Here is a 72,089-nt window from a genome sequence, read left to right on the forward strand (position 1 = left end):
CTCATGGGCCTTCAACTGTCTCGAGGCATAGGCAACCACTTTCCCCTTCTGCATCAACACACTGCCTAGACCAACACCGGAAGCATCACAGTATATAGTAAATCCCACACCTTCCTTGGGTAGCGTCAAAATAGGAGCCGAAGTTAATAAAGTCTTTAGCTTTTGGAAGCTTGCTTCACACTCGTCGGACCAATGAAAATCCACAGCCTTCTGAGTCAATCTAGTAAGTGGAGCTGCAATAGTGGAGAAGCCCTGCACAAACCGCCTATAATAACCGGCTAACCCCACAAAACTACGAATCTCAGTAGGAGAAGTAGGGCTTGTCCAACCTCTAACTGCCTCAATCTTAGCTGGATCCACTCTAATCCCCTCTTTGGACACCACGTGTCCTAAAAATGTAACAGAATCAAGCCAAAATTCACACTTAGACAACTTTGCATACAACTTTTCTTCCCTCAACTTCTGAAGTACCAACCTCAAATGGCGGACATGATCTGCCTCAGTCTTGGAGTACACCAGGATGTCATCAATAAATACTATCACAAAAGAATCTAAGTACGGGCGAAACACTCCATTCATCAACTCCATGAATGTTGCGGGGGCATTCGTCAATCCAAATGACATCACCAAAAACTCGTAGTGACCATAACGAGTCCGAAAAGCTGTCTTAGGAATATCTGATGCCCTAATCTTCAACTGATGATAACCGGACCTCAAGTCTATTTTGGAAAACAATGTCGCTCCCTGTAGCTGATCAAATAAATCATCAATACGGGAAAGAGAATATTTATTTTTAATAGTTACCTTGTTCAACTGCCTGTAATCGATACACATCCTCATAGTTCCATCTTTCCTCTTTACAAACAGAACCGGTGCACCCCAAGGAGACACACTAGGGCGAATAAACCCCTTACTTAACAAGTCTTGCAACTGATCCTTCAACTCCTTCAATTCAACTGGAGCCATGCGATATGGAGGAATAGAAATGGGTTTAGTGCCAGGCTCTAAGTCAATAGCAAAATCAATATCCCTATCCGGAGGAATACCAGGAAGATCAGTAGGAAATACATCAGGAAACTCCTTAACCACTGGAACAGTATCTATAGGAGGTGACTCAATACTGGTATCCCGAATAAAGGCCAAATAAGACATACACCCTCTATCAATCAACCTCTGAGCACGAATATATGAGATAACCTTACCGGGATAGGAGCCACTAGTACCCTTCCACTCAATCTGCTGGGCACCAGGTATCGCTAAGGTAACAGTTTTAACATAACAATCGAGAATAGCACGATGGGGAGAAAGCCAATCCATACCCAATATCACATCAAAATCTACCATCCCCAGAATAATCATATCTACCCAAGTATCATACTCGGCCAAGGAAACAAGACATGATCGATATACTTGATCCACCACTAAGGGTTCACCCACGAGTGTAAAAACATAAACGGGCACGGACATACGATCACATGTCAAATCAAAGTCAGATGCAAAATAGGCAGACACATAGGAAAATGTAGACCCTGGATCAAATAATACAGATGCAGGTCGATGACAAACTGGGACAATACCTGTGATAACAGCGTCGGAAGCCTCAGCCTCGGGTCTCCCTGGAAAAGCATAACACTGAGCTCCCCTACCACCTCCGACTTGACCAACACCTCTACCTCCTCCCTGAGGGACTATAGCACCACTAGCACCCCTACCAGGAGTGCGACCACCCCTACTAGTCTGGGCTCTACCTCGACCTCTGACTGGCGGCGCTGGCCCTCTCACTGAAACTGAAGAACTAGGTTGGGTTCCTCCTCGACCCTGAGAGGGACACTGCCATGAAAGATGATCCGGATCACCACAAGTATAACATGCTCTCCCGTGTGATAACCTCTGTGATGAACCTGAAGAACTTATATAACTACCTCGGCTAACCGACCTCTACTGTGACCCCTGGTAACTCTGACCTATACTATAGGACCCACGAGGTGTCTGACCATCCTCAGAAGCAGGCATAGATGCATGAACTGGTCCTCTACGCTGGAAGGAACCACCTCCTCTATAGGACCCTCTACCTCCAGATGAGGTACCTGAAAACTGACCAGAAGCATGGGCCCTCTTAGGGTCCCCAAACTCATCTCTCTCCATCAACTCTGCCTCTTTGGCAGCACCCACAATGGACTGGAATGAAGCGCCCTCACGGGCGGGTCGAAAAACTGCTGTACGAATAGTATAGTTCAGTCCTCGAACAAACCTGCGAATCCGCTATGTCTCATTAGGAAGGACAGCCATGGCATGTCTGAACAACTGGTAGAAACGAGTCTTATATTCAGCAACTGTAAGTCCCTCCTACCTCAAATTCTCGAACCGTAATCGGCTCTCTTCCTTCACACTCCAGGGGATGAAACGGTCGTAAAAAGCACTAGCAAACTCATCCCAAGTCATCTGGGGTGACCCAACTGGCCTGGAACTCGTATATACTCTCCACCACTCTCTGGCTGGTCCACGTAACTGTAGTGTAGTATAACGAACTCCGTGAGTCTCAGCTAACCCTACTGCCTCTAACAACTTTCGGCACATGGTCAAGAACTCGTGTGCATCCTCAGTCTTCCCACCTTGAAATTATGGAGGGTCCATTTTTCGGAACCTCTCATATCGGCGTTGCTCGTCGTCAGTCAACATGAGCACAGGTGCAACCTGGGCTCCCCCTACCTGTACTCCATCCTCACCCGTTCTAGGTCCTGTAGGTGGCTGGTCCACCGAACCCTGAACAATTGGAATCTGATGCTACCATGGGGTCTGAGCTCCTACTTTCGTCTGAGAACCCTCAAGGGTACCATTCTCCCTCACACTCTGATTAAATCCTTCGAGCGCATCCAATACTCGTATCAAAGTAGCCTGAAGCAATGGTGCAGTAGCAGACTCTTGAGGGACTTGTTCCTCTCTACCATCAATTTGTGGCTCAAGAGAAGCCTCTCTAGCACGACCTCTAGCTGGCGCCGCTCCTCGGGCACGACCCCTGCCTGCCGCCACACCCCGACCACGGCCTCTAGCTCGGCCTCTATCTCTAGCCGTAGTTCTGGTCCTGGCCATCTGTCATAAAGGATACGTGAAAGTTCAGTACCACCACAAGTAACCACGTACGATACAAAGTGAAAGAACAAAGGGAAAATTTCCTAAAAGTCCTCATAGTCTCTCAAAGATAAGTACAGACGTCTCTGTATCGATCCTCAAGACTCTACTTAGACTCGGCTTGTATACACGTGAGACCTTTGAACCTGGGGCTCTGATACCATCTTTTTCACGACCCAAATCCGGGTGTGATGGCACTCATCTCAACCCACCGAGATAAGTCAGCCTAATAACCAACGGAAAGTAAATGTAGAAGTAATTGAGATAAAGCAAGGTTTAACTTAGTCAAAAATAAATAAATAATCGCAAAATCCCCCAAGACTGGTTGTCACGTATACAAGCCACTAATGAATTATCGAAGTACGAAAAGAAATATAGTCACAATGTCTTCGTCTCTAGAATAGGACTAAAACATAATAAAAGAGTAAGAGGTGTCCGCTAGATGGATGTAACAGCTACCTCAACACTCGGAATGATAATATTCTCAGAAGTGGTAATAAACCATAGGAGATCAAGCAGGCCTGTGCTCACAACCTACACAAGTGTGGAAGCAAGGGGTGAGTACCAAACAATACGGTACTCAGCAAGTGGATAACTAAAACTAAGCCAAACTTAATAGATACAAGTACTCTTTTCCTTCCAACCGAACCTCCTTAACTACAACCTGCATAAAACTAGCTCAACTCTACACTTGTACAATAACAGCAACAATATAGCCCACGAATACTCATCAATAATCTCATCAATGAATCATATCAAGTCAAGTCAACATATACATAGCAATGTAGGGATAAACACAAATTCACAAATATCAGAAAGGTGCAATGCAATGCAAGGAAATGATGCATGTCTGTCCTATCGGTACACATCCGCTGAATCACAGTCCGGAACCCATGGGGGACATTTCTATCCATGTAACCTGCCACGGAGCGTGTGGCCCGTCCCCTCAATATACGTATCCTGCCACGGAGCGTGTGTCCCGACCCCTTTGTTTTATAATACCTGCCACGGAGCGTGTGGCCCGATCCCTTTTGTTTCGTATTATTTTCAGCCTCACATAATATGTCAGAACCAATGCAATCAATTCATGTTCATATAATTCACGATAATAATGTGACAACAATAATAATTTTTCCTATCTCACATCAACATAAGCATTTCATATGTCCAAAATAAACCCATAATCACAACATATCACTCCCACCAATACATGTCCTTCGATCACCATTTTATACTCCTTATCTCCTTTTTAAGGCCATTCATATAGTCAATAACTTAGTCCAATTCTTATTACTCCCCAATACACATAACACGGAAATACAAGCATCTACAAGCTTAAACTAAGGTTTAGAAATTCACTTGCCTCAAATAATCAAGCAATTACTCCGGTACTTGAGTCTTCCCTTTTCGTTGGGCCTCCAAATAAGTATAATCTATTCATATAAATAATCACAATAAGCTTTTGAAACTGACAACACCCATATTATTATATGTTTAGCATAGATCCAAAAATTCACCCAAATATATAATTAATTTTACACATCTCAAACCTACGATTAAGTCTTAATTCTTCCAAATAACTTAACTTTAATGGTGTCCATAAATTATAATACACACAATATTTAATTAGATAACTAAGTATATCAAAACTTGAATCAAAATATGATAGTATGTAAAAACTAAAATCCTAAATGTCGAGATCATCATCACAGGCAGTGGTGCTACTCTGCCAGTAAACAAGTATGTATACTTTCCTTGCCCTATTTGATTTTAATTCATTCTACCCATTCCTTTCATATTATTAGCCCACTATCATGATGCAATAATTGCAAAGTTAGGTCTCATTAGGAACCCACGTGAATCAGTAACAACAATTGAACAAAAAAATCCTTTTTTTTCAACCCATTATATAATTCTTATAATCTAAGTAACCAAAATAATAAAATAATACTAAAAATCAATGCCCACTAATTATCAACATGCATAACTCCAAAAAAAATAAAAATATGGGACTTTATTAAGTTACCTGTTGCCCTTTTTCGTGAGTCCTGTGCAGCCGGCTTTGAGAATGAAGAATAAGAGTCCAAGCGGTTTGTGGTATAACCAAATAATGTTAATCCCTCTTTTATTTAATAACTAAAGTGGTATAGATATTAAATAAATTAACACTTTAGCCCACTAATTAAATTAATTCTCTAAAATTATCCCTCAACTAATTAATCGAACTCACCGAAAAGTCCAAATTTATAATTTAATTTAATTTTTTTTTTTTTGGAGAGAGTATTTTATGAAGAGAGATGACTCATTCTCAAAATGACTAAACGGGTCATTACAGTAAGGCTATCTAAAACATAGGTTAAGTCCACCCATGTGCTCTACTCTTGCTTGAGGTTAGATGTTCATAAAAATGGAGTTCCTAGGTACGGTTTATGGTTGAATGAGTTTTCCTCTATTTATGTGATTCTATATGTGTCAATGTTGTTAAGCTAAGAGGTTCCAAAAATGAGCCCTTAGGTGAGTATGAGTTGATGAAGAAATGAGTTGTGAAATATGTTTTATTTATCTTCTTAACTACGTAGATTATAATAAAGATGTCATTTTCTTGAAAATGTTGCTCAATATGAAATGTCAATTTAAAGTCTTGAAATGGTGATAAGCCTCAAAAGATTTCTCAAATGAATGAAAGAAATGATTGATTATATCTTGGTGATGCTACATATGTGCATTTAAATTTCTTTGAATGATATGCTTGAGATTGATCGGATAGTACGATTGAGAAAGATGTGATTGTGATAGAGTTGATGAGATGACAAGGTTGTAACGAGACTTGTCGATATGAGTTGATTGAGTTGATTGGATGGAGTTTTATGAGCATTGAGTCTTGGGAGGAGTATCGAGCACCGAATTGGGCAAGAGTATATTCCATACTCGAACCCAATACCTATGTTGCCAAACGTAGGGGGGATTGAACCGTTAAAGTCGGATGCTTCCCCGAGAGATTTGTCCTGACATTATAGGACTTGGTTGGATTGGATCCATGAGTGTTTGATTCGTTCATACCCTGGCAAAGTATGAACGGGCGCGGCAACAACGTCGTTTTTTTATACCTTCACTGGCTCATAAGTGATGGTTGTCGGATAAGAGAAACTCCCGAATAGGTTTTGATAGTACTCTGAGTCAGATTGAGTTGAATGGTATGTGATTGGTCTCGTCTAAACCATATTCTTGTTTAGACTTAGGACATTTGATTGAGTTGTTATCCCTCTTGAGTTGAGCTCCCGAGTTGATAAATTCTTCCTTGATGTTCGTTGTATTCGGCCATTTTACATACTCGTACATTCCATGTACTAACACCATTTGGCCTGCATCGTTTTATGATGCAGAGACAGGTACTAGAGATCATCAACCGGCGCTACGTTGAAGATCCACATACACTTCCAGCCAGTTGGTGAGTCCTCCTAGTTCCCGGAGGATATTGAGCCTTCTTGTACAGTTTTGTTGTCCTCTCTTATATTTTGATTGTTGGTAGCCATGGACTTGTCATTGGCACCTTTTAGACTTGAATAGAGGCTTCATAGACTAGAGTGTGGGGAGGTCAAACTGTTATTTTGAGGAGTTTTATTTTATTGTCTTGATTGAATTGTAATTGTTTGGCCTTCGGCCCTACATATATGAATAGTATTTCTTTAATTGAGTTATCCGCTAAGAGAATGTGATTGATTGAATATGTGACTGGACCAGGTGGTTCGCTCGGAGGTCAGAAATGGCCTTCCAGTGCCGGCCACGCCTAGGGTACCCTCCCAGGACATGACAAACATGGTATTAGAGCCCAGAGTTCAAGTGTCCTAAGGAGTCTATGAAGCCGTGTCTAGTAGAGTCTTGCTTATGGGTGTGTTGTGCACCACACTTATAAGCAGGAGGCTATAGGACATTAGGAATGATTTCACTTCTTTCATACTCTGACTTCGTGCGATAGAGTTAAAAACTCTATAAGACTCCTTTCTAATTCGTGCATTTCTACGTTACAGATAATGCCTCCAAAATGTACTGCTAGCCAGAGGAATGTGGATAGCACCGGGATGCCCCAGTCCGAGGCACGCCCGGCAAGGGCTAGAGGCCGACCTGCGAGATACTCAAAGGCACCCCAAGTGCCAGCTACCCCACCTACACCCACATCAGAGGCAGAATTTCGAGGGGCAATTGCAATGCTCACGCAACTAATAGCTGCCCGAAGTGGTAATCAGAGTTCGCCGACTCTTAGCTCTAGCTCCCAAGAGCCATCTGCTGCCACTAGAATTAGAGAGTTTCTGAGGATGAATCCACCGGCATTCACGGGTTCTAAGGTGGATGAAGATCCCCAAAACTTTATTGATGAGATGTGGAAAATTCTAAAAGCTATGCATGCTACGGAAATTGAGGGGGTTGAGTTGGTGTCTTATTAACTCAAAGATGTGGCAAACATTTGGTATAACCAATGGGAACAAGGTAGGGGAGAGGATGTCGAACCTGCTAGGTGGGATGAATTTGAGGGAGCTTTTCTTGACCACTTCTTTCCCCGAGAATTGAGGGAAGCAAAAGTTGAGGAATTTGTGAATCTGAAGCAGGGGGGTATGACTGTTAAGGAGTATGGACTGAAGTTCATCCAGCTGTCCAGGTATGCTCCCGAAATGACCCCAGATATGAGGTCAAAGATGAGGAAGTTTGTCTCCGGCTTGGGGAGACATGTGAAGAAGGAATGCAAAGCGGCATTGTTAATCTCCGATATGGATATTTCAAGGTTAATGGTGTACGCCCAACAGGTGGAAGAGAAGAATATAAAGGACAGAGAAGAGCACCTGAGCAAGAAGGCGAAATCAGCAGAACATAAGAATGAGCAGAGGCGAAACAAGGGCAACAGGTCCTTCTTCCAAAAGAGGCCTCCCAATTTTGCCTCATCTACTGCAAGTGCACCTATGCTGCGGAACAGGTATGATCGGCAGGGACAAGGTCGCCAGAATCTCAGACCCTAGGGTTCTCAATTCCAGGCCAGTGTAACTCAAGGTACGAGGGGGAAGCCACCATGCAGCAAGTGTGGTAGGCTCCACTTGGGAGAATGCAGAGCGGGAAGGGTTGGTTGTTATAAATGCGGCCAAATGGACCATTTTCTGAAGGAGTGTCCAACATGGGGGAACAGGGCCCATTCCTCTACCACCGCACCACCAACTAGGGGTAATCAGAAGGGCACTACTTCAGGTACGAGTGGAGGTACAAACCGCCTATATGTTATGGGTAATCGCCAAGATCAGGAGAACTCTCCAAACGTCGTGACGGGTATAATTCAAGTCTCTTCTTTTGATTGTTATGTATTGATGGATCCGGGTGCCACCCTATCTTTTGTGACTCCTTATGTGGCTAGTAAATTCAATAAAATTCCTGAACGTCTTCTTGAGCCTTTTAGTGTGGCCACTCCTGTCGGTGATTCTGTCTTAGCTGAGAGAGTCTATAGAGATTGCACTGTGTCCATTTATCATAGGGATACCTTGGTCGACCTAGTTGAGTTGGACATGGTTGATTTTGACGTGATCCTTGGCATGGACTGGCTCTATGTCTGTTATGCCTCTATTGATTGTAGAACTCAGATTGTCACATTCAAATTCCCGAATGAGGCTGTCATAGAGTGGAAGGGTAGTCCCATTGCGCCTAAGGGTAAGTTTATTTCATACCTTAGGGCCAGGAAGCTAATCTCAAAGGGGTGTGTTTATCACGTTGTCCGAGTGAAAGATGACAATATTGAGTCTTCATCCCTTGAGTTGGTTCCGATTGTCAATGAGTTTCCGGATGCCTTTCTTGAAGATCTGCCTGGAGTCCCTCCTGATAGGGAGATCGACTTCGGGATTGATGTTCTTCCTGATACCCAGCCTATCTCAATTCCTCCTTATAGAATGGCCCCAGCCGAGTTGAAAGAGTTGAAGGAGCAGTTGAAGGACTTGTTAGATAAGGGATTTATTAGGCCGAGTGTCTCGCCATGGGGAGCTCCGGTCCTATTTGTTCGAAAGAAAGATGGGTCCCTTAGGATGTGTATTGACTACAGGCAGCTCAATAAGGTCACCGTAAAGAACAAATACCCTCTCCCCAGAATAGATAATTTATTTGATCAGCTTCAGGGTGCCACGTGCTTCTCAAAGATAGACTTGAGATCCGGTTACCACCAATTAAAGCTGAGAGAATGTGATATTCCAAAGACTGCTTTCCAGACTCGTTATGGCCACTTCGAATTTTTGGTCATGTCCTTTGGGTTGACTAATGCCCCCGCCACTTTTATGGATCTCATGAACCGAGTATTCAAGCCATATCTTAATATGTTTGTGATTGTGTGCATAGATGATATTCTGGTTTACTCCAAGAATGAGGAGGAGCATGCCCATCATCTTAGAGTCGTCTTGCAAACTTTGAGAGACCAGGTATTATATGCAAAGTTCTCCAAATGTGAATTTTGGCTTGCATCAGTGGCCTTCCTAGGCCACATTATATCTGGAGATGGTATTCAGGTTGATGCTCAGAAAATTAAGGCAGTGAAGAGTTGGCCCAGACCCATATCCCCAACAGAGATAAGGAGCTTTTTGGATTTGGCTGGCTATTATCGAAGGTTCGTAGAGGGATTCTCCTCTATATCATCACCATTGACTAAGCTGACTCAAAAGAAGGCTAAGTTCTAATAGTCTGAGGCTTGTGAGTAGAGTTTCCAGAAATTGAAGACTAAGCTAACCACTACCCCTATTCTAACCTTGCCCGATGGTACAGAGGGCTTTATGATCTATTGTGATGCATCCAGAATTGGTTTGGGTTGTGTGTTGATGCAAAGAGGGAAGGTGATAGCCTATGCTTCAAGACAACTTAAGGTTTATGAGAGGAATTACCCAACTCATGACCTTGAGCTGGCAGCTGTGGTGTTTGCGCTTAAAATCTGGCGCCACTACCTGTATGGAGTGCATGTTGATGTATTCACCGATCACAAGAGCTTGCAATACGTCTTTATCCAGAAGGAACTCAACCTGAGGCAAAAGAGATGGCTTGAGCTACTCAAGGACTATGATATGAGCATCCTCTACCATCCAGGTAAAGCTAATGTTGTTGCTGATGCTCTTAGCAGGTTGTCTATGGGTAGCACTGCCCACGTGGAGGAAGGAAGGAGAGAATTGGCGAAGGAGGTACACAGATTAGCCCGATTAGGAGTTTATCTGGAAGAAAACAATGAAGGCGGGGTTACTGTTCAGGATGGGTCTACGTCCTCACTTGTAGCAGAGGTAAAAGAGAAGCAAGACCAAGATCCCATCCTTCTCCAATTGAAGGGAGTTGTTCACAAACAAGAGGTAATGGTTTTTACCCAAGGGGGAGATGGTGTGTTGAGGTACCAAAGTAGATTGTGTGTACCTGATGTCGATGATGTTCGAGAGAGGATTATGGCTGAAGCGCATAGTTCCAGGTACTCCGTTCATCCAGGCTCCACGAAAATGTATCATGACTTGAAGGAGATCTATTGGTGGAGTGGGATGAAGAAGGATATTGCGGAATTTATTTCCAAGTGCCCGAATTGCCAACAGGTGAAGGTTGAGTATCAAAGGCCATGTGGTTTAGCCCAAAACATAGAAATTCCAGAATGGAAGTGGGAGATGATCAACATGGACTTTATTACAGGCTTGCCGAAGTCCCGAAAGCAACATGATTACGTTTGGGTGATTGTGGATAGAATGACGAAATCAGCTCACTTCTTGGCGGTTAAGACTACTGATACCGCAGAAGATTATGCGAAGTTGTACATCCAGGAGATCGTCAGATTGCATGGGGTTCCCTTGTCTATTATCTCAGACAGAGGAGCTCAATTCACTTCCCAATTTTGGAAATCCTTTCAGAAGGGATTAGGTTCGAGGGTAAACTTGACTACAGCCTTCCATCCCCAGACAGATGGCCAAGCAGAGCGCACCATCCAGACATTGGAAGATATGTTGAGGGCATGTGTGCTTGACTTCAAGGGAAATTGGGATGATCACTTACCTCTCATAGAGTTTACATACAACAATAGCTATCATGCAAGCATTCAAATGGCTCCTTATAAAGCTTTGTATGGGAGGAGGTGTAGGTCTCCCATTGGGTGGTTTGAAGTTGGTGAAGTCGAGTTGATTGGGCCTGACCTTGTTTATCAAGCCATGGAGAAGGTGTGAGTTATTCGAGAGAGGCTAAAGATGGCCCAAAGCCGCCAAAAATCTTACACCGATGTGAGGAGGAGAGACTTAGAGTTTGAGGTGGGTGATTGGGTGTATTTGAAAGTGTCACCCATGAAGGGTGTCATGAGGTTTGGAAAGAAGGAGAAGCTTAGTCCTCGATATATTGGTCCTTACCAGATCTTGAGACGGATTGGGAGTGTTGCTTATGAGTTGGAGTTGTCGTCGGAACTAGCCTCTATTCATCCGGTATTCCACGTTTCGATGTTGAAAAAGTGCTTGGGCGATCCCTCGTTGGTAGTCCCCATTGATAGCATTGGAATTAAGGATAGCTTGTCTTATGAAGAGGTTCCGGTCCAAATTCTTGATAGCCAAGTTCGAAAACTGAGGAACAAAGAAGTCGCCTCAGTCAAAGTCCTGTGGAGAAACCAATTTGTTGAGGAAGCCACATGGGAAGCGGAGGAAGCCATGAAATCTAAATATCCCCACCTATTCGTGCCTACCGAGGAGAATGTTGAAGGTAATGACCATTTCCTTGACTTGAATTCATTTGTGCCTTCTTGAGTCTTGATTGATATTTTTTTGAAAATTTGATTAATTGAATGACTGGATGTTGATTGTGATTTGTACCCTGAGTCCATTCCTGGCCACTCGTCATTCAAGGACGAATGATCCCAAGGGGGAGATAATATAACACCCCTCAAAATTTTCCCCTAGAATTCAAACCTTTCTTGTATACGGGTAGGGTCAAACTCAAGTATTGAGGAGTGTATGCATGAGTCGAAATGAGTCTTTGAGAATTTGAGCAGCGTTAGAGGTGAGGCAGGGTCATGAAAAACCCCTAGGATCAAATTAACTCCAAAAGATTCGTCGTGGCTAAGTTTGGGTAGGAGTTCGCATAAGGGGTCGACTTCTAACGACCCTATCTTTTGAAAGATGACAATCTGGGTGGCTCACGACATATCAAATTAAAGGTCATCGAGTCTTCTTTCCAACGCCACCAAGAACGTAAATTTTGGAGTTTGGAGTCAAAAGATATGACGATCCTAAGACGAGCTAGCACGGCAGGAATTTCATTTTGGCCTGGGTTGCACCTGCTGGGGAAATGGCCTTGGCGCTGTAAGGGCGCGACGCGCCACTATCGCGCCAGGAACATGCCTCAGTAGTTTGGTCCCTGGCGCGACGCGCCACTAAAAGTTGTGCAGGGTTTTTCAGGCCAAATTTCCAGAACCCAGAAAATATGGCCTTGGCGCTGTAAGGGCGCGACGTGCCACTATCGCGCCAGAAACATGCCTCAGTAGTTTGGTCTCTGGCGCGGTGCACCACTACGAGGTGTGCAGGTTTTAGGCGTATTCAGCCTGGCGCTGCAATGGCGCGACGCGCCACTATCGCGCCAGGTGCGTTTTTATCCTATTTTCAGAACTTTTGAGGAGGGGTAATTTGGGAACTTACCCAAATTATATATATGTTACCCTTGGTCCTTTGGGAACACACTTTGCAGCCTCACTCTCTCTCTAAAAAGGCCTAGCTTCTCTCTCTTTTCTTCTTCTTCTCCAGTTCTAACAAAAAGGAGTCCAAGATCTTCAAGATTTGAGTCCTCCATTGAAGACCCAACCACAAGGTTTTCTCCAAATCTTCACTAAGGTATGTAAGGCTATCTAAAACATGGGTTAAGTCCACCCATGTGCTCTACTCTTGCTTAAGGTTAGATGTTCATAAAAATGGAGTTCCTTGGTACGGTTTATGGTTGAATGAGTTTTGTCCTCTATTTATGTGATTCTATATGTGTCAATGTTGTTAAGCTAAGAGGTTCCAAAAATGAGCCCTTAGGTGAGTATGAGTTGATGAAGAAATGAGTTGTGAAATATGTTTTATTTATCTTCTTAACTATGTAGATTATAATAAAGATGTCATTTTCTTGAAAATGTTGCTCAATATGAAATGTCAATTTAAAGTCTTGAAATGGTGATAAGCCTCAAAAGATTTCTCAAATGAATGAAAGAAATGATTGATTATATCTAGGTGATGCTACATATGTGCATTTAAATTTCTTTGAATGATATGCTTGAGATTGATCGGATAGTACGATTGAGAAAGATGTGATTGTGATAGAGTTGATGAGATGACAAGGTTGTAACGAGACTTGTCGATATGAGTTGATTGAGTTGATTGGATGGAGTTTTATGAGCATTGAGTCTTGGGAGGAGTATCGAGCACCGAATTGGGCAAGAGTATAGTCCATACTCGAACCCAATACCTATGTTGCCAAACGTAGGGGGGATTGAACCGTTAAAGTCGGATGCTTCCCCGAGAGATTTGTCCTGACATTATAGGACTTGGTTTGATTGAATCCATGAGTGTTTGATTCGTTCATACCCTGGTAAAAGTATGAACGGGCGCGGCAACAACGTCGTTTTTTTATACCTTCACTGGCTCATAAGTGATGGTTGTCGGATAAGAGAAACTCCCGAATAGGTTTTGATAGTACTCTGAGTCAGATTGAGTTGAATGGTATGTGATTGGTCCCGTCTAAACCATATTCTTGTTTAGACTTGGGACATTTGATTGAGTTGTTATCCCTCTTGAGTTGAGCTCCCGAGTTGATAAATTCTTCCTTGATGTTCGTTGTATTCGGCCATTTTACATACTCGTACATTTCATGTACTGACACCATTTGGCCTGCATTGTTTCATGATGCAGAGACAGGTACTAGAGATCATCAACCGGCGCTACGTTGAAGATCCACATACACTTCCAGCCAGTTGGTGAGTCCTCCTAGTTCCCGGAGGATATTGAGCCTTCTTGTACAGTTTTGTTGTCCTCTCTTATATTTTGATTGTTGGTAGCCATGGACTTGTCATTGGCACCTTTTAGACTTGAATAGAGGCTTCATAGACTGGAGTATGGGGAGGTCGAACTGTTATTTTGAGGAGTTTTATTTTATTGTCTTGATTGGATTGTAATTGTTTGGCCTTCGGCCCTACATATATGAATAGTATTTCTTTAATTGAGTTATCCGCTAAGAGAATGTGATTGATTGAATGTGTGACTGGACCAGGTGGTTCGCTCGGAGGTCAAAAAAGGCCTTCCAGTGCCGGCCACGCCTAGGGTACCCTCCCGGGGCGTGACAGTTCTCTCGGAAGCCAGAGATGGTTTCTGAGTGCCGATCATGCCTAGGGTACCCTCTCGGGGCGTGACACTTATGGTCAACACCGGAGGTAATAAATTCATCAGTCCAACTAAATTTTCATTTCATTCATTAAAACTTTGGCAAAAACTTCAAAGTTAAGACGCCTAAGGGCACAAACTCAAAATGAAAGCCTCGAAATCCAAACTAACCATCCTACTAGAATAAAAAAGACCTTACGGAGTTAACTATCATGCCCCGGGAGGGTACCCTAGACGTAACCGGCACTCAGAAACCATTTCTGGCTCCCAAGCGAACCACGTAGCCTGATCACACATCCATTCATTCAATCATTCAGCGGAAAGTTTAAAAATAAAGAATAATTTAGCGGGCAACTCAAATCACCCATCCAACTCGAAGAATAAAGGCCATGGGCCAACAGATCAACTAAAATATTTGTCATTAAAATAATTTGACAAAAATAACTCAAGGATAGGAATACTCAATCGACTCATCACTATCTAGTCTATGAAGCATCTATCACTACTATCTAATTGGTGCCAATGACATGTTCATGGCTACCTCAAATCAAAATGAAAAGGGCTAATTCGAGGCAAGAATACACAGATAGTGTCCTCCGAATGTAGGGGAGGACTCACCAATACGCTGAGTGTGAAATAGATCCCCAATGATGCTCCTAATTGACGATCTCTTAAATCTGTCTCTGCATCATGAAATGATGCAGGTCCAAATGGACGTCAGTACGTGGAATGTATGAGTATGTAATATGGCAGAATGAAACATACCTCAAGGAAGAGTAGCAACGGTCTAAATATCTCAAATCAGAAAGATAAGAGAGACTCAACAAGGCGTCATAAGTCTAAAGTAATAATACATTTTTAGACAAAGACCAATCATATACCATACAGTCCAATCCAATCATACACAATACAGTTCAATCAAATCATTTACAATTCGATCCCTTTCAATCATGTACAATCCGATTATATACACTCAACTCAACAATCAACTCAATAATCAAATCCAATCTAGTCACATACCATTCTATTCAATCCAATCACAATTCATCTACTCCAATCCGACCATATACAATCTACTCAACAATCAGCTCAAAGGACTCAACTCAGTAAATATGCAAATCAAATTATGCAACGTTTTACAATTCAACTCGAAGGACTCAACTCAATAAATATGTAACAACTCACTCGAGTGTCCTAAGTCTAACAAGAAATAGTTTAGACAGGACTAACTCATAAGCATATAGCAACTTACTCAACTCAACTGACTCAGAGCACTATCAAGACCTAAATGGGAGTATCTCTTAACCGATAACCATCACTTATGAGCCAGTGAAAGTACAACAAACCGACGTTGTTGCCGCGTCCGTTCATACCTTGCCAGGGTATGAACGAATCAACCAATCATGGATCCAATCCAACCAAGTCCTATAATGTCAAGACAAAACTCTCGGGGAAGCATCCGACTTTAACGGTTCAATCTCCCCTATGTTTGGCAACACAGGTATTGGATTCGAGTATGGACTATACTCTTGCCTAATTCGGTGCTCGATACTCCTCCCATGACTCCATGCTCATAAAACTCCTCCAATCATCTCAAACAAGCCCTCACGGCTAGTTTCATGTGGAACATTTCCACCTCATCAACTCTGTTCTCATTTTAACTCAATTAACTCATAATGACAAGTCTCATTGGACCTTCTTTCAAAGCGACTCATCTCAAATCATCAAACTCTTCTCTTTAAAATTTTATACAATCTCAACTCAATGAATGCAGAAAATATTATGTACATTAAAATATAATTTCAACTCCTCAACTCAAACTCAAAATAGATACTTTAATGTAAAAATACTCAACTCATTTAAAGTCTCATCATACTCAACTCATACTTAAACTCTTTTCTAAATCAAAGATAAAACTAATAATTCTTTAGACTCAAAATAGTGTATAAATAGTTTATGCAAAAAGGTTCACAAATAATTTATTTAAAGCTCATCCTCAAAAGATCATTTATTTTCGAAATATTCCTAAGACTCCAATCAACTCAAATTATGCACATCATATACCACAAAATCACATTAGACTCCAATCCACTTCATCACACAACATCCTCATCAACATAACCTCTTCATTTACGTCATCGTCAAATATCATCATTCACATCGTCATCAAACATCATCATCATATATCATCATTCACATCATCATCAAACATCCACTCCAAAATCTTTATTTTAGTCTTATGTTCATTTTATAGAAAAAAAAGGACATTCTTAACTATCCAATTCATTCTTTTCATTCCAATCAATAAATACATACACACAACTATCCATCTCAACCTAAAGATATTTATGACAAGAAATCTCATCTTGGGTTCATGTGAATGAAATGTGAACCCATACCCTCAACAAAACTCAACTCAAGAATATCGTCAATGCCTATAAATCTATATACAAAGATACATTCGTAGTTAATAATATGAAAAATAACTATTTAGTAACTCAAGCCATTAAAATCATCAATCAACCATTTGTATCTAAAAACATTCCATAGTTTAGGGAAAACTTCCAAGAAAACCTTTCTAGAATGTGCAACTCTTTCACAACTCCTAACCAACACATCTATGGGCATATGGAAGAACTCAATCCATATTTTAGGTTAGCCTTACATACCTTGTTTTAAGACTTTGAAGAGACCTTGATGTTAGACCTTCAATGGGAGGCTTGAATCCTTGAAACTCTTGAAGGCACCCTTTGTTGGAGATGGATTTGGAGAAGAAGAAGAAGAAGAAGAGAGGGAAAATATTAGGGCTTTTTAGAGAGAGAGGGAGGACTGAAAAATGGTCCAAAAATGTCCAAGGATGGTGTATATATAATTAGGAAAAAGTCCAAGTTGCCCCTCTTCAAAAATCTGAAAATTTGGGCAAAAACCTTGCTGGCGCTATAGTGGCGCATCGTGCCACTGCAGCGCCAAGCCAAAATAGGCTTAAAACCCTGCACATCTAATAGTGGTGCGTCGCGCCAAGCCCCAAACTACTGAGGCTATTTTCTGGCGCTATAGTGGCGTGGGGCGCCACTGGAGCGCCAAGCCCAAATTTCGCCCAGGCTTGAAATTTCTACAGTACTAGTCTGTAGTAAAATGGCCATAACTTTTGACTCCAAACTCCAAAAATTGCAATCTTGGTGAAGTTGGAAAAAGACTCAAAGACCTTTAATTTGGTAGGTTGTGGGACACCCAGTTCTTTATATACTAGGAGATATGATCCTTTGAAGTTGACCCTTATACTAACTCGTCCGAAAACTTAATTGATTGGAGTTCTTTGGACTCAACTTGGTGTTAGAGATCCCTTATGACCCCTAAACACACCTAACACACTTCAATTACTTAGGAATTAATCCTAACTCATGTGTAGAATTACAAGCCCTCCGGTCCGAGTCTACCCACACGTGAAAAAATGTTCAAGTCTTTGCGAAAAAAATTCCGGGGTGTCACATTATCTCCCCCTTAACGGAATTCTCATCCGAGTACGTTTACCAAGAATGTTGATCAAAATAAATTTTTGGCTAAAATATCAAAGTTAAAATGTCTAACGGCACAAACTCAAAATGAAAGCCTCGAAATCAAAACTAACCATCCTCCTAGAATAAAAAGGACCTTTTGGAGTTAACTACATTGACAGAATTCTCATCCGAGCATATTTACCAAGAATGTTGATAGAAGTTAAATTTTGGTCAAAACATTAAAGTTAAAATGCCTAAATGAAAGCCTCAAAATCCAAACCAACCATCCTACTAGAATAAAAAAGACCTTACGAAGTTAACCATATTAGCGGAATTGTCATACGAGCACGTTTATCAAGAATATTGGCCGAAGTCAAACTTTGGCCAACATTTTTGGTAAACGTGCTCAAATGAGAATTCTGGCAATGAGCTTAGCTTCAAAAGGTTCTTTTTATCCTACTAGCATGGTTGGTTTGGATTTCGAGGCTTTCATTTTGAGTTTATACCGTTAGGCGTTTTAACTTTAAAGTTTTGGTCAAACTTTGACTTCAGCCAACATTCTTGGTAAAATTGCTCGAATGAGAATTTCGTTAATATGGTTAACTCTGGAAGGTCCTTTTTGGTCTAGTAGGATGGTTAGTTTGAATTTCGAGGCTTTCATTTTGAGTTTGTGCTGTTAGTTTTAACTTTGAAGTTTTGGACAAAATTTGACTTCGGCCAACATTCTTGGTAAATATGCTCAGATTAGAATTTCATAAATGCAGTTAAGTCTGGAAGGTACTTTTTATTATAGTAGGATAGTTGGTTTGGATTTCGAGGCTTTCATTTTGAGTTTGTGCTATTAGGCGTTTTAACTTTAAAATTTTGGTCAAACTTTGACTTCGGCCAACATTCTTGGTAAAAGTGCTCAGATGAGAATTCTGTCAATGCGGTTAACTCCGAAAGATCCTTTTTGATCTAGTAGGATGGTTGATTCGAATTTTGAGGTTTTCGTTTTGAGTTTGTGTCGTTAGCCATTTTAACTTTGAAATTTTTACCAAAATTTGACTCCTAATTAAATATCACTCCTTATTGAATATAAGTCTTTTCTAAAGATTCAATCAGATTCATTATATATTTTTATAAATAAAAAATTTCTTCATCTTCTCACAGGCAAATCTTGAAGAACGTTCAATCCAAATTCTTTCTTTGAGGTTAGAAACTTTTGTAACCTTAAACTTTGCTTATCTCTCCTTCTTCTTTTGTTTTCTCTTGTTAATCTGGTGAGATACAAATGAAATTCTAGCTCTTCTCAATATGTTTTAGTTAAGTTGAAGTTTTAAGTTCACCCAGATTTAATGTGAAATTTTTCTTTGAATAGGTAACAAAATTTTGTATGGATTTTGATTTGTTTGTAAAAATAAAATATTTTCAATAAAAAGGAAATTCTTTTAATTTAGTTCCTTTAGCTTCAAATACTGCAAGAAATAAGCATGTATTTGAAGAATCAAGATTAAATTAATTGATTAAAACTAGGAGTAGCAATATCATTATTAAGCTTATTGTTGTAGTGATAAAAATATTTTTTGGAGTTTCAAACTGGCTGGATATCCTCTTATGATATCCCCTGCATCACATGTTAAATTTTTTGTGAGAAATACATGTGAAAATAAGTTAGTATAGTTTTGTAGTGAATCATAAGTTGGTATAAATTATGATTTTATTTATATTTTTACAGATTAAAGTTGGCAGTCCCACAACAAGAAGGTCGAACATGTCTCAAAAAAGGGCAACAAGGGTGTGGACTCCAGAAGAGGAACTCACTCTTGTTGATGCATTTAAAAAGTTGTGTGCTAACTGTTGGAAAGAAGATAATGAAACCTTTACACATGGATATTTAATGAAACTGGAATAACACATGAATGCTTGTCATCCTAATTGCGGATTGCAATCTCTACCACACATTTGTTCTAAAATAAGAGAGTGGAATATGCGTTATATGACCATATGATTGGTAAAGAGTCAAAGTGGTTTAGGATTTCAATATAGAGATGGATATATCTTAGTTAACAATCCAAAAGCTTGGAAAAACTTGATAAAGGTAATTTATAATTTTTAAATTATTAGCAAACTAAAGCTAGTTACTTATATTTTCTCTTGGTGAATATGACCTCTGTCTTTGGAATATTGTCAGTTACTTCATGTACTTGTTTATTTTTTCTTAGGTTGATCTAAATGTCAAGTCAATGAACTTTAAAAAATAGTCATTATTTGCTGATTGGGAAGAGACATTTGACAATGATAGAGCTATCGGACAATTTGTCGAAGGGGCAAAAGATGTTGTTAAGGAAATAAAAGAACTGAAGCTCAAGAAGTTACTTATGACATGTCTTTAGAATTTCCTATTATCGTTGTTGATGAAGATGATGCTCCAACTGAAGGAGAAGATCAAACTGCTCAAGGGGAACCTAGTATATCAACTGAAGCAACACAAAGTTCATGGAGTGCATTTTAAGCATCAATGAACTTGATCGTTACACTATGATATGAATGATTATTAATGATAATTTTAAACCTTTGAATGGTTTTTGGTCTAGCTACTTTGTAAGGTTTAACCATGGCCTAGTTCACTTTTATTTTGTCTATGTTCTATGTGTCAGTTTATGTAATTTAACAATGAATTGTGTAAGTTTCACTCACGTTAAAAGAAGATGGGTGTAGTATGATTCCTTGAGGTCACGGTATTAGAATTTTCAGTTTGTCTCAATGGTGTGTTAGATTTGTTGTATTCTTCATCTTATGAAATCTATTTTGTCACTACTTTGTTACTTGAACACTAGACTCTCAATTTTGTCTCAATGGTGTCTTTACAAGGATAGGACTTTCACAGTAGAAATAAGTTTTCCTTTTTTGTATGGGGGGAGGAGGTTTCTGATATTTATTCTGCCTTAGTGTAAAGTTGTTCCCTTTTTAATATATATCTTACCTTTTCAAAATATATATATATATATATATAAAAGCATTCAACATGATCAGTGATGTTCAGTCCCCTAGGGATAAGCTTTAGTGGTTCCAAAATTTAATGTCGTTCCTTGTTGTTGTTGTTTCGAAGGGGTAGAGTAATTTAGAGTTGCTCCTTTTTCTTGTTGTTGTTTCGCAGGAGTAGAGTAATTTAAAGTTGTTCCTTGTTGTTGTTGCTGTTTTGGAGGAGTTGAGGTAGACCTAAGAAATATTGGGGTAAGGTGATTAGGCATGATATGATGCAACTTCAGCTCATCGAGGACATGATCAAACATCTAGATCTTGTAAAATTTTGTGATCCAAACTTTTGATTCAAAAGGATATAATGTCAACAAATAGTTTATTTTTAAAAAGTATATAATATTTATTAATTTTTAAAATAACAAACCAACATCCAAAGAAATTATGAAACCTTGCATAACTAAACCCTATAATACTAACACATATGTAACTAAACTCTGTATTACTAATACGTACATAACTAATACATATATTATTAATACATGCATAACTCTAACCAACAACCAAAATTTCTTTAAAAAGTAAAATGATCCCTAACACTATAAATATATTTATAATTATAACAATAATTATTTATATTCTAGCTAGTATAGGGCTGGAAGTTGCGCAGGGTTATTTGGTCCTTCCAAGCGCAGCATTCATTCTTGTATTCTTCATCAGATTTGTTTGGTTCGTCTCTTTTTATCTCTTCCCAGGTATGTATGTATGTATGACATATCTCCTTCATCTTTTGGTTTACTGTCTCTGTGCTCTGCTCTTCGGTTGATCTCCACTTGTGTTTCTTCGTTTGATCTTGCCTCTTGCTCGAATTTATTTCTTTTCTCTGCGATTTGCCGTCTTCGGATACATATATATGTGTCTTTGTTTGAGCTGAATTTGGGGCTTTTTCTTTCTTTCGGGAATTTTGTAATTTCTGAAGCCCTTATTTTTGGGGGCCTTAGGGTTGAGCCGCTACTTTGTAAATTCAATGTCTATTAATCTCTTAGAGATGAATTTTCTTGGGGATCCTATATCATATAAGGCCAATAACTGAATTCAATTTCTAATTTTTAACCATCTTAATTCAAGCACCGGAACATCAATTATTAGTTAAAAATAAAAGGAAAATAATTTTTTTTTAAAGCTTATCTGTGTAGTAATTACGAGGAGATAAGTGTTACTTGTAACTTGGAAGCATACTTAAATTTTCAACTTTTTAGAAGCTTAAGATGGATTGAAGGTATTACATGTGGACTTTACTTTGTGAGTTTGTGATTTTTTTAGGTTTGCACAGTTCTAAAGTTTGTTTTTTTAATCTGTATGTTGGCATTCATGGTGTAGGAAATTGCTGTGATAAAGGAAGCTGAGAACATGACTGAAGAAAGAAGAGTTCACCCAGATTGTCGGAATGCTTCAAACCCTTATCATGAATGCAGCGAATATTGCTTTAAGATAATAGCGGAAGTAAAGAAGCAAATGATCAAAGCTGAAACAGGTATAAACTGGATATTAAGTTACAACCCTGGAGCACTTGAGACATTTTGGCACTTACACAGCCAAAAACAAAACACAACAACAACATAATAATAATAATACTGAAAAACTAAAAAGAAAGTGTTGTCTTCATCTTGTTTTATGTCTTTATTTTGTTGCTTAGTCGTATTGCTTGCAAAAGTTTAGTGACCCTTCGCTGAAGATACTGATGGTTATTGTTTCACTTGCCATTCTGTGTTCGTGGGTTTAATGGGACTAGATATTAGCTTCACAAAAGGGCTCGTAGGTACTACTAGGGTTTTCCTTTTAGACAGCTGTGGTATCATGATTTGACACCCAAGTGTGTCTTCAGAAAGTCACAACAATAAAGGAGTCGTAGTAGAGCAATCAAATAAAACGTTATACCGGAGAGAGAGTGACCAAGCAATCTTTGCTAGTAAAACTGGGAAAGTGAGAGCAAGGTGTTAGTTGATTCAGAGACATATATAGCTGTCTTGCCAGTTGCCTCCTCATTGCTGAGGTCAAAAGAGTTGGTAATTGGTTAATTCAGTAAGGTGCAGGAAAATATGGGCTTTCATGTCAATAGTATAATTATCAGTTTGGAGGAGACGTGGTGGTATAGTATGTATTGGAGATGAAAACCATCTCCTTAGGAAAATTTGAATATATTCCCGCCTAACAGGAAAGTAAGAATGGTAGTTGGCGGTCTGTCGAAGAATTCTACCCTACTTGCCTTATACTACTCATACATATTAAACAAGCCTATCTTTTTCTACTCATACTAGGGGCAACCCTTTCATCTATTTTTTTTCAATATATCCTCCCAATTTTTAATACTAGGATTCATGCAAATATTTTTAATTACTAATATTACCAAGATTACAGTTAAGTTAATGGAAATCAAATGATATGTTGTTCAAGATTAGGCAAGTTCTTTTAATAAGACTTTATGCTGCCCTTATCTTTGGTGGGTGTAAAATTACAATTTTCCTGTTTCACACATATCATTCTCTTCCTATGTGGGCAGGATCAATGTGAGTAATCTACAATTAACATTAGATGGAAGGGCAAAGCCTGGGATCCTGTTTTCCAACCCTTGGAGATACATGAATTTGAGATTTGTGGAGGCAAAAGCTTTACATGCTTGCAATGCCTGAGATACAGATTTGCCGATCTGACATATGACATGTTTGCATTACTGGGGAAAAGTAATAGTGGTGTCAATAGTAGTTCGTGGGACGAGGGAAGATTACATTGTTGTAAATGTTGCTAGGATCACCTTGTAAAGTGTAATCGTTTCTGTCATATTAAAGCCGTTGAGTTGAGACGTGAGGATCTATATATTCTGAAGCGAACTTTAGCGTTTCGGCAACAGACAATATACTACACTGGCTAAGCCAAAGACGTCATTTTAGGTTCCACTTGTATCTGGTCAATGCTTGGCTAACATATGAATTCTAATGATGTGAGATTGTTGAGAACCGCCTGACTTAACTAATGCCAAGATTTCTTGGCTTTCTTTTAGCCTTTAGTGATTGACAAGGATGTAGTTCACAATAAGAGCTTTGAGTTTTTGCTTTTAGAAATCCAGCAAAGAGTTATGGAAGTATTCCCTAATATGATAAGCTTTATCCTCGTAAACCTTTTGTCCGCCCTCAAGGAGCCCAACAATGGCTCTTCCACACCAGGTGGCTTGAACCCTAATCTCATGGTTGGAGGTAAAGGTTCTTTCTACTATGCTATACCTCTGGCTTTTTAATAACCATGGTGTGCGGGTTAGTTTGCACGCATCTCGACTGCAGATAACTATACTTAAACCAAAGATAAAGTATTCAATCATGAATGTTAGAGATGCTATCGTATTAGGTTTAACTAGTAAAGCTCACGTAAGTCCATTTGCTAGCAGATTTTTTCTAGGGGAAAGCTAATGCCTAATGTTTGCTCCTGTAGAGCGCCAAATTTGTTGCATCTTTCTTTACCTGGCCTACTTAATGTGCTATCAGGTGTATTGCAAGCTAATACTGTTAATGTTCATCACCACTCGGTTGTGAGTTCTGATGGGGTTGAAGATGCACCTGATGAAAGGGATGGTCTTGAAGGGCACACTGATGCAGATGATCAAGCCGATGGAGAGGATAATATGGGAGAAGACTCTGGGAATCTCACAGGGAGGAAGAAAAAGTTATTTGAATTGAGGTTAAAAATGGTAATTGCAAATATGATGTTCTCTGTTTCTTTTGAAAAAGCAATGCCATTATTCTGTCAGCTTCTCTATATATTATTTCATTTTCTTGTTGTTTTTGTCCTTTATAGTATCTTTGACCAAATTATTTATATCCTAGCTTGTGGAATTTTATGCAGAATAAGGCAAGAAAAGCTAACCAAACTGCAATGGTAGCAGAGAAGAAAAAAACAGAAGCTCCACCAGAGTCTAGGGGAATGTCCAAGCAAAAATGGATTGAGGAAAGGAAGAAGAAAATTGGGAAGTTGTTAGATGCCAATGGATTAGATATGAGCAATGCATATATGCTAGATACACAAGAGTCTGCAGAGGCAAAGTATAAGAAGTGGGAGAAGGAGCCTGCTCCAGCTGGTTGGGATGGTACGCCTGATTTTTCATGACTGTTCTATTTTCAGACCCCCAAAAAATAAATTTAAGATACAAGAAATAGAAAACTGTACATGATTACTAAAGCTCACAGATATGTAGCAGCATAAAATGTGTCCCTGAGATAAGCTGACTTTGTTTCCCCCAAAAGAATCATTGTCTCCTTAGCTATTAAGTTTTGAAGGGTTCAATACTTTAGCCTTAGCTGCTCAGTGAGATTTACGCGTGATTCCTCGTTTCCTTTAAAATGATCGAGGAGGAAGTAAATTCTTGACCATCATGTTTTATTGGCATCAACTCTTAAAAGAAAATGTCAGTGTGTAGGGCTTTTAGCATGCCCATTTAATCTGTATGCCTGTTCTATGATGGATTTCATAGGAATGGGAGACCTGTTGGAGTAGAATTTCACAAGAGCCGAGTGTTTTAGAATATATCTCTCCACATAAGAGACAAATTATCTACAGTTTGGTGGAATCATTGTTGTCATGCTTCACCATTATCTTCGGAGGGAATTTGTCCTGATTTACACTTGTACTTTAGGAGGATAATGAAAATTAACAGTGTTTATTTCTAGAAATTTCAGCTTGATAAACGAGCTTGCATTTAGATTTTACAACAATAACAATGATTATGCCTCCATCCCAAGCTAGTTGATTTCACCTGTATACAACAACAACAACAACAACAACCCAGTGAAATTCCACAACGTGGGGTCTGGGGAGGGTAAAGTGTACGCAGACCTTACTCCTACCAAGATAGGACGGCTGTTTCCGAAAGACCCTCGGCTCAATAAAAGCATAGAAGCATAGATCCTCTTGTCCCTAGTATTTCAATACTCCATACTTGAGCATTATCTCACATGGGGTTTTCTAATATATTATAGTGGTTATATGTTTGTATCACCTGTACGGATTTTCAACTTCCATTGTTTTCTATCTTTTGCTGGATTTTCCAAAATTTTGAGATATATTAGATCTTTTGTGATAATTTCTTTTCATGTGATTTTAGGTCTACCTCTTCCTCTTTTAGCATCTTCAATCATCATTTTGTATCATCTAAGAACTGGTGTATTTGGAGGCGTACGTAACACGTTGCGAAACCATCTCAAGAGACATTCTCTTATTTTATCCTCTATATGTCTCTCATATAACATTGTTGGTCTTAAGTCGTTCTATTGAAGCCTTTCACTTTGGTAGATATCTATCACATTACACTCCTGTGACACTCCATTTCAACCATCCTACTTTAATCCTATGCGTAACATCTCATCTATCATTCCATTCTATGAGAATATTGAGCTTAGATGTCTAAACGGTCTAGGTACCTCAATTTCATAATCTTACATCAAACTCTTTTCTTGCGGGCTGAGATTTGATGTGTCAATTTTTACGGTGGTTGGCCTTGTGGTGTTGCAATTGGGAAAGAACTGGGAATTAGTTGGATTCCTTCAATGGAATTAAATTATAATACTTATCATTTTCAATTTTTCTTTATGGAGATTTTTTGGGAGAAGTTATAATCATGTGTGACTTTGACCGTCTATTCTGGCAAAAGTTCTCTTGTATTTGCCCGCCTTTTATTATCTACCTTGAATTTAAGGTAGAAAGATGGGCTCCCGTCTTCTGGGTATTGATTGTGCAATTGGCGTTGTCCTTACCCCTGTTGTTTGTCGTTTTTCAGTTTTTAATCAGAAAACACTATACGATGCATACAAGAAGCGGACAAAGAATGTTGCTGTTGATGTAGATGAGTACAATAGAATGAAGGAAGCTGACCCAGAATTTTATCGAGAAGCTTCTAGTCTCCAGTATGGGAAGGTATGCTTCAGCCATGATCCTTATGCGCCGTTTGTTTTTATCTATTTCAGACTTCAGAAAATGGGCTACCTACACTAACATCTTTCAATTGAACAGGCACCAAAATTATCAGACGACAAGATAGAGAGGATGGTGAAGGAGCTCAAGGACAGGGACGAGAAACGCCAATCATTTAGTCGGAGGAGAAAGTTCCACGAAGAGAAAGACATTGACTCTATTAATGATCGTAACGAGCACTTCAATAAAAAGATTGAGCGTGCCTTTGGAAAATACACCTTGGAGATCAAGAATAACCTTGAGAGAGGAACTGCTTTGCCTGATTGAAGTATTAACATGTGATGTCAATGCGTACTTTTCTGTATCCTAGAGCAGTCTTATGATGGGGATGATCCTTGATCTGTTGCTTTCCTGTATCATGATTTCAGCTAATGTTAATTTCTATCTCTCAACCTGATGCAAATGCTTGGTGGTTGTTGATAATGGTTCATATTGTAAGTCCCATTATTTGTAAGAAACTTTTTTAATATGGACCAGAAAAATGTAAATATCTAAAATCCTTTCCCCTCCCTAAATGAAAAGGTTTGAATAGGGAAATGATCCATAGTACGAGCTTTGTGACTGGGATAGAATTATTACTGATCATTTGACAAATAAGCAGGAAGTATTCCATCTTCACATAGACAGATACTGGCAATGAAGAATTTCCATTTCTTGACAATTTATGCATCCAAATGAGAAAGTAGAGGAAATTATTATTGTACATGTGGAGCATTGGTCATGTCGATTATTTTTTGAATTATCAGATGCTAAATTTGTTTGCAGAGAGGGTCAAGTGATGTAGTAGAGTGATTTTGTAATGGTTTGGCCACAATCTGCACGAAGTTCTCTCGTGAATGGTGAGCTGTGTACGTCGAAAGGAATCCCTGATATCACCTTGTATAGATTACGATTAAATCATCTGGTGGGCTTTGGTTATGTAATTTTGGTTTTTGTTTTTACTGAAACTATTGCCTTATAGGGTGCTAGTGTCACCTGGTTTTCTATCCTTTGCTGATAGTAGTTAATAAGGCTCTCCCATACTAAGATGTCTGAACTCTTGTAGGCAGAGACTTGATTCAAGGGCAGTTTTAGACCAAAGAGTGTTGAATTATCCATAAAGCATTACTTTAACAGCTACAAATTGAGTTAAACCAAACATGATCACTGTGTTACACCATTGGCATAGAACAGTTATTATTTGCACTTTCTTTCAAAAACACTCGACTATCTTTGTTGGTCGAATATGAAAATGACGAGAGAATCATGACATTTCTTCATATCCAAATTCGAATGAACGGTTGTTTAGGTTTTTTCTCAGTATGACTCAGAGTCTTAAATTATTATAAGTGAACGAAGTTGGCCCAAAAAGGGGGGGGAAAGGGAAATTTACATAAAAAAATATTTATCATTTATAGCAATAATAATTTTTTTCAATGGACATTTATAATACAATTTTAATATATATTACTGAGAATAATTTATAAAAATTATATAATACAATTTTTATTCATGGATAATATATCTATTACACATTTTAATACATTTATAATACATTGTGTCAATTTTCTTATCAAACAAGCATAATATATTTTAAAACATTTATAATACATTTATAGTGTATGCATAATTCACTTTTGATACATGATAAATATATCATAATATTGTTATATATTATCATAGATAATAATAAATAAAAAATATTATTAAATTTAGTAATTATTTATTAAAAAGCGTAATTTTTTATAAAAAAAATAAAAAAGATGAGAAAGGAGCACTAAACTAAGCAAGCAAATGGCTTTATGCTAGGTGTTAGAAAAGATAATGGGGACCTTACAATTCTTTAGGTTTGCATGTGAATCCACAGTAAAGGCACTTCTCTCTAACACCCTTCCCACCTCACATGACAAGTGTGTAGCTTTTTGTGGTCTCTGTTCTCTCGAAATTCTCCCATCTCTCTTTTTTTTCTATTTTTTAACTACAAATAATTATTTTTAAAAGATATGTAAAATTTAAAGTAGATAAATAAAAGTGAAGGGAGGAGTATTGAGTATTTCTTTTACCTTTTCATTACCGTTGGTTGCTTTTCCGTCACTTAGTCGTATTGTTTGTCTTCAAGTCAAAAAGAGTAGAGTAGAGGCCTGCAAGTACTTTCCATACTCTATCAGTAAAGAGACCCCTCAGCATAGAAGAGCATCTTTGTTTCTTTTAGGAGACACGTAGCACCATTCACCATGGATGTGGAAAATGGTCTCAAACATCAATAAAAGTTTTTGAGTATCTTTAATTGATGATAAAAGTGATTCCATCAAGTGGTGTGTATATCTATTGGATTCCCACAAAAATTTTGCCGGAAATGTTCCATAGAAATATAAAATAAATGTCATTTTAATAAAAATAAAGTCAATTAAGAGATTAATAGATATAATATGTAGTTTACTGAAAGAATATCTCTTTAATAAATGATTCTTAATATTAAATACTATTAAAAATATATAATATAAGGGTATAGTCGATAAAATAAGGTAATTTTTGTATTAGACGCTTATTTTGATAGTAATATAATAAATCTTATACTAAAATTGTATGCTCTTATAAGATTTGCTCTATGATTATGCTTCTTTCACTCTTTAATCATCAATTAATACAACAGTGGACAAGTTTTTGGTTGTGATTTATCAACCAAGCCTCCATTTCATTTATTTATCAAATTCTTCTAATTATCCTTCTTTCTTTCTATTCACCGAAATTATGACCTTCGGTGATTTTGATTAGACTCTCCTAATGTAGAAGAAAAGAATTACTCACACAAAACATTCATAATGAATAATAAATATCCGATGATACTTATGTTGATGAAAAATGACAAGTACCCGATACTTAGGTTGATGAAAAATAACAAATACCCAGCGATGTGGTTGTTCAAGAGAGAAGGAAGAATTTGAAAGAGAAAAAGACCACCAACTCTACTCGTACCAAATAAATACACATCTCCAAGGATAACATTAAAGATGAAACTGTACCAAACGAACAAAAGGAAAGAAGAAAAAAAAAAGGTTCATACATTAATTGTTTAGCTAATCCTCATACACAAATCAAACAATTAAACAAGAAAAATTTGAACTTGTGAATGAAATTATCTTCTTCTCTTCTCTGGTTATGAGGGGTGGTTGGTTGGTAATGAAACTTGCTTAGTTGGTTTGGTTGCTGCGGAAAGATCCCAAAGCTTTAACAGCTCCAGCTCTCAATACAAACTGATGGTATATCGCTGCTATCATCGCTCCCACCATTGGTCCAACCCAGAATATCCACTGCAACAAGTAATAATGTTTACCTATACTGTCGGCTTATTATAACATTGTAAATTAGTAAAAACTTACTTGGTCATCCCAGATTTTGTCCTTGTTGTAAATGACAGCAGCTCCAAAACTCCTAGCTGGGTTGATACCAGTTCCAGTAATGGGAATAGTGGCCAAATGAACCATGAAAACAGCAAATCCAATTGGCAGAGGAGCCAAAACCTGCAAGGTTTTGTACAAATTAAATACTAAATGGCAGTATTGAAAACTCAAAACACACAGCTCTTTTCCCAATCTACTTAGAAACAAAAAAACAGAGCAAACAGAAGGAGGAAAACAACTGCACTACTATTCTGAGAGGATAACTTACAGGGACGTGGGAATCGCGAGCGCTTCTCTTTGGATCAGTAGCAGAGAAGACAGTGTAAACAAGAACAAAAGTTCCAATAATCTCAGCACCCAAAGCAGTGCCTTTGTTGTAACCAGGTTGCACAAAGTTAGCACCACCACCTTCTATGTTGTAGTAATGCTTCATAAACGCCTTCACGAAACCAACACCACAAATAGCACCAAGTGACTGTGCAATAATATAACCAACTGCTCTTATCAATGACACTTTCCTTGCCAAGAACAACCCAAAAGTCACCGCCGGGTTAATATGACCACCTTCAACAACAAAAGAAAAAAAAAACACTTCCATTAGTTCTTAATTTCTCTTTACTTGAACAAATGGGACTGCTCATACTGCTGTTGTTTCTGCACAGGATTATTGAAGAGGCAAAGATCTAGAACCCAGTACCCCTTTTGAAGTTATGGGTTCAAAATTGAATGTTTCTTGAAATTTTAGTTTTTTTTTTAACACAAATTTATGATTAGTGCCAAAAACATCAGATTCAGTTGGACCCATGAACTATATACATCACCCACCTCTAAGTAGGGACGGAGCTACAGTTCTGTTTACGGGTTCGTCAAAACCCACTAGTTTTGACTCAAAACTGTGTATTTGTGTTAGAAATTTCGAACTTATGAACTCAAAATTCTGTATATAGAAAATTCAAAAGTTATAGTTTTACCAGAAATGCCGGCAGTGCAGTAAACAAGTACAAAGATCATGCCACCAAAAGCCCAAGCAATTCCAAGAATGCCAACACCATCACATTGGTCGACAGCGTTGAGTTTCTTGTGTCCGATAACGGTGGCGACGGTAACATAGAGGAAGAGAAGGGTGGCAATGAATTCAGCTATAAGGGCTCTGTAAAATGACCATTTAGTGAGCTCAGCCATGTCAAAAAGGGGAGCTGGAGGAGGGTCAACATAGTCTTTTCCATGGTGATGACCTTGTCCTTCTTCAATTACGTCCTTTGTCATGATTTTTTTTTTCTTTTGATGATGATGAAGAAGAAGTTGGCAGTGAAAAGAAAGAGAGTTTTTGAGCTTTTGGTTTAAGAGGAAGAAGATGAATTTTGCTAGCTTTTAAGGGATAAGGAAAGGGTATTTAAGGAAATTTAACTGAAGAAACAACGAAATATTCCTGTCAAACAAGATAATCATCATTATGCAAATCATAATGATAATGGTTATTAGATCAAATTCTAGTTGTTTCTAGCTAATTATTATTATTGTACTTCATTTGAGTTTCGTTTAACTGTCATCTTTTTATTAATCTTAATTAACAAATTAGTTAAATTTAATTACACTAGTATGTACATTCATTGTATTACTATAAAATTTTAAGTGTTGCTATTATATAGGTGGTGTACGAGCTCTAGGTTATGTTTGGATACATGATATTTTCTACCTAAATTAAAGGCAAACTTTGTTCATCAAAATTTATATAAATGACAAGATTTGTATGTATTGTATGCACTGTAATTTGAACTCCCATAATTTTGATTAGAAATTATAAAATTAACTCATTAAAATATAATCTATCTTAATTCGCTTAAATATTGGATTTATTGACTTCGCTTATTTTGAATCAATAAATTCAACCTATTTAAAAGTAGGGTTGAAATGCAGCCTAAGTTGACTCAATCGACTTTAACCTAAATACGAATAGATATTTCATTGATTCATTCATTATTTAACTCAACTCGTTTTGATATATTCAAATTCAACGAAATATTATTTATTAATTTAATTTACTTTAACCCTCTTAAATTCAATTCAACTCATCTTACTTGACACCCTACTTTTACCCTACTTCATTGGTCTTAAATTATACTGTTATATGTCTAATGATTTCTAATTATTGTTGTTATGTTGAGTATTCTTTACTTCTTTTATCTTTATATCAATCAAATACACCACAAGTTTGTATTCTTAACTTGCAATTTAGAAGGATAAGGGTAGTTGTGGGGTGGGGGTGGGGGGGTTAAAGAGGGACAGCAAAGCCATGTGAGGCTAATAATCTGTTTTGTGCCCGCTTTTGTCTTCACCCAATCCCTCCCCCCTCTATAACGGCTACATATATCTTTTTCAAATTACATAATAGATTTTTTACGATGTAAATTTAAATTAATTCTAACGGTAAATTATTTTAATATTCTGATAATTTTAACTCAAGATGGTATAGGTATTTTAAAATACGTGTTGCAAAACTTGCAAATTAATTTAAAGCAAAAGAAGATATGGAGTGTAATCTACATATTTTGGAACGGAAGAATTCATAAGTTGAGTTATAAGGATTTTTTCCTTAGTATTTAGTCTAAATGGCTTGATCTAAAATCAAAGAAATTCATGGGAAAATTGACTCTTCCAATATCAGCATTAACGTAAAAGTAAAACATTTTGAGTTTTACAAGTTGATAAGTGTTCTTCATATTCATGTAAAGTATAGGAGTTACTCTTTTTTTTCAAAAAGGATGAATTCTCTTTAAATTAGAAAATAACTTAATTTAAATTTCTTATTTTATTATTATAATAACAACAAAATAACATATTATGTGTAGTTCCACTAGGGGAAAATAGGATATACACATATTTTATTTTTATGTTAGTGAGATATAGAGGTTGTTTTCGATAAATCTTAGTTCCAAAAAAGAAAATTTTCCAAACAGGATTGCTAAAAATATATGGCAACAAAATAAATAATAAGATAAAAGCGGTTAGCCCCCAACTCCTCCCACAAAAAAATGCGACAACACTCAAATACTTACTAACCTCTTATTTTAATTCTTGATCTCTTAACTTTTTTATTTATTCTTAAGAAAAAAATATTTATCAACATATATATTATGACATGTTTAATACGGTAAGCCTTATAAATATTGATTATGACATGCTAACACACAAAAGCTCCTATAGTCTATGGACGAATGATACAGTTGCCTCTTTACCAACAAGAGTTATGGTGGAGTGATAAATATTCTTTCATCTTTAATCAAGAAATTTTGGGTTCGAGTCCCTTTGAATACGGAATCTCCTTTATTAGTAAATGTTTTAATCCTTAATATGAATTTTTCAACACAAATTCAAATTTAATCGAGCTTTAATATAAATATTAGTAATTAACAAAAAATATATATAATTGCTTCTTTTAGGTTAGGTAATAAAGCTGAAAAGTGGAAACTGCGTGAAGGTGGTAGTGGGATAGGGATGTTCTTCCATGAAAATGAATTTTGCCCATCCATCCCTTTACCTTACCATTTTCCTTTTTATATATTTTTGGTTTTTTATTTTAAAAAATAATTATTATATAGTTGTACAAACGTGGATGGACAAAGCAAATTTGCTGTCCTTATCTGAAATTAATTGTGTAGCATAAGGAATATATTTATTTGATTGTAGATACTTAAAAAGGAAAACATTTAATTTATTCTTATTGCGGTTGGCTGTAGTAATTTAATCAATCATCATTTTTATAATTAAAATGACACATCTACATCCTTGTGGATCATATAGTAAATCTGTAATCTTTTTTTTATATATATATAATAATCTTAGGTATTTGTTGAAGCACAAGTTACTAATATATGACAAATTCAGTCAGTCAACTTGTGGTAAAAAAAAAAAAAGCTTTATTGGAATATTAAAACAAACAATTTATCGTGTGGCTCGAAACTAAATTTTGTTCATTACAATAGTCAGTGTGCTGCAAATTTTCAACTTTCCTTTTTTTTGTCCTTGCATTGTAAAAAACACAACATATATTATTCGGTGTAGTATCATAAGGTGGAGTTTGAAAAAAGTTAAAAAATATACAGATTTTATAATATTTTCAAAATAAAAAAGTTATTTTCGATAAAACTTTTGATTTAAAAAAAACACAACTCAAAGTAATTCAAAAAAAGTAATATGAAAGTATAAAAAATAATATAATAAACGAAGTATAAGAAGTATCATATAGTAATAAAAATTGAAGACAGTCCACTCCTAATAAAAAAAACTACAAGAGAATATTACGACTATTGTCATATATAGACGGACAACAAAATAATATACTTTTATTTACTAATCTTCTATACTAATTATTTGTGTCCGCAAATTATATATATTGATAGGAGTACTTCTATTAAAAGTATAATAAAAATAGGTCCATAATGTAGACTTGTCAAAAAAAGCATGTGAAACACAGCTGGCAAACAGTTTTCGCCAACCCCATAACTCCTCATTACTTATCACAACTTTCTCACCAAACTTTTATCCCTTTTGCAAAACGTTGCAAATGAGGAGGCTATTTATTTTTTTGGAATTATATAAATAATATATCCATAAATTATTTATAAACCAAAATATATAAATATTGATATATATATATATATGTATTTATATATCTGATAATGAGATCGAGAGAGGGAGGAGAGAGGCGAGAGAGAAGCGAATTGTATATGTATATATGTCGAATTGTATATATATATTTGTCAAAAAATTATATATATGTAACTAGTATACATATATATTTATATATCTGACAAGCGAGATTAAGAGAGAGGAGGAGAGAGACGAGCGAGATCGAGAGAAGGAGGAGAGAGGCGAGCGAGATCGAAAGAGGAAGGAGAGAGGCGAGCAAGATCGAGAAAGGGAGGAGAGAGGCGAGCGAGAGACGAATTGTATATGTATATCTGTTGAATTGTATATATATATTTGTCAAAAAAATTGTATAATGATATCTGATATACATATATATTTGTATATCTGGCAAGCGAGATTTGACATACCGCGTAAATAAATAGTTATGTTTGCTGCGAGCCGTAATTATTTTTAAACTATATCCTAAACGCGTAATATAGTAGTAAGATTTGTCATACCGCATAATTTTTCCTTTATTTTTTGAACAATTTTAGCAATGTTTTATGTCTCTTCGATTTGATTTTCGGTGAGAATTATATTCAGGACTGTGAACTTTAGTACAACAATAAACAATAACATATTCAGTACAATATAGAATATTTTTTCAATCTCCCTGCCTTTTGCTCGTATAAATACGTAGATATATGAATATCTACTATTCTTCTATCCTAATTCGCGATTTTCAAATTATCTAGGATTGCAAAGTTTAATACATTATGCTAAAATTGAAATTATTTTTAGCCTGCTAATTTTCATGACTAAACATAATTTAGAGTGATATATAAAAAGATAATAGTCGTTGTCTCATTGATATCTCGTCTTTTAGCTGAGAATTTAATTTTTCTGTGTTCATGTTAAAACAATGGACCATTTATTGCTATTTTCATACCATTATAGCAAATTCGTCAGGTATCTTAGTCGTGATTTTGAACATTGCATTAATATATTTGTACTCTAGCTATAAATAAAATTTTCAAAAAAATCTGAAACAATTTACAAAAAATTGAATTTGGTAGAGCATACAAGATTCTGGTAGTTGGTTTCACAGAACCAATAAGATAGTGACACATAATGATGTTGAGGAAAGGTGACTACTTATTACTTGGTAGACGTTTCCAGAGGGTTCTGTTAACCGTTGGACAATAGAGAGGAAAGTTAGAGCCAACTTGTTTGAATGTGCTTTGGATTGTAATCGAAATCTATGAGTCAAATCATCAAAAAATTATTGATTTATTAATAATGGATTAGTAATTTTAATAATAATTTTGATTTTTTTTTACAAATAATATCACTTGGCTTTTGGTTCGGCAGACAATGTTTACAGTGCATAGTCTAATTATTCTTACAACATTTACTATATTTCACTCAGTCGGCCGATGATGTCTTTTATTGATACTCACCCCTACTTTTTCTGCATTTGTCCATGGTGCAGGTCCGAGCACGAGCCACCGTCACAGACTTCGATCTGTCGTTGCAGTACCTGGAGACTTTTGGTGAGCATCAGGCGGTTTTTGGGATCTTCTGCAGTCTCCTTCTGTCTAGCAGGAGAAGGCTCAAGTGTTTGAGTGATTGAATATTGATTAAGGTAAGTAAACTTCTAAACCCTCGTAAATCTTGTAGAACTCTTGAATTTTCTTTCGTTTGTGTGTTGGAGAGTAATGGAAATGAGGTATGGGACTCTAATCATGTGAATTACCATTAATGAAAGAATGGGGTTAATAAAAAAGGCAATATATTCTATGATTGTGATTGAAAACGTGAACTCCTTGACTTGAAATTGATGTGAATTCGATGAAATGCTATGATAGCTCTAATGTGATTGTGAACTTGATGAAATTGTCATTTGTTCATTGTTGATAGTGGAAATTGACTTGAAATACTTGCTCACCGATTGATCCTAATTATGTGATAAATTATAATGATGTGAATGATATAAATGTTGGCGTTGATATACTATTGATATTGTGACATGAATTGTCTTGATATAGATTGCGTTGTGGTTGTGACATTATCATATTCTCATTATTTGTGTGAACATGCTTGTTTACATTGATTCTGAAACACTGTGATAAGATCCGATTGATGATTATGTCGATGAGAAATGATTCTGTCGATTGATGATTATGCCAATGAAAAATGGTTTTGATGGATACATGGACGTTGTGCATCCCCTATGGCTTTCGATCTGAGTTACAACGAATTTATATCATTAGGACAGACATACATCACTTTACTTGATATCTCATTACATCACATTATATCTTATTTGTCATGGTGAATTTGTGTATATACCCCTTGATGTTTCTGTGATTGACATACGTGATACAAATGTGACTTATTCGGTGATGCTGATGAACTATTGTTGATCTACGTGTCATTTGTGTACTTTAGATTGGGCTGATTTTTGTGTAGATTTGTAGTTGAGGAGGTTCGATTGGGATGAAAGGAGTTATAGTGTTCTATTAGATTTACCTTCTTTTGTTAGTTGGCTTGCTGAGTACCGTATTGTTTGGTACTCACTTCTTTCTTCTATACTTGTGTAGGTTTCGAGCTCGGACCATGATACTATATTCTTTTTTCCTTATCCGAGGCTTCGAGGAGATTTGAGAGGTAGCTGATTGATGCCGGTGATCTCCCTTTTCCCTTTTACTATATTTTATTTTATTTGAGAAACAAAGATATTGAGACTTGTACTTATCTTTTATTTTAATTTTATTTAGAGGCTTGTATATGTGACAACCAATCTTTGGGGGTTATTATAATTGATTAAGCCTTCTGCTTTTGTATATCTATTCTATTTAAATTGCTTCCGCATTATTTTTTTATAGATGATAGGGTTTAGGCTGACTTGTTCTGGTGAAATTGGATAAGTGTCGTCACATCTGAATTCGGATCATGACAATCTGACAAAGAAGACTTATTATATATAACTTTTGATTAATAAATTAAAATTTTAAATTTTTGATTAATAAATTAGAATTTTAATTTTTGATTTAATTTAAGCTTTAAAAATAAATATTTCTTAATTTTAAAATTTATTCAAACTTTATAAAAATATTTGAAAACATTTAAAGTAAGTCGGTTCAAACGGACTAGTCCATTTTGTCGTGTTTAAATTAGAAATAGTGAATGCAACGAATTTGTGGCCGTGAGGGAAGTGACGGCAGAGACCCACCCAATTCGCCTTCCAACAGAAAGCTATCCTACATCCAGTCATATATAATAGAGAATTTTGTATGATTTACTTTTGATATTTTACGTATAATAAATTGATAGTTATAATATGTTCTATTTTGAATTATATATAGTCATATAATAGAAAATTATAATTTTAAATTTTTTTAAAAAATCTTAAATATCATATTAACACGTTATACATATAAAAATGTTTAAAACAAAGTGTATAAATAATTTTCATCGTTAATTAATGATACGTAAAGAAGAATTCAATCAAGATAGAATTCTAATCAAAGTATCAATGTTTAAACAATTGATTTTATTATAACACTAATTTATATATTTGTTAATATAATAATATATGATGTTTTTAGTATTATAAGCATATATATGAATTGTATAGACAATTATATACTTCGATATATATATATATATATATATATTATTTTATTATTACTATTATTTATTTATTTATAGATATTGGATATTTTTATCAAATATTAAAAAATAATAAAAATGAATATCACATATAATAATATCAATTTTTTAATTTTAATATAATATTTGATATCTACGATACCACATCCACTCCTAATCCAATACATAGCATCCTTTAATTAGATTCAGAAAACTCTTTTTCAAAACCCTGAAAAAAAATTAGAAAAAAATAATTGTAATCTTTATAATTGTGGTTACAATCCAATTCTTTGGTTGTGGATTAGGAAGTGAATTATTTATATATTAAAATCAATACAACTTGTACTTTGTTTGGCAGCATTGTATAATTTTATGCATTAAATTCAGCACATTAATTACGTTGTTTGATTATCAATTTATAATCTCATATAACTAATCTTAATATATGAATAATTAAATTCTATAGAACTTTAACTAGCAACCAAACTATCCCTAAAGACGTGACTCTTTTGGCTTATTAATCGGCTAATAAAGTTAATTGTGAATTTCAATTAAATTAAAAACATATATGGGTCGATCAACTATTGAATAATAAAGACATGTATGAGTTAAACTATTAATTCGGGCATATTTACTTAATTTTGAATACCTTTTAAAGACATATTTAAACCTTTTCTATTCAAATTAATTTTTAATGCATATTTTTAAATCAAACTGTGTCAAAAGTATTGAGTTAGGTTAAGCTTGCAACACAAAGGTAAAAGGTTGCATTTGCCTGTGACAATAAAATATATAATAACTCCTTGTACATCCAAACAGAATAATAACCGATTTGAAATGAGAATCAAAGTTTTTAATTTTACATAAATTTGGATATCAATTCTTTAAGATAATGTGGTATAAAATGTGATCTATAAAAGCAAAATCAAAATTTAAGATTTATGAGTTTGAGATCTAAATTTTTCTAGTTTATTGAGTTTGAATTTATTTAATGAATATTTTAAAATAAATATAAAATTTGAACTAAAAGTTATTGAATTCAGGTAAGCCATAACCGAAGTTCTAGCTTTAATTTATGATCGATGGAGTATTTTTTTGATAACAATTTTTCTGTAATAAATTAGACTACGATGTATACAAGTTTGTATCTTTGTTGTGTGGAGTTAGATTTAAATGTGTTTTCCTACTACCTAATAAAATATGTTAGTGAATAGGTTTAGTTTGTCTCTAGTTCCCTCTTCAGCATAATAATATGTGCCAAATGTGATTAAACTGTTCACATCGACATCCATTAATGTTGCCAAAAAAGAAAAATAAAAACATGCACAATAAGAAAGTGAAATAGTTAGATTTCTAACATTAATATTATCATTTTATTCACCATATAATCAGTGGCGGAGCTAGAATTTTTACTAAGAGGGTTCAAAATCTGAAGTAGACACACAAATTAATCGAAGAAGATTCGGCATCTACTATATATATATATATATAAATATTTTAATCATGTATAAATAGTATAATTTTCAGTCAAAGAGAGTTTGGATGAACCCTTTGACCATAAGATGACTCCACCACTGCATATAATACTCGAGTTCATAATCAAATAATATTTACAGACATTTAATTAATTTTTTACTATATATATATATATAGAGAGAGAATTACAACAAGTCATTGAATTCACATAAACCCATAATCGGACCATTACATCCAACCATGAACTGATTTACTAGGTGTATATAATTACTTTTTGGTGCTATTGTATAGTCCTAGTTTGATTGTAATTTGTACGTTAATTGTCGTATGCATATGTAAATAGTATCTAAAATACCTGGCATTATGATTCTTGAATAGTGATGGAGCACGTTTCAGCCCACTTGCCTGGATTGTATTGTATTGTATTTATACGTTATATGGAAATAATAATGCAAAGGAACATGAAAACAAACAAACAAAAAAAGCCTCAATAAAACACACTGCCAAAAATGCACTCATTGAGGTTCATGCAAAGGTATGAAGCATGAAATCCCCAAAAAAACAATTTAACAACTCAACGTATTAAACAAGGAAGAGTTATATATTTGGCTGTTCCCCATAAATAATTACAACGCACCCTAGCTAGTTATAATATATATATTCTACTAATTAAGTATAAAATATGTATATGATTACGTTATAATATTATGTCTGGTATGTTGGATCTATATCTTATGAGATGTAATTGGCTCCTTTCGTTTCGAAGATATTGTTTTTTTTTTATGTATAATAGATTATAAAATACTATTCCATTCTGTGTAATTGCAGTTGGAATATCCAAGACTGGTAGATTTGAATTAATTTAACCATTTCTAACTTTAAATTTTGGAATTCGTATAGGTCTTAGAATTGTTTTCTCAACAATGAGTGAAGGATCTCTTGTATCATTGAAACTGCTATGTAACGTTGAAGAAGATAGAAAATTATTAGAAATTACTTCCCTTTGAGAAGACATGCTTGTTTATATATATATATGCAATCAAACTTTTTTATAATAGCGTAGTTTGATCGAATATCTTTTTTTGATTACTATAGTAAAATATTGTTATATAAAACATAGTATGAAAAACAATTTCAAAGAAAGCTCGGCCATCAAAGTGAAATGTTATTATAAAAAAAATTGATTGTTATTATCACAAAGAGATGTAACTCTAGGTGATGCAAATTTAAAGATAAAATTGATTTTGTATGCATTTCACATGGGTTGGGCTGTGAATACATCAGTTGTTTCAGAATAAGATTGCACTATTAAAATGAGAATCTTAGTCGTTTTCCATACACAGAGAAAATGAAAAAATTAAATGAGATCCTATCTGTTTCTGTTCAATGTATTAATGACATATATACATGACCTAGCAAGTACCTACTATATAGCAGAGCTTTCAGGACTTGAACTGACAAGATGGCCGTATGAATTTGCCTATTATATTATTTAATACAAACACGTTTAATTACCGCTCGTGTGATTCATTAGTCATTAGAGTACTACGTGTAATACTTCATATCAGAATTACCTCACAATATCCGAGACACGAGGAATTGCTTACGTGGTAAACATCTTTCATCTCCAATCTTAATCACCAAAGAAACAAAAGGTCGAAACTCCTACGAAGAGGAAATAACCAAAAAAAAAACTTATTGCATAATTTACGACATACTAAATAAACTACTTTTACTAATTACTTCACAAGATAGAAGTTGTAGTAACTTGGATAGCATGGTTGTACACACATATCATAGACGTAAAAGTTAGTCTATTTACTTCTTTTGGACAATCTTCACCTATGAGCTACTTAGAATTCTTTAGTTGAATCGGACCTAAAAGAATATTATTTTTTTCCAAGAAAATATTTCTATGAACATATTTCCCATCACACCAAACAAACCCAAAGGTTAATTTTTTTTTGGTTCCAAGCATGGGCGGAGCTACCCTTGCCTGAAGGGTGTCAAGCGACACTCCTTCATCGAAAAATTACATTGTATAAATAGATCAAAATTTGGTTTAATAAATATATACCCAAATATTGACACCTCTTAACACAGTTGAAGGTTTAGTGTAGTGGCTAAGAGATTGCAAAAGTTGTTTGAGGTTGTGTGTTCTATCTCTGCTAATACAATGGCGCCTTAAATTAGCTGCATGCTTGCAGATTTTAAACATTTGAGTTACTGATCATCTCTTGAGAAAATTTCTGTCAAGTGTGTACATTTATAGACTCCATGCAGTGGCACAGAGAGACTGCAGTAAGGCATGATAGGTTACTTTCAATCACCATGGAGACTAGGTTGAAGCACCTAACTATTAGCATTCTTAAATTGGGTCACTAGTGCAAGCAATAATAATGCAGATACCAAATCACTGCATTGATACTGAGACAAGTTACGCATCTTTTATTATTTGATTTGATTGTACTCCACCTTCACATGCGGGCCTATTTGATCTCGGAATTCTATTTGCTCTGATACCATGTTGAAGTGTGTAATCATTTTATCTAAAAGCTTAAACTGTTAGAGAAAGCACATTTTTATTATTTAATTGTATTCTCAACCGTTGACAATTCAGAAAAAGGAACCTATTAAACAAGATACACAAAGTGTGTCTCAGAAACAATTCTTATCTCCATCCAATTTGACTGTAAATAAAATCGGATCAGTCTTACTATCATACAACATACCCACTGTGATCCACAAGGGTAAGTTTTGCTATCATATTAGGATGAATTTACATTTTACACTGAATCCGCGAGTATGATTATCTAAAGTTATACAGTCAAATTCTGTACTTTTGTTATTATCTTTCTATTACTTTTTGTACTTTGATTACTCTATTGTATCTATGTCGCTTTCGTTATTTGCTTTCCTATAACGCTTTGAACTTCTTAGCCTTATCTGACCTCTTTTTATGATTCTTTTGAGCCGAGGGTCTCTCGAAAACAGTCGTCTTACCTAGGTAGGAGTAAGGTCTGCGTACACTTTACCCTCTCCAGACCTCACGTTGTGAGATTTCACTGGGTTGTTGCTGTTGTATACAGTCAAATTCTGTCAATAAAAAGTGGGTTGTTAGATATTACTGATAAGTAATCTAAAATGTCTTCTTTACTCATCTTAGAAAATCTTGAAGTTGGTTGACTGATTGTTTTGGAATAGTAAGTCTATTCATTTGTATCTTATCCAAGGCCCTGGATAGAGAATAGACTTGTCTTGTATGTCAATTATACTTTATACAAAGCATTTTTCCCTTCAATGGACCCAACTAATAATGAAGGATATATAATGACCTTACTTGTGTGAGGAACTCATGGAGCTGGGATATCATTTGTGTACAAATTGTGTCACAACCCAACGAACCTGTTCAAGAGAATTCAGCAAAAAGCAAGCTGGCGTTATTCTTCTAGACAAAATCAATGCAATGAGGACATGAATGTTTTCTCGTTGATAATTGGTGAATCAAATCAATACTTACAATGTTATTATGAGGATCTCTCCAATAAAATCCTTGAATAAGAATCACAGCTATATTTGATGTTATGAGAATAAAGATACTAAGAGAATGCTTTCCCATCCACTCTAAAACGAACATCAAGCGCCTCCAACCATAAATATCCACCTAAATTTCATAAGATTCGCAGGATTGTCAACTTTTTAAATCAGAGTGAAAGAGACAAGTGATGATTATATTAAACAAAAGAAACATGCAAGAGGACTTGTATTTTCAAACTAACCAATAGATATAACAAACAGAATGTGATTCCAGAAACAGCTGAGGTTACCAGCATATAACTTATCGTGTACAATGATTTGTTTAATGGCATGCCTGAAAGGAAAAGAACACAAATCTTACAATTTAGTGGTTGCTAGAAGCAACTTTGTCTTGAATCAAATTGAAAACTTGTTAGTTACTCCAGTTGATTATGCATTACTATCTAAAAGTAAGAAAAGACGTACCTACGAAATCAAGGAACAAACCAACTGCAAGAAGTGAAAGCGAGAGGATGGACCAACTGTATAGCCGTCCTTTATGATCCTGAACAGTCATAAGTTACATCTATCAATGATATGTTGTATTGTAATAATCTGGCGCTAACGCTAATTTATTAATGCTAAAGTTATATGCCAATACCACGATGCTAATTTACTTTTATGGAAAGATTAGATATATAGGAAAGCTCTTTTTGGGAAACCACCATTTATACAGTTCAATTCATATCAATGATGAAGCCATCTAATCGAGACAAAAACAAAATAGAAAACTATTGGATTGCTTGAGACCTGAAAGCATTCCTTCGACTTCTCCTGAAATAAAAACATTTCCTAACATTTCCAAGACTCAGGATAAAAATAGAACACCTAACAGAGGTAAATCAGTCAGCTAATGATACCCCATGGCTCACCTGAAATTGGACAAGTATGTGACCATACTGGAGTCCAATGATGGATGTAGCAGCAGCTGTTAGTGAACTGCAAAAAGATTACCAAAAGCAGAAGTTGTTAAACAACAAACTAGAGAAAATAAGTGAATTAGAAACTTGACATTACCAAATAATAAGTACATTTCATAGGAGAATTCGAGGTGAAGAATAATGAGAGATTTGTTACCTTACAATGCCTTCAGGATCAAAAGAGGCATGACACCAAGGCGGCATACTTTCAGTAACTCCGTCACTGTTGGATCCATTGCATTCCTGTGAAAGATTAATATTTGTCATCACTCATGAAGGGGCTATCTGTGAGGTCTGGACATAGCGTGTCAGCAGTGCAGTTCAGTATAAAGTTACCTTCATATTTCTATATACAGGTTTCGCATAGAGGTGATCTATTCCAAGAATATAGCGATCAATCATTCCAGCAGAATTACATGCAGGTCCAAGATCTCCACTAACAGAACATTTTACCTGCTAGTAGCAACAAAATTTACCATCTTATATTACAAATATAAGATAACTGATAGCAAAAGTTCTCCAACTCGATCAATTAGGAATAGAACTGATCATACACAAAGCGGTAACAAGGGATCAGTCATTTTTAAGGTTCTATTGAATTAAAGTGATAATAAGCTTCTATTGGATAAGAATTAACCACAAAAGTTCTTGACTTTGAGCAAGCATTTTACATGTCAAATCAAAGGTAGAAAAATTAGTACTGATATCACTCAAAGCAGTAATGACTCATCACATTCTGTTGAAACAACAACAACAACAACATACCCAGTGAAATCCCACAAGTGGGGTCTGGGGAGGGTAGGAAGTACGCAGACCTTACCACTACCTCATGAAGATAGAGAGACTGTTTTCGAAAGACTCTCGGCTCAAAATTCGCAGTCCCAAGTAAGAGAGAAAACCAATATATATAGCATAAGGGCAATAAAACGAAAAGCGATGTAAATTTTACAAGACAAGAACAATAACGACATCAAAGTAATGTGATAAACAAAGGCAATAACAACACAACTATAAAGGCAAGCCTAGACCTACGACCACCCTAGACCGACACACGGCAAGACACCATTCTATCTCTACTAGCCTTCTACCCTAATCCGCGACCTCCACTCCTTTCTAAGGTCATGTCCTCGATGATATGGAGTAGCGCCATATCTTGTCAAATCACCTCTCCAATACTTTTTCGATCTATCCCTACCCCTCCAAATAACCCCCAAATCCAACCGCTCTCACCTTCTAACTGGGACATCGACACCTCTCCTCTGCACATGCCCAAACCATCTCAGTCTCGCTTTTCTTATCTTGTCTGCCACATATACCACTCCCACCTTCTCACAAATAACCTCATTCCTAATCTTATCACTTCTAGTGTGTCCACACATCCATCTCAGCATCCTCATCTCCGCAACATGAGAGTTCTTTACTGACCAGCACTCCACTCCATATAACGATGGTCTAACCACCATTCTGTAGAACTTACCTCTAAGTTTAGGTGGTACTTTCTTATCACATAGGACTCCAGAGACAAGCCTCCATTTCATCCATGCTGTCCCAATGCGATGCGTGACATCATCATCGATGTCCCCACTACTCTGGATGATGGATCCAAGATATTTAAAGCTTTCTGTCTTGGGGATAGGTTGAGTGGCACGCCTCACTTCCATGTCCTATTCATCCATTACAACACTAAATTTGCACTCCAAGTATTCTATTTTGGTCCTTCTCAATCTGAACCCTTTGGGCTCCAGAGTTCGTCTCCAAACCTCCAACCTATCATTAACTCTGTTCCGAGTCTCATCAATCAAAACTATGTCGTCCGCAAATAGCATACACCATGAAACCTCCTCCTGAATAGACCGTGTCAGCTCATCCATCACCAAGGCAAAAAGAAAAATGCTCAGCACAGATCCCTGATGTAGTCCCATCTCAACAGGAAAATACTTTGAGTCACCTCCCATCATCCTAACCCGAGTCTTGGATCCAGCATACATGTCCTTTATCGCCATAATATACATCATCGCACCTTTAGCCTCCAGACACCTTCAGAGAACATCCCTCGGAATTTTGTCATAAGCCTTTTCAAGGTCAATGAACACCATTTGGAGAACCCTTTTTCTTTCTCTAAATTTCTCCACCAGTCTCTGCATAAGATGGATTGCTTCAGTAGTCGACCACCCCAGCATGAATCCGAACTGATTCTCTGAGATTGACACTTCTCTCCTCACCCTCATCTCCACCACTCTCTCCCAAATCTTCATAGTGTGGTTTAGCAATTTGATACCCCTGTAATTTTACAGTTTTGGATATCACCCTTGTTCTTGTACTATGGAACCATAGTACTCCACCTCCATTCATCGGGCATCTTAGCAGTCTTCAAAATAACATTAAACAACTTAGTCAACCACTCCAAACCTGCCTTGTCAGTGCTCATTCTGTTGAAAATATTTTGTATTTTAAAAGTTTTTATTATTGGCCAATATGTTACAGCTCATAACTTTGTGGCCAAGGATAAATCCAACATGGCTTTCCACGTGATGGCTTTGGCCTTGATATGGCCATCAATATATTGTGACTATGCAGTCATGTGGCCCATTCTTACTTCTCACTTTTATGTATTCCTTTCTGTTCATTTCAATAGCCTCACTACTATACTGCTCCTAAATTGAAGAGTTTACAGAGATCTTGAAGGATGATGAAGCAGTAGAATGAAGCACTTAATTCAGTAATCAAAAGTTCTTCTTTTTCAATTATCTTGCTGATTTTTTTAATAATGATATTTTGTTGTTCCTGTTCCTCTTATAGAGAAGGCTTGTTTAATTCTGGAGAAACATTTCACATTGCTGAAATAGTTTCTTAGGACAGTGCCTAGCACGACTCAAGCATTGCTTGTACTCACTTGTCAATATATAAGTTATATTATTGTTGTTATAATACCCATATTCGCCAACACATTCATCATTAAGCTTCTGTAGAGTTCTTAACGTGTTGCTTGCAGCCACTCACATAGTCACATTGTTTATACTTTTTCAAATATAGTTCAGATTAAAGGGAATAGAAAGCAAACAGCTTCTAACCTCATAAATGGTGCTTCCTGTTGACTGTGACACACTGAATTGCCAGTCAGGGACATACAAACCATATAACAACCCACAATGTATAGCAGACAATAGAAACATGATACACCTACACATGAAGTAAAATGTTGTTAGGTAAAACTAGAGACAATGATAACCATAGAGGACAAGAAAAAACATTATATTAAAAGAAGATCGATAATAAGACTGCCAATATCATTGCAGTTGGACTCACTAGTTTTCCAATAAAAACACACAAATTTCTCCTGTTTTGCCTATTTAATCTACCTGTTAATAACCAATGAGCCCTAGTCCAAGTAGTTAGGTGGAGACCTTGTACCAACATGTCATGGGTTTGACTTCCACCAGAAACAAGCTAGATAATTATCTAATTTAAAGGGGATTAATGCCTACTTACGAGAAGTTGGTTTTTTCATAATTGTTAAATGAAGTTCACAGTATGCATAACGAGACACACTTATGGTTCCACTAAGGAAAAGAATCTGGCCAGGGACCAAGATTTTGCTTGGTACAATAAGAAATAGTTAAGGCTCTCGGTTTATCTGAATACGTTCCATTTATCAAAACGAAAAAGGAGATCAATGTTGTTAAGATATTTGATCTATTTTCTTCCTTTTCAGTTTCCAAAGCAATACCTTCGTGATGCAGAAACAGAAGATATACGTAGTACTCCTAACAATTGCACAATCAAAAGAAAAAAAAAATCTACCAGAAAATCATGGATTGTCTTACCATTGCCAAATATAATTTCTGAAAAGGGCAACTCTTTTCATCTCTTGACATGGAAGCCATATCTCGCACAAAGCTGCTATAATATATCCAACAGCTATTCTCTGCATAAATGAAAAGAAATGTATAATATTCTGAACAAGTAATTGAAATGAACAGGTTACATGCATAAGTTCTTCATCTGCACCTAGCTATAAAGCTAGTGACTAGTAATACTTCTAGCAAGAAAATGAAAACTTCTAATAATAATCACGGAAACCAAGTTAGGATGCTACTCTTGAAGAATCAGCATCTATCACAGAAATAGCTAAATAGAAAGTCAATCCCTATAAGCACTTCACTGAAACTAAAAAGAACAACAACAGCAATACGCACAGACTAAACCAGAGGAACAAGGGGCACAAGTGAAAGCAGTCTTTAGAAGTCTAACTAAGAAAGAATAATGAACCACTTAGTAAGGATAAGAAACATAGCTTAAAAGCAAAAGTTGTTGGAGGCAATGCGACGGCACTCACCTCAACTGGCAATGCTAGAGAAACTGAAACGACACTTTATCTTGTAGCTAATCTAGTCATCACATAACACGGTAGCAAAAACGCAAAAAAAATAATTTCAGAGTTACCTGCAAAATTCCCATCCATCGTATTTTTTCAATATCTACACCATAGGTTAAACCAGTTATTCCATGCAAGTAACCCCCTGAAACGAAACAAATGTGGAATCAGTAACTTTCCAACAAGTTTAGATATCTCATACAAGAAAATGATATACTATGAACAAAATCAGAAGACAACAGTAGTGTTAGAATCTCATAAATATTCTAGGACACCTGGAATTATGTTTTGATTCTCTTATTGTTTCTTAGAATATGTACACTTAGCTATTTAAACCCCAATGGCTTGAAGGTACAAAAAAACCGAGGTTCTCTCAATTCTCTAACTTTGGAACATGATATCAGAGCTAGTGTAAAATTTAATCTTCTGTGCAAGTACCAGCAGAGAAGAAACTCCTGTCACTGTGCATCATTCCAGTGACTGTGCAACAATTAGTGAGAATTTGCAGGCGTTGAGCCTCAACCAACACCACCACTGGGTTTGGAACCCTTCGGCAAACCAACCTCAGAAAACCCATCATCATCAGACTCTTCACGTGTTTTCACACGCCGGGAAGAAGTCTGATTTTTCTAGGTTACTAGAGGGCACAAAGGGGATATCGATGCTGTTCACCTGATCTTCACTCTTCAGCAGTGCCTTATGTTTGTTGATGTTACTTCCTTTGAAACCCAGCCACACTTCACAAATCCAGGTTATCACTAAGACATTTCTGAGGTTGTTACTAGTTCCATCTTTTGGAGATTCAATCACTATCTTCCTTTCATCACCTACAACTCCAATTCCCTTACCTATACCTCCAGTTCCATCACGTACAACTCCAGTTCAACTTCTCAACCTTCTACAACTCCACCACTCTTGATTGATCATTGCCTTCAACATCCAACATCACGTACAGATGATTCATGTCTTATACTGAATCCTTCGCCTACTAGGGATCTGTTTTTCCCAAGTCTACCGATTGCATTCCGAAAAGGTATTCAATCCACTTGTAATCCCAATCCCCACTATATTTGTTTGAGCTATCATCGTTTATTATCACTTCATTATGCCTTTGTGTGATCTTTGTCCTCTATATCTATCCCGAAGTCCATAGGTGAAGCACTATGTCATCCTGAATGGCGATAAGCTATGAACGATGAGATGTATTCTTTACATGCTAGTGGTACTTGGAAGCTTGTTCCTCTACCTCCAGATAAATCTATTGTTAGTTGTGGTGATTATATGCAGTCTAAGTTGATTCAGATGGTCAAATTGATCGACTTAAAGCCCGCTTTGTTGTCAAAGGTTATACTCAGATATTTGGATTTGGTTATAGTGATACTTTCTCTCCCGTGGCTAAAACAACATCCTTTGTCTTCGTATATCCATGATTGTTGTAAGTCATTGGCCTCTTTATCAGCTAGACACTAAGAATGCCTTTATCCATCATGATATTGCTCAGGAGGAGTCTAGTGGTCTTGTACGCCGGTTGTGTCGGTCCTAATATGGTTTGAAATGGTCTGCTCGAGCTCAGTTTGGTAAATTCAGCATGGTCATTCAGAAGGTTGATAAGCTTCACAGGAGGCTTATCATTTTGTATTCTATCAGCATACTTCTCATAATTTGTGCTTTTATTTGATCGTTTATGTTGATGGTATAGTCATCATCGGAAGTGACGATGATGGTATAATTAAATTGTATCAACATCTCTTTCTACATTTCCAGAAGAAGGACCTAGGCTTATTGAGGTATTCTCTAGGCATTGAGGTCGCACAATCCAAATTAGGAATTGTCATCTCATAGTGTAAGTATGCCCTAGATATTCTTTATGAGACAAGTATGACAAGTTGTAGACTCATTAACACTCCTATCGACTCGTTTAATAGACAAATATGAAAGATTATAGACCCATTGACACTCTTATTGACCTGAATATTAAACTTCTACCACGACAAGAAAAGCCCTTTAATGATCCTGGAAAATGTAGGTGGCTAGTTGGTAAGTTGAACTATCTCACAGTGACTTGACTTGACATTGCCTTTCTTGCCAGTGTTGTAAATCAAATCATGGAATCTCTGTGTGATAGTCACTGGGATGCAATTGTTCGTATTCTTCGATACATAAATCATAGAAAATAATTGCTTTTTAAGGATTGAGGTCATGAGAAAATTGTTGGATACACAGACGTCAATTGGGCAGGATCACCTTCTGATAGCTAGGTAATGGTAGGAGGTGATGTGGAATCTTAGAAAAGTAAGAACACATGTGATTTGCTCGATCTAGTGCAGAAGCTGAATACCAAGCAATGGTTGTGGAAACTTGTGAACTAATTGGATTAAACAGTTGGTCAAGGAATTGAAGTTCGGAGACATCAGTCAGATGGATCTTGTGTACAATAATTAAGCTACTCTTCATATTGCATCAAGTTTGATGTTTCATGAGAGAACGAAACATATTGAGATCAATTGTCACTTCAACAACAATAACAACAAACAAAGTGAAATCCCACAAGTGGGGTAAGGGAAGGTTAGAGTGTACGCAAACTTTACTTCTACCTCTATGGGTTGTTTCCAAAAGGCCCTTCGGTTTAGAGAGAAAAATATACTCTTAGGAGACATTGTAACAAAATTTCGGAGCCAAATGATCAACTTGAAGATATTTTCACCAAGTCCCTAACTGATTCTCGTATTAGCTACATTTGTAACAATCTTGGTGTATTCATTTCTATGCACCAACTTGAGGGAGAGTGTTAGAATCTCGTAGATATTCTAGAGTATTCTAGGATCCTATAAATATTATATATCTTGATTTACTCCGGTAATTATGTAATTTGATTCTCTTTTCCTTTCTTAGAATATGTACACTTAGTTGTTTAAACCCCAATGGCTTGAGGGAATAATCAGTTTCTCTCAATTCTTGTTTTGTTTGTCTTACTTTCTAATAAGTAGAAAAGGTCATGAAGAGTAAAACAAGAAATCCCCCCATCCACACAAGAAAAGCATAGAATCCAGCAATTTGTATTCTAGATAAAAACATATATTAGATGTATTGTATTATGTTACTTGGTACCGTAAAATCTTCAATTTTGACTATTTTCTGCTAATGCTTTTCCTCTCAGGATTTAACTACAGGATGCAATTGTTGTTGTTGTTGTTGTTGTATCTTCACGCTGAACATTGTCTACTCATCGAGCTTAACCGACTTTTAATTTACATTCTAGTTGATTAAACATCTCTCTTTCTTCATGTTGTTTGCCGTCCATTGTGGAAGCCCTTTAAACTTTCCTGGTCTATTTAACTAATTGAAGCTAGCCGAGATTGAGAGCTTTCTTATCATGCAGCTCCTACAATATACAGAAGCTAGTGGGCCAAGGCTTAAACTGCCAGACAAAGACGATCTAGCTGGCCTTTTTAATGTGCACTTTCTCAAGTAAAACGTTCCATCATTGAACTTCGTTTCGTTTGTACAAATCGGAGCAATATCCTATCTAGTGTACCACAAAATTAAAACACACTTTGTTGCAATGTATGGAGTATAGAAGATTCATTTTGAAGGACATATACAGGCTTATAGTTGCAGAATATTGTTAAGCGGTTGATATCAGTAGTGAGCCGTAAGATTGATTTGAGAAATGCCAGCATACAAAATTACCTTGAAGGAAAATGCCAAGGATAAAAAGTTTCAAGGTCCTAATCACAACTTTCAAGGTTGCCCCAGTTCTGTCTAAAACTATCTGCAGTTTAGAAAGGAGAAAAGGTTCAGAAAGTGCTAAGAGCCACAACCACCTAGTGACAGGCATGATCTTACTCGGATGATTTAATTATAAAATTGACAGCACATTGTATAGGATATCATAATGCAAGTCTGAACACTATGCAACATAAGCCTATGTCTTTCATAATGATTGGGTTTATGTCCACGATTTTATCTGAAAATCAAAGTATGGATACCTTATTTACAATTGCCACGGAAACTCCAACAACAAAGAGGAAGAAAGGCATTACAAAATCTGCCAAGCGGACACCATTCCATGGGGAGTGAGCAATGCTGGGAAAAACAGAACCAGCGTAATCCACAAGCATCATAAGCTGAAAACAGCAAAGAAAATTAAAATTATAAGCTGAAAATCAGTTGAAATTTCTACAAGCGAGAAGGAAAAGAGAAGAACTCTGTCTTAATATAAATGTGGACAAGGAGAGTTATCAAAATCATCGGCAATGAAACTAAGCATTCAACTCAAACCTTAAAGCAAGGAGTTGAGTAGTTAAAGAAGTATCTTTACAATTGACTTTGAGAATCTTTATCTATAGGGACAGATGAAAGTAAGTGTAGTTGTTATGAGCACAAATAAAACAATCTAAAGGGTTCTGAAACTTAGAGAGGTGGTTGTATCATCTTTGTGAATGTGGTTTCGAGGTTTGATTTTAAAGATTGCTTAAAGAGGCCATCAATAAAGTGATAGCTTTCTGCTAAATTTCTCTACCGATTTCCTCTCTCCATTTTGGCCAATATGAGTTCATCTTGTACTAGCAATTTTATAGGGTACTTCCCTTCTTAGTGGCAGTGCACTGCCTTCAGATGCAGTAGTGCAATGGTATTCTGCACCCACTGATCACTTAAAACAAATATTTGCTTGCCTAACCAATGTAAAACTAAACTCCACTCCTTCACTAATAACGCTTTCTCAATATCGAGAATTGCGCTAGTAGATATGGAAACTTACAAGCATGTTATGTATAATTGTGTGCTAAGAGAGAGAAACATGTACCCCCAGCAAACGCTATAACATTTTCTAGAGCTGCATAACCACATGCTTTCGGATCCAAACCTTATCCATTACATCAACCTTCGTCGAAGGGGAAAACCAAGCGCACATTTCAATATACTTAGGGTGTGTTTGCTATGATTGGTTGGTCAAAATGTTCGGAAAATATTTTCTCTACGAAATCAAGTTCCTTGAAAAAGAGAAAAATGATTTTTCTAATGAAAGTAGAAAAAACAAGTTGCATAAGTTGCAATTCCAAGTTTATTGTCTCCTCCCACCCACCCAATCCCCCAACCTCCATCCCTTGATCATCGCTCAACAGTGTTTTGCTAGATAACATATAAATATTTTAGGGATAATATTTTCTAGCTTAGTTACCAAACACTATTCCACTTGTTTTACAAGAAAGTCATTTTCCATGGAAAACATTTTCCTCCGGACCAAACAGACCCTTAGTTGCTAACTCATTCAATCTTAAACAAGTTCAGGGAAAAACGAAAACTAAAAAAATTCATTTCTCTGCAGCCAATAAGATTTTAAAAGCATAAAAAGACAGAAAGAGAAGCCGTGGACTAAACTAACTTCAGGTTCCGATATTCCCGAGAACATAATGAAGGAAAATTCTCAATCTTGATAAAATGCATACGGACTTGTCAAGATCAATACATTCAAACGAACAAGTGAAATGAAGCTCAATATTTGAATTTCATTTCAAAGCAAACAAGAGAATCAGCGCATCTACAGCTGAATGACAGCTTCGTCCAAAAATTCAAATTGCAGAAATTCTTATCTTAATCTGTTATCTCATCAGTAAACAAAATCAGTAAAAATAGACATTTGCTTACAAAAACGCAGAGGCCTCGAAAAACGTCGAGAGAAACAACACGAGAAGAAGGTGTAATAGTTTTCCTTTGAGTTGCTTCATTTTCACGCTCTGCTGGCACCAATTCTCCGCCGTTGTTGCTCCCTAATAACGGCTCATTTTCTGCCATTTTTGAGCTCCCAACTCAACTCTCCCCGCAAAGCAGTATGAGACAAGTTTCTACTAATTACAGTATAGATGGATGGAGAAAAATACAAGTTTATGCTTGTTTGATGCGTTTGCGACAAGGACCAACTATGAGGTGGGCCAATGATTTGACCAACCACTATTCATTTAATGTCCATTTCACTCCTGTTTGGATATATAACCTGTTATTGTTTTACAAATATATTTGGCAAATATTCAAGTTTTACTTTTAAAAAAATTAATATTTGGATTAAATTCTAATATTTGAGAATTTTTAAATATTTAAAAATTATCCCAAATTTTTATGTTTTATAAAAACATCAATTACTTATTAATTTTAACTAATATTTATCTACCAACTTATTCCATTAACATGGTCAACCAACACTATTAAATAACATCTCTATCTACCTCCTCCGAAAAAAAATAGTTTGAGCGATAAAATTGAAAAAAAAATAGTTTTTAATTCGATTAATGTATTGCTCTTGCACATATTATTAGTTTGTTGTTGTTGATTGTTTTCAGTTATGTTATAAGGTTGTTGTTTTTTAACGAAACATATGTTAATTATAAAATGATAATACAAACTTGTGGGTATTTTTAATAGTTTTAGAACTTACAGTACAAAATAATATTATTTGAAACAATCAAATATTCTTGAAAAAATTTGTAGCTAAAGGCATGGTGAAATTTCACAAAAAATAGCTTGCTAAGAATATTAGGAAATTTGGGGCCAAACGCTAGCATAATTTTTTTTTCAATTCATGCATGTTAATTATACTTTTGTAATTGCAATTCATTTACATACGCGTACCTAAATAATATGTATTCATACTTATTGTCCTCATTTGATTTGTATTTTCATAAACAAATAACATTTGTATTCATTTAAGCATAACATATTCATGTTTATTCAAAGTGATTAACCAACTAGTTTGGTATTCAAAAGTAAAAACGTAACTAGTTAAACACAATATATTCAAAGTCAATCACAAACCTTATTTTACATGTTATTTTTAAATCAGAATTTGTATTTGTATTCAAATTCAAGGTATATTTGTGTGTAGTATTCTAATTAAGCAAAATGTATTTATTTGTGTTTAAAATATATTTTTTTGTGTGTTATATTGTAATTCATTAAGGAGAAATTTTTAGAACTAACTGTATGTATATTGAATTCAAGATATTTTTTGTAGGTTGTATTTCAGTTAAGCATAAATGTATTTATTTGTCTTCAAATTCAATCAATAATTGTATTGTATTAGCTGTAATTTGTCTTTAGCTTCATACAGTTCAATCTCAAATCTATATCAATTTATTTAGCAACTTCTTCGACTAAATCTTTATATGTTACATACTCCGTCAACATAATCTCATCTATCGTGTAATCAACGTAACAATTATTTTGGTCCATCTTCCAGAGTGCATGATCAAAAAATTAATGCTTCCTATTCTGCATCAAATTAAATGTATCATTATTCCACATTATACTAATATGTTTTATATTCTAAACTTAATTGCAAATAGACATTTTGTATCACAAACCAATTTGTATGCTAATTTTTTTCTTCTATACCACCTTACATCGCACATAAAATCTTTTTGTATTCCAGCCTTACACTTTATATTCCACAACAACTTGTATAAACAAATTCATTATTAAAAAATAATTTGTATCATCAGCTTACTTGTAATATAAGTTTATTTGTATCATAATACCTTCTTTTATCCAAAATTTATTTGTATCCCAAATTTACTTGTATTCTAAAATTATTTGTATGCATGATTTATTTGTATTATAATTATATTTTTTTTAGTTTATTCTCAAATTTGTATTTTATTCTAATTTTGTATTACATTCTTAGTTAAACTACATAAGTGTATTAACCGCCAAAAGCATCAAAATTGAGTATTTAAATTCATCTACATAAAAATACGTTTCTTTTTGTATTCCGAACTTAACTCACCATCACAGGATCAAAATTGCATCCAAATTCAAATTTATATAATGTTCACATTTCTATTCAAATCTTTCAACATTATTTATACAATTCGAATGATATATCAAAATTGTATTCGTAACTTATTCGACATATAAATCTCACAATTATATAATCCGAATTATTACAAATAGGAAAAATAAATGACGTATAAAAATAATTTCAACCACGATTTGAAATTTAAATTATAATATATTTGGATCGAAATAGGGAGTCATTTACCTAAACAGTTTTGGTTTATTTAACAACTGCGATGTCTTCAAAACGAGCCTTGTTTTGTAAGAGTATGGTGGAATAACTATTATGAATTGCTCCAAATTTCCTTGAAAGATGTATTAACGTTTTAAATTTTTTTAGAAAAACAATCTAAGAAAATTGATGAGTTTTTGAATTGGGTTTTTGAAAGATGAGAGGTAATGAGCAATAAAGAGTCCTGTAAGTAACAGGAATAATGAGGGAGCAAATTATGGGAGGTTACCAAATATAATCTGAAATTTAATACATTCAGTTATTTGATATATTGTTTTTGTATGCAACACGAGAAAAAATACACAATTTAAAGGCATAGCAAATAAAAATATAGTTATGTTTTGCAATAGCTAGAGAATCCTATTTAACGCCTTAAGTTTATTATTTGTAAAAATTTCCCATAATAAATGATAGTAACAATATCTTTGTCTTCCACTTTCCTTTTCTTCACACTTCCGTCTACTCTCTGTGTTCAAACTCAACAAATTGATAACATTTTCTCTTTTAAGTAAGCATTCATCGGACAGTCAATTAGTGGCGGATTGAGAATTTTGATTAAGGTGTATCAAAATATAAAAAAGTTAAATAACATAGAAGTCAAGGAGTGTCAATATATATATATATATATATAATATTTTTATCTAGCTACACAATGTAATTTTCCAATGAAGGGGTGTCGATCGACACCCCTCAACTGTATGTGGCTCCGCCACTGCAGTCAACAGTGAAGAAATTACAAGTTTGTTTGTCTGTTATATGGTGTCAAATAAGCAGATTCGACTAAAATTTGAGAGGTTAAAGTAAAAATTAAGTTGGGTCATGATATCGGTTATTAAGTTGGGTCATGATTTTCTGTTCAAATTTACTTTATACTAAATTTGGTTGGATTAAATAGGGCTAAAAATTGAATTGGATCATGACCTACTCATTTTGACCCTCTTAATCTAGACTATATTCACATATTAATGTAATTCATAAAATAAAAAGAGATCAAATTCGTCAAAAAAAAATTCAAAAAGTTTCAAACCAGAAACTCGACTTGGGACTCAAGACCTTAGATCTAGGCCCAGAAATCCGATCGGACCGAAAAATCGAAACTCAAGACTAGATTCGAGACATAGAATCCGACCCCAACCCCAATCTGACACTTGAAATCCAAATCCGACCTCGACTCAAAATCCAATCCCGATCTGAGATCCAAAATTTGACCTTGATCTCGAGCCCAATTTGGGACCCAAGATCTGATCCTACTGGATATGGTGAAAAATATTTGGGCAACATTCGTGATTTAATGAAGAGAGAAAGTGGATTGAAATTGAGAATTAAATTAAACTAAGTTGATAATCATTTTAAAATGAATAATGCTCCAATAAGTTCATATTTACCTAATTCTAAAATATCTTGAGTCCAATTCATAAAAATCTGAATGAGTTGGGCAAGTTCTTTGTTTTTGGACTCAATTAGACACCCTAGTTCATTACAAATTTTATTTTTTTTGGTAAATTCTGACTCAGTTACTAAGTTGGAAATATTCTTTTCTTTTGCTTTTATTTTTGTGTTAAACATTCACTAGGCAATTAAGAAGGAATTATAAGATAAAATATCAAATCCACGAACAAGATGAAAGTTCAATTTGCCGACTAAGCTCCCAAAATTTCCATATTTCTCTTAAAACAAAAGTTTTCTCAAAAGGGAAAACAATGTTGTTATAACTTTTTATTGTTGTATTTGATTTTATACTTTTGATTTAATATAAGAAATTAATCCTAGTCCAACAATTTGATTGTTGGCTCTTGTCCAAAACACTTGACGAGGACGGATTTCTAGTCCGAAAGGTTATCATGGTTTGCTTTATTTTTCCTTCATCTCCATTTTCTTTGTTTGGTGTATTATTTTCTTTCTTCTTTGTTTATGTATTAGCGACATATTTATATGTGTTATAAATTAACTAACTTGACAATTTATAACATAAAGAGAGTAAGAGTATATAGAGGGAGTAAAGAAAAAGAGGGAAACAGAGGAGATATGTATGTTTTGTCCGTGTATCTCTCTATATATTTTCTATCTTCTGCAACACTGCCTATATATAGGTAGAAGCAGAAGAGTAATAGCAAGCGAGAGAAAGGAAAAGGAGGCCCAAGTGGGCAACTTGCCCACTGAAAACTTGGGGAAAAAGACATCCATACACAATACTCCCCCTTGGATGTCCATGTACAATGTGCCTCCTTAAAAATTCTATAAGAAATAATATACATATTTATTCTGAACATCCCTGAATATTGTGCCTCATTAAAACCTTACTAGAAAAAACCCAGTGAAAAAAAGCCTAATGAAGAATAAAGAGTACACACATCTGATAATGCGTCTTGACTGCTGCCTCATTAAAAACCTTACTAGGAAAATTAAGTGGGAAAAAACCTTGGTTAAGAAAAAAAAGAGTGCAGCGCGTATTTTACTCCCCCTAATGAAAACTTCATTTGATATTTTGAAGACGAAGCATTCCAACCTTATATCTCAGCTTTTTAAAAGTCGATGTTGGTAATGCCTTTGTGAATAAATCTGCAAGATTATCATTTGAATGAACTTGTTGTACATCAATATCACCATTCTTCTGAAGATCATGTGTGAAGAATAATTTTGGTGAAATATGTTTCGTTCTGTCTCCTTTTATGAAGCACTTTTTAATTGAGCTATGCACTCGACATTGTCTTCGAATATTATTGTGGATACCTTGACATCATTTTCTAGGCCACATCTTTCTTTGATGAACTGTATCATCGATCTCAACCACACGCATTCTCTATTTGCTTCATTAATTGCTATTATTTCAGCATGATTTGAAAAAGTAGTAACAATGGATTATTTTATAGATCACCATGATATAGCAGTTCCTCCGTGTGTAAATAGATAGACTGTTTGAGATCGAGATTTATGTGGGTCTGATAAATAACTTGTATCTGCATAACCAATAAGGTCTGCACCATCTTTGTTAGTATAAAACAAACCCATATCAATAGTACCCTTTAGGTATCGCAAAATATGCTTGATACCGTTCCAATGCCTTCGCGTTGGGGATGAACTATAACTTGCTAGCAAATTAACAGAAAATATTATATCAAGCCTAGTTGCGTTAGCAAGATACATAAGTGCACCAATGGCACTGAGATATGGTATTTCAAGACCAAGAATTTCTTCATCCTCTTCTGGAGGTCGAAATTGATCTTTTTCCACTTCAAGTGATCGAACAACCATTGGAGTACTTAATGAATGTGCTTTGTCCATGTAAAATCTTTTTAAGATTTTTTCAGTGTAGAAAGATTGATGAACAAAGACCCCGTCTGCTAAATGTTCAATTTACAGACTCAGACAAAGTTTTGTCTTTCCAAGGTCTTTCATCTTAAATTCTTTCTTTAGATATTCAATCGTCTTTTGGACCTCTTCAGGGGTTCCAATGAGATTTATGTCATCAACATAAACGACGAGTATAACAAACTCTGATTCCGTTTTCTTAATAAAAACATATGGACAAATGACATCATTTATATATCCTTCATTTATTAAGTACTCACTAAGACGATTATACCACATACGCCCGGATTATTTTAGACCATATAATGATCTTTGCAGTTTTATTGAGTACATCTCCCGAGACTTATTACATGCTTCAGACAATTTTAATCATTCTGGGATTTTCATGTAAATTTCATTATCAAGTGAACCATAAAGGTAAGCTGTAACTACATTCATTAGATGTATTTCAAGATTTTTATGTACAGCTAGACTGATGAGATATCGAAATGATAATACATCCATAACAGCTGAATATGTTTCTTCATAGTTGACCCCGGATTTTTGAGAGAATCCTTGTGCAATAAGGCGTGTCTTGTATCTTACAATTTTATTTCTCTCATTTCATTTACGCACAAAAATCCATTTATAGCCAACTGGTTTTACACCTTCAGGGGTTTGGACTACAGGTCCAAAAACCTTACGTTTAGCAAGTGAGTCTAATTCTGATTGAATTTCCTTTTGCCATTCTGGACAATCACATCTACATCGACATTCTTCAACGGATTTAGGCTCAGGACTTTCACTATCTTGCATGAGGTTAATTGCAACATTATATGCAAAAACATTATCCACCATAATTTTTGATCAATCTAAATTTATCTCATCACCAGTAGAACTTATTGAAAGTTCTTCATTCACTTGAGTCTCGGGTTCACTAATTTCTTCAGGAATATCAGGATTACTCAAATCTTGACCTTCTTGAGGAGGTTCTTGTGTAGTATCATCTTTATTATTTCTTACGCTTCTCTCTCTGGGATTTTTATCCCCACACTTCAGACGTGTTTGGGATTCAGAAGTTATGCTACTAGTCAATGATGCTTTTGTGACATCAATCCGAATAGACACATTTACTGCAGGGATATGTGACTTAGTTATCCGTTTCAAATCAGTAAATGCATCTGGCATTTGATTTGCTATTTTCTGTAAGTGGATGATCTACTGGAGCTTCTGCTCACATGTGCGGGTACGTGGATCAAAATGAGATAGTGATAAAACTTTCCACGTAATTTCTTTTTCGGGTTCTTTTTTCTCTCCCCCTAATAGCGGAAAAATTATTTCATCAAACTGACAATCTGGAAATTGAGCAGTGAATAAGTCTCCAGTCAACCGTTCAAGGTATCGAATTATAGAGGGTGACTCAAACCCAACATATATGCCCAACCTTCGTTGAGGGCCCATATTTGTATGTTGTGGTGGTGCTATAGGAACGTATACCGCACAATCAAAAATTCTTAGATGGGCTATATTTGGCTCATGTCCAAATACTAATTGTGACGGAGAATATTTATTATAATGTGTCGGTCTGAGATGTACAAGTACTGCTGCATGTAAGATAGCATGACCCCAAACAGTAATTGACAATTTTATTTTCATTAGTAGAGGTCTTGCTATCAATTGTATGCGCTTTATAAATGACTCTGCAAGGCCGAGTATGAACATGAGCAACAAAATGTTCAATTTTTATCCTAATTGATAAGTAATAATCATTAAAAGCTTGACATGTAAATTCTCCAACATTATTAAGGCGAATGACCTTAATTGGATAATCTAGAAATTGCGCTCTCAATCTTATTATTTGTGCTAACAACTTCGCAAACGCTAGGTTGCGGGATGAGAAGAGGCACACATGAGACCATCTAGATGATGCATCTATTAGGACCATAAAATATCTAAACAATCCACTAGGTGGATGAATAGATCCACATATATCTCCATGTATATACGCTCTAAAAAGCTAGGAGATTCGATGCCAACCTTCAGGGTCGATGGTCTAGCAATTAATTCTCCTTGATAACAAGCAGCACATGAAAATTCATCATTCGTAAAAAACTTCTGGTTCTTTAACGGATGTCCAATTGAATTTTCAAGAATTCGTTTTATCATTATTGATCCAGGATGACCTATTCGATCATTCCATAACACAAATGTATTTAGATCAGTAAATTTTTGGTTTACGATCATATGTGCTTCAATTGCACTAATGTTTGCATAATATAGGCCAGACGACAAAGTTGGTAATTTTTCCAAAATATATTTCTGGCCTAAGACACTCTTGGTTATACCAAGATATTCAGTATTCATTTCATTTAGTGTTTCAACATGATATCTATTTCTGCGGATATCTTTAAAACTTAACAAGTTTCTTGGGGATTTAAAAGAGAATAGTGCATCTTCTATAACAATTTTTGTCCCCTTAGACAGAATTAGTAGCTCTTTCGGAGCCTTCAATCATTTTTGAATTACCAGAAATTATAGTAACATTTGCTTTTCTCCTAAGCAAGTTGAAAAAATATTTCTCGTCTTTAAAAATAGCAGGAGTTGTTCCACTATTAATTACACAAATATCCACGTGATTGATCATTGATCCAAACAAAATTTGAGGCATATCCATATTTTTCTTCAAAAAGAAAATAAAGTAAATATTATAATTAATACATGATTTATTACACAAATTTTATTTATTTACATGGACTAAAAAAATACAAACATAATATTTAGTAAAGATAAAATAAAATAAAATAAAATGATTTAAATATTATTAGTTTTATCAATATTCATATTTTATTCTGAAAAATTAAAGAAATCAGCTATATCCAGATGCATAGGCTCAATATTATCTTTAGAGATAAAAATTTTCTCTGGATTATTTTCTATCCTCTTTAAGAATGTCTGATATAGCTGAACCAGACGTTTTGATGACCGGCAAGTCCGCGATCAGTGCCCCATACCTCCACATCTATGACATACACTTTCTGAATTTTTCTTCAGTAAAGCTTCTGAACTTTTACTCTGCCTTTTATATTGCTGATCATTTCTCAGTGTTAGCCGAGCATCATGATTATAATTTCTTCTTCGACTATGACCACGACCACGACCTCTTTCGCGTTGGTTATAATTTGTCTGATTCACTTCGAGGCGTGACAAAGAACCAACGGACCGACAATCATGATTTTTCATTAATTATTCATTGTGGCGTTCAACAATAAGAAGTTTAGATAGTAATTCAGAATGTTTTTTAAAATCCTTTTCGCGATATTGCTACTGCAGGAGCATATTCGCGGGTGAAAATGTGGAGTATGTTTTTTCGAGTTTATCTTGCTCAGTTATTTCGTCTCCGCATAAATTTAACTGAGCGATAATTCTAAACAACACTGAATTATATTCAGTTATATTTTTGAAACCCATTAATCGCAAGTTTAGCCAAACATGACGTGCTTGTGGAGCATGACCAACTTCAGGTGATCATATCTTTCTTTTAATTTTTTCCACAATTTAAGGGGGTCTTTCAATGTGAGATATTGTAATTTTAGCCCCTCGTCAAAATGGTGGCGGAGAAATATCATGGCTTTTGCATGGTCTTGAGTAGATGCCGTATTTTCATCTTTGATGATGTCTGCCAGACCCATCGATTCTAAATGAATTTCGGCATCAAATACCCATAATGAGTAGCTTTTTCCAAAAATATCAAGAGCAACAAATTCAAGTTTTGAAATATTAGACATTTTTAAAAAAAAAATAAAATTCTTACCCTTTTTGTTACTTTCTAAAATATAGCTCAAAGCGACAGACTCTTGCTGATAACGCGTTATAAATTAACTAACTTGACAATTTATAACATAAAGAGAGTAAGAGTATATAGAGGGAGTAGAGAAAAAGAGGGAAAACAGAGGAGATATGTATGTTCTGTCCGTGTATCTCTATATATATTTTCTATCTTCTATATATAGGTAGAAGCAAAAGAGTAATAGCAAGTGGGAGAAAGGAAAAGGAGGCTCAAGTGGGTAACTTGCCCACTGAAAACTTGGGGAAAAAGACATCCATACACAATAATATGAAGAAAATCATCTCTTATAATCATTTATAATTTTATTATTTTAAATAGAAGAAAATGACCATTACTCACCGAAGAGAAATTGTTAATATACAGATATGATGAAATATGATAAACAAAAGAACTTGGGCACTTGCATCAGTTCAACAGGCCAAGTCCTACAGATGAAGTCACTTTGAACTTTGTCAAAAGCATGCATCTTATACCTTTTAAGAAGTAACAGCAGTGATCATCAAGCTATTTCGTTCTTAAGCAATTACCAAAATATATATATGCGTAAATTCAATCATCAACTTCCACAAGCTGAAGGTAGCAGGGAAAACAGAGACATAATGTCATGAGAACAGCCACAGAAATGCAAGGTCTGGCAGCAAATCAACGTTGCTCAGATCTGACTGAAACAAACATGTCATGGAAACGATCACATAATCAGAACAGGGAAACATACGATCTAACAAATCATCCTGCCACGCCCAAGTATAGTGTTCAGCCACTTAATGGGGAGATAAGATCAGAGAAGAAATTCTCGTGAACAAGTTATGAAGCTCTAACTTCACATATACAACTCTTATCTATGATAATGCACTCATTGGCCTAAGACCATCACATTGTATCGCCACCAAAGTGGACTTTTAAATCTCTTAGTCACGCTCAAACTCTCAACTGAGTCGGTCTAAAGTGGGCTTCAAGGTAAGAACTAGACCATTATGTGCCTTCAAATACCATGCCCCTGTAATACTAGTCACAACAGGCAACATACACTCTCTAGTCTAACATCCTTTTGTGACAGAAAACAGCACCACCAAAATATTGCACAAGCCAAGGAATTGACCTCAACTCTAAGTAAGAGTCAAAGAAGCTAAATGCACCACACTCATGATAGACACAAGAAACAATATGAATTTTCAATAATAGATCAATGAAAATGGAAATCAGCTACCAACATGATTTTATCTACAATTTTTACTTAGAACAGAAACCATGGCATAACGGAGCAAAAGAGGTTCAACTAACAGTCAGAAGGTCCGAGAAACAACCGTCACACACTTAACAATAAAAGTTATTCATAGCATCTACTAAAGTATATTGCAAATATATCATCAGATGAGGACGCTTAACAGACTCAAATTCACTCAAATGCCCAGGCATTCTCCCTCCTGACTTCTTCCTCTTCCTCAGGAGTGAAGTCATTCTTAATGTTGAATGTCTTACGGATCTCCTCAGGAGTCTTCCCTTTGATCATGTCTGCCACAGTCTGACATGTCAGATCAAGCAGGCTCTTTATGTTCAAATAGTTGGCAGCCTGTAAAGAGACAAGGGAAATGATTTAATGCAACCGCAATGGATACTTAACCCCTATACAAGCTCTCAACAGAAAAAGGTAAAAGAAAATCTCTACACTGGAACTTGATAAACTAGATACTAAAAGGGAGGATCCAATGTAAATCATTAAATGTTAATAGCAATAACTAAAAACAAATGGAAACCAATAAGTAAAGCCCAGTAACAGCAGTATGTAAATTTAACAGTTGAAAAACATATTCAACAATTGTCAGCCACTCAACGGATTCAAAATGACAAGGCAAGAACTCAGGAGGTGGAACATAGAGGCATATCAAACATGTAAACAGAACTGAGAACATGCTGCAAATATGTCCATATAACATTCATTTCTTAAAAAAGGAAACAAAACTAAAGTATGACTACATGTTCTAAATGTAAAATATATGCTTCACTCTAGTTTTACAATTACAAGCATGTCTTATTTTTATTTTCAATTTTATTGTTACAGAAAGTCTCCTTAGTTATTACCCATTGTTTTAAAATGAGCCACTGTAATACTATACTGTTGTACTAAGCAAACAAAAAGTTCAGTACTTGACCATGACAAAGGGAATTTTTTTTACCAAACGTAAGAGACTAATAGAACTATAGAAGTAGAAGTGAAACGTCATTTTACTACTTCAAACACCTACAACCACCTGCACTTTATTGTATACTACAACAAAACGACTACACATTGAAATGTCGTGGAGCCAAATAAAGCGGAATCGATATAGAACAAATGATCTAGTTTGAGACTGAGAAATAATTAATTGATTAATTCATACGTGCCTACCCTGATAAGCTCAACGTATATTACCAATGAAGCTTAAAAGAAGCAAACTAGAGCAGAAACAAAGTCTATGGAAGAGGAGGCAGCAAACAAAAGCCAAGTACATTGTCAATGGTAGCTACAAGTAAAAGGTGAATTGACAAACTACCGTAGATCCACAAAATAAACAAAAATTACCGAACTGATAACAGAAAACTAATACTCCTTCTGGTTAATTTTATATGGAGGTGGTGTGCTTGACTGGGAATGGAGCTTAATAATGAAAAAGAAAGTTTTGAACCATGGAATAGTACTTTCAACTTACAACTTGTGATCTAAACATGTCATGACATTATCATAGCCTATAAGAGAATGTCACCAAGGGTAAATGGAAAAGTTGAAGAACTTCCAAATATAGAAATGATTCATTCTTTTTGGTTTTGATACTGCTCTTTTCTTTTTTCTGAAATGGCTTATTTTCCACTGCTTCAATATGCTTTACTTGAGCCGAGGCCTTTCAGAAACAAGTCTTTCTACCTTCACAAGATAAGGTATGCATACACATCACCCTCCCCAGACTCCACTTGTGGAATTACATATGATGTACACAAAGGGCAGCCTGTGCACTTAAGCTCCCGCTATGCGCAGGGTCCGGAGAAGGGCCCGACCCTCTATTGTACGCAGCCTTAGGCTATTTCCCAGGCTTGAACCAGTGAACTACTGATCACGTGGCAGCAACTTAAGGCTCCCCTTCAATTACATATGATGTACATATTAACATATTAAAAACTGTGAGTTTAATAATTTACACAGCTACGCGTCACATATTTTTTTCGACTATAGTTGTAGAACATAACAAAATTATGACTTATAAGTGCCTCTTTATAATAAATTATTTTTAAAGAATAAACAGTCATTCACACCAATAATTGAACAATCTGACCGTGATAATCTGAAACCTATAGGAATCAACAAAGATACACATAAAGATTTTAAAAAGATCCAGACCAGTATGAGATCGAAAAGGGTGCTCTGATCAACTTTGACGAATTCAGCATCGAAAGACTTGAGATCCTCTTCGGCGGTCTTATCTTCAGCCTTAGGAACCTCGACATGGCGCTTGCAGTACTCGATGACCTTGGCTAAGATCTTGCTAGTAACGTTAGGTAGAGGGATGCTGGTGTTAGCGCAGTCGTCTTCGATCATATGCTTAATTGTCTGCGACTCTAAAGCCACCGCCTCATCGACCTCAAAGGTCTCTCCGTCGGAGCTCTTCAAAACGATCATCCTTGAAGGAGATTTGTGAACCGATCAACGAACCCTAACCGTAGGCTAGAGAGAAGAAGAAGAAGCAAGAGAGAGAGAGAGTGAAAGAGAACCTTGTAGAATTTGCTACTTATATTACTTTTATATATATATATTCTTTATTTAATTAAATGTTGTAGTCAAAACTAAATGGAAATGAATTTGCTAATTTTGATCCTTTTTTGGGGTTTGAATTAGTATGATTTTAAATTATAAAAACAATAACATCATTTAATTTAACACCCCAATTCAATCGGTTGGAATATCATAAATGCTCAAGCAATTGCAATTCGTTCAATGTTAGAAAACTATTGAAAAGGAGATGGTCAAAGGTGCATGTCTTATCAAAGACGATAAATGTGATGTATATGGTATCGAAAGAAAATGTGATTTTATGGGAGATAGAGATTACTTGTGAATATATTTGGAAGCTTATGAATTTTTTTGAAGAAGTTGATGCAGTGCATATTCCTAAATCTTGAAATACAGTAGCACACAATTTAGCAAAATTTTCTATTTCGTTATTACATAAAGTTTCTTGAATTTCTATTTTTTCTAGTTGGATGTAATTAATGTTATCGCATTAGTTAACTCTTTAAAAGTGTTTATGGAGTGAGTCGTAGAATCAGTGTCTGAGTTTGATAAAATGATGAGCCTAAGTACTTTTGTTACGACTCAACAGGATGAGTCGTAGAGTGAATGACGATTCGTAATTTGGTAGAAAGGGATCCTAAAGTCTGGACTTTGGCTAAGTGAATTGGAGAATGACGAGTACGACTCTTAGAAATGAGTCGTAGAAGCCAAGCCAATTTCTAGTAGCTACTGTGTTATGCACTTGAGGTTTACAAGTATGATTTTAAATTATAAAAAATAATAATATTTAATTTAATTTAATTTTAAACAAACAAAAATCGAATCAAACCAACAATATATATGAATTTACTCCGATACTAGACGAAATTGATATATTCAATTGAAAAAAAGCCAAATTTACTCATGCACTATATGAAATTGCTCAATTTAGCCTTTGGATTAATTTTTACTCAATCATGAAAAAGTCTGTGTGTTTTTTCTTGACTCCTTATGTAACTTTAGCTTGAGGTAATATAAAATCATAGTAAAAAAGTTGAGGGATAGATTTGGTCATTTTTTCTTGTAAAATTTGGACATGTAAAATTTTCTTATTTCACATTGGAGTTTTGTTATTGACAAGGAAAAATCAGATGATTTGTTAATTTCATCGTCCATAACTCCACTAATAAGCATATCATTAACGGAATTATCTATCGAAGGAGGAATTAATTTCAAGATGGAGTCAAAATTAGTAGGTCAAGAAGTAGTGAATATTTTTTTTTATAGAATCTTTCTACTTTATTTCGTAACATCACTATGTACTAATGATAGAAATACTATTGTGGCATGAGATTGTATTGGTATGTATGCAAATGCTAGTTTACATAAGAAGAAGATGGAAAGTATTGGTTAGTGGCTATGAATAGCTGTGGTACCCTGCTTCAAGCCTTTGATATCCCAATTCAATTTGTTGGGAATATCATAAACGCTGAAGCAATAGCAATTCACACAACGTTGGCAAACGATGAAAAAGGGATTGCCAAGTCTTATCAGATGCGGAAAATGTGGTGGATATGGTACTAAAAGGAAATGTAATTTTATGGGAGATAGAGACTACTTGTGAAGACATTTGGAAGCTAATGGATTTCTTAGAAGAGGCCGATGCGGTGTATATTCCTAGATCTTGAAATACCGTAATACACAATTTAGCAAAATTTTCTATTTAACATAAAGTTTCTTGAATTTGTGCTTTTCCTAGTTGGATTGTAATTGATGTTATCGCATTTGTTAACTCTTTAAAACTATTTATGCATTAATATAAATAGGTTGTTGGTTGCCGGAAAAAAAAATCAAAACTTCAAAAATACAACGAATGATAATATGAAATAAATTTTAGAATTAATTTGAACCTTTTTTAAAATCTAAATTAGTGATAACACAAGCTGTCTGCCTCTCTCAAGGCTTCAGCTTTGGGATTAAATATCCAGAGTTAGGTCCTTTGCATTTTTACCTCTATTTTGTGCTAGTTTTTAATTTTTATCTTTCGAAGTAAATAATTTTTTTATGGAACATAAATTTATATTTCCGCATCATCAAATTTCACAAGTTATGCTTCGCACTTTTAAAGAATTTATATTTCATTAGGCATAAATTTAACTACTAAGAGCAAAAATTAAAGATAATCTCATTTGAAGGGCAAACTTACAATTAAATGTTCAAGATTCTCTTCTTCATAGGGGAAATGAACATATAAGCCCAAAGATTGTTGGGTCGGGTCAGATGTAGAGAACATCCGCTCCATTAAATTGTCTCCATTCATTTATGACTCTCTCCTTTGGTCGAAGAGATACTTTATTTGTGAATAACATAGCTAGTACATGTCTTGAAATTTTACCCTACAGTATGTCATGACCAGCCACTTCATCATCTTTAAGAAGGAAGAATTTAGAGTAATGAAGAGGTTATTAAGAAGACTCTAGAACATTATAGAGAAATCTTGAGAAACCTTAGAATACTCCAGATATGTAGAGAATTCTAGAAAAAGGACTTGTTTGTAAATATAGAAGGACTCGTTTAGTAATTTTTATTTACACTTTAGCTCCTAGTGAGTAGTATAAATAGGAGGGGCCATTCATTTGTACAACCATCAAGCAAAGCAAACAATCTTCCAAGCAATACAAAAGTCTTCTTAAAAACTCTCTTGTGTCTTTCTTCAATCTAGCGTTTTCTTAGCGATCTAGTTTGAAAAGGCTTACAAGATCATAAAATAGTCGTGAATAAGTTGTCGAGTGTCGCACAAAAGTTTTAGTTGAAGTCTAAGTCTGTGATAAAATAGTATTAGAGCAAAGGTTGATATTAGGGGAATGGCAAGCTAGGGAGACATCAACGCTACTAACGCCGCCAATGTCAGGTCGGATGGTTGAAAGAAACACCGAAGGGAAAGGAAGAACCTTAAGAAGAATGAAGAGATGTCGTTCGAGCCTACACCAAGCGAGGCCCTAACATATTACTCACCTTCGGCCATTAAGGTGAGAGACGACAAACGAATGAAGCAGCCCGTGGACATCACGCTTGGAATAGAGTGGATTGCGAGGGTAGATGCCGCAAGGCAAGCTCTGGAGATCTTAGGCAAGAGCTTGAAAAAGGTCGATGGAAAGTTCAGGACCTTTGAGGACTTCACCCTCGAGGAGAACGACAACATCCGAACAGAGTTGGAAGGGCGTAAAGCTGCGGAGTATGAGATGAATCAGACCATTACTTCTTTGGAGTGTCGGCTCATGGACGCACTAAAAACTATTGAGTCCATGAAAATCGAGATTAAGGCACTCAAGGGAGATACTAAAGCTGGAGGATCTGCAACGTCCAATTAGGACAGGGAGGCCAAAATTGAGGCTCCCACGGTATTCAAAGACGCTCGTGATGCGCAAGGGGTGGAAAACTTTCTTTGGCACTTGGGGAATTACTTCAAGTGTAACAAAGTGAAAAGTGATGAGATGAGAATCAATAAGGTAGTGTTATATCTATCAGAGATGACTTTGCTGTAGTGGAAGCGGAAAGAGTCGAAGATACACTACTAAAACCTGTCAAAAAGCGACACAGTGGTCAAAATTGACGAAAAAATGATGCAGTCACTTTCGTCGCTTTTTGTCTCGACGCTTTTCAAAAAGCGATGGACTACGTTGCCATGAACGACGCAATCTGTTGCTTGTTTGTATTTTTTTTTTAAAAAAATTTCTTGAAAAAAGTCACAGACAGCGTCGCTTTATTCTTGAGGATGAAGAACATAACAACACAGTCCATCACTAGTTTCTATTTTTTAATTTTTAGAAAAGTGATGGACAATGTTACTATGTCCGCCACTTTGTTCTTCATTGTTCTTCACTATGAAGAACAAAGTGATGGACTAGGCAACCCTGTTCGTCGCTTTTTCTGAATTCTTTTTACAGCAGAAACCTGCAATTTCTGTTGCCCACCTGCACTATATTATCATTTCAATTCTAATCAATATATAGTCCAACATTACAATCAACAACAAACACAACATATATAATATAATATCCACAACTTAATAAAACATTCAAAAATATAAAAATAATAGTTTAAAGACTTATAAAAGTCTTTTAAAAATAGTCAAATATCTCAAACTTAACAAAAATATTCAAAAACTAAAGGAG

The 72,089-nt window shown here is 35.6% G+C and overlaps 4 protein-coding genes across 10 annotated transcripts; 1 reads left to right on the top strand and 3 right to left on the bottom strand.

The window, feature by feature from the left end:
- Positions 1 to 21,609: 21,609 nt before the first annotated feature.
- LOC129877887 (uncharacterized) lies at positions 21,610 to 27,415 on the top strand. 2 transcript variants are annotated; one of them, XM_055953421.1, is made up of 6 exons: positions 21,610 to 21,716; positions 22,334 to 22,487; positions 24,490 to 24,692; positions 24,848 to 25,088; positions 26,775 to 26,911; positions 27,008 to 27,415. In XM_055953421.1, exons 1-6 carry the CDS (start codon positions 21,711 to 21,713, stop codon positions 27,233 to 27,235), a joined length of 969 nt encoding a protein of 322 aa, XP_055809396.1. In that variant the 5' UTR covers positions 21,610 to 21,710; the 3' UTR covers positions 27,236 to 27,415. The 2 variants fall into 2 exon arrangements, with proteins under 2 accessions (XP_055809396.1, XP_055809397.1); XM_055953422.1 differs by having other exon boundaries at positions 21,610 to 21,708.
- Positions 27,416 to 29,927: 2,512 nt separating this feature from the next.
- LOC129877888 (aquaporin PIP2-7-like) lies at positions 29,928 to 31,707 on the bottom strand. The gene is made up of 4 exons (XM_055953423.1): positions 31,320 to 31,707; positions 30,617 to 30,912; positions 30,328 to 30,468; positions 29,928 to 30,258 (listed from the first exon to the last, which is right to left on the bottom strand). The coding sequence occupies exons 1-4, from the start codon at positions 31,612 to 31,614 to the stop codon at positions 30,139 to 30,141; spliced, it is 852 nt and encodes a 283-aa protein (XP_055809398.1). The 5' UTR covers positions 31,615 to 31,707; the 3' UTR covers positions 29,928 to 30,138.
- Positions 31,708 to 40,390: 8,683 nt separating this feature from the next.
- Positions 40,391 to 54,886, bottom strand: LOC129876428 (uncharacterized). 6 transcript variants are annotated; one of them, XM_055951876.1, is made up of 14 exons: positions 54,628 to 54,886; positions 52,968 to 53,105; positions 52,669 to 52,750; positions 49,047 to 49,123; positions 48,428 to 48,528; positions 47,675 to 47,783; positions 44,940 to 45,059; positions 44,761 to 44,846; positions 44,556 to 44,622; positions 44,110 to 44,188; positions 43,887 to 43,978; positions 43,628 to 43,771; positions 43,448 to 43,512; positions 40,391 to 40,512 (listed from the first exon to the last, which is right to left on the bottom strand). In XM_055951876.1, the coding sequence occupies exons 1-13, from the start codon at positions 54,772 to 54,774 to the stop codon at positions 43,477 to 43,479; spliced, it is 1,278 nt and encodes a 425-aa protein (XP_055807851.1). In that variant the 5' UTR covers positions 54,775 to 54,886; the 3' UTR covers positions 40,391 to 40,512; positions 43,448 to 43,476. The 6 variants fall into 6 exon arrangements, with proteins under 6 accessions (XP_055807851.1, XP_055807852.1, XP_055807853.1 ...); XM_055951877.1 differs by lacking the exon at positions 40,391 to 40,512 and adding an exon at positions 42,763 to 43,203; XM_055951878.1 differs by lacking the exon at positions 40,391 to 40,512 and having other exon boundaries at positions 43,275 to 43,512; positions 44,940 to 45,056; positions 54,628 to 54,885.
- Positions 54,887 to 65,429: 10,543 nt separating this feature from the next.
- Positions 65,430 to 67,940, bottom strand: LOC129876167 (SKP1-like protein 1B). Its single transcript, XM_055951513.1, has 2 exons — positions 67,546 to 67,940; positions 65,430 to 65,745 (listed from the first exon to the last, which is right to left on the bottom strand). The coding sequence occupies exons 1-2, from the start codon at positions 67,822 to 67,824 to the stop codon at positions 65,572 to 65,574; spliced, it is 453 nt and encodes a 150-aa protein (XP_055807488.1). The 5' UTR covers positions 67,825 to 67,940; the 3' UTR covers positions 65,430 to 65,571.
- Positions 67,941 to 72,089: the final 4,149 nt, after the last annotated feature.

The sequence above is a fragment of the Solanum dulcamara genome, chromosome 12 (assembly GCF_947179165.1).
Source record: "Solanum dulcamara chromosome 12, daSolDulc1.2, whole genome shotgun sequence".
NCBI lineage: Eukaryota > Viridiplantae > Streptophyta > Magnoliopsida > Solanales > Solanaceae > Solanum > Solanum dulcamara.

Excerpts from the sequence above, each read along its gene's own strand:
- LOC129877887 (XM_055953421.1), top strand. Across the intron at positions 24,693-24,847 it reads TTGAATTGAGGTTAAAAATG|AATAAGGCAAGAAAAGCTAA; the intron begins GTAATTGCAAAT and ends AATTTTATGCAG. Across the intron at positions 25,089-26,774 it reads TGCTCCAGCTGGTTGGGATG|TTTTTAATCAGAAAACACTA; the intron begins GTACGCCTGATT and ends GTCGTTTTTCAG.
- LOC129876428 (XM_055951876.1), bottom strand. The coding sequence starts at position 54,774 with ATGGCAGAAAATGAGCCGTTATTAGGGAGCAACAACGGCGGAGAATTG. Across the intron at positions 53,106-54,627 it reads TTCGAGGCCTCTGCGTTTTT|CTTATGATGCTTGTGGATTA; the intron begins GTAAGCAAATGT and ends TGCTGTTTTCAG. Across the intron at positions 44,623-44,760 it reads GATCCTGAAGGCATTGTAAG|TTCACTAACAGCTGCTGCTA; the intron begins GTAACAAATCTC and ends ATCTTTTTGCAG.
- LOC129876167 (XM_055951513.1), bottom strand. The coding sequence starts at position 67,824 with ATGATCGTTTTGAAGAGCTCCGACGGAGAGACCTTTGAGGTCGATGAG. Across the intron at positions 65,746-67,545 it reads CCCTTTTCGATCTCATACTG|GCTGCCAACTATTTGAACAT; the intron begins GTCTGGATCTTT and ends GTCTCTTTACAG.
- LOC129877888 (XM_055953423.1), bottom strand. The coding sequence starts at position 31,614 with ATGACAAAGGACGTAATTGAAGAAGGACAAGGTCATCACCATGGAAAA. Across the intron at positions 30,913-31,319 it reads CTGCACTGCCGGCATTTCTG|GTGGTCATATTAACCCGGCG; the intron begins GTAAAACTATAA and ends TTGTTGTTGAAG. Across the intron at positions 30,469-30,616 it reads CTCGCGATTCCCACGTCCCT|GTTTTGGCTCCTCTGCCAAT; the intron begins GTAAGTTATCCT and ends AAAACCTTGCAG.